We start from the raw sequence: 70,809 nt of genomic DNA, 5'->3' as shown, positions 1-70,809 counted from the left end.
AGAAATTGCAAGAATGCCCCCCCCCCCCGCAAGTAAGCAATCTATAAAGATAATAATGATAATTATTATTATCATTTTTTAAAGATAATTATTAGATTGCAGCTTTCTGCTTCCAGACTTGGAAAATGGAACGGAATGAGGTCGAAGGTCAGCTCTACCAGCGCCCCCACCCCCACCCCCACCCTCACAGGTCCACAGGTCGTAGATTCTGCTGAGCTCTCCCTTGGAATCAATCCTCTGGGGATGGAATTATTTCTAATTCCAAAAGAGCTGACACATCACTGGCAGCCCTGGCCGGGCATTTGTGTGACTGTCCCTGTGTTTTCTCAGAATTCTGATTTAAAAAAAAAATCTCAAAAATTAAAGCAATCCCATAGACACTGAAGGAACCCCAGGCAGAAGTTGTATTTCATCATCCGTCCCGCGGGCTGCTCCCGACGCCTTGGCCGACATCGCCCCCGAGTGGCCGCGGCAGCCCCGGTTGCCACGGAACAGGGGGCGTTTTGGGGCCTCTTATACCTCCTTGGGATACATCTCTATGACAAGTTCCATTTTCCCCACATTTTGTTCTAGGACGATTTTCTAAACCAGTCATCAGTACTTTTGAGCAGTTGATACTGTGTGGCCACTGCAAAGGCCCTGAGGTGGGAAGGGGCTTGGCTCCTTTTCTTTTTCTTTTCTTTTTCTTTTTTTTTTTAAGATTTTATTTATTTCTTCATGAGAGACACAGAGAGAGAGGCAGAGACACAGGCAGAGGGAGAAGCAAGTTCCCTGTGGGGAGCCTGATGCGGGACTGGATCCCAAGACCCCAGGATCACGACCTGAGCCAAAGGCAGACGCTCAACCACTGAACCACCCAAGTGTCCCAGGGGCTTGGCTCTTAAAAGAAAAGAAACAAACAAACAAACAAACAAACCACTTGAAAGTGGGAAAGGAGGGAGGGAGAGGAGTGCGTGGTGGGTGGAGCAGAGGGAATGATAAGCAACGAGAAGGAAGGCAGAGGTGAGAGCCAGTGATGGGCAGGTTCTGCATTTTGCCTTGTATAAGAGCACGAGTAAAGCTTTGAAGGATTTTACTTGGTGGAGGAAGGGTGGCAGTGAAGGGGGGTTTTCACATGATTAAAATAACTTTGGCATTTGGGAGGAGATTGGACTGCAGGGGTGCAGAGTACCTGGGAGGCCCTTGGGTTGTGAAGTGAGAAATGGATGGTGTGGCCCTGAATGACCCCGTGGACATGGAGGGAGTTCCCAGATGCTCTAGAGGTAGACTTGCTTGTCTGGATGCTCGGGCACTGCCCAGGGAGGGGTCAGGGATGCCTGTCCATCTGGCTGGAGGAGCTGGGAGGATAGATGTAGAATTTACCGAGATTAGAAACTGCCTGGGGTGAGAGGGGTGGAGTATGAGCTCTGCTGGACAAGTGGAGTTTGTGAGGTGGGGTAGATGATCCGGGCAGAAGGTCTGGGGACTTTTGGCGACAGGTAACAAAACCCAGAGGAAAAGTTCTTTAGAAAGGTTCTAAATTTTCTCCGGGGGTCCCAGGGCTAGGTTCAGCGAGGTTTGAAGAAGGAAGTGGGATGTCCCAGGCGTCCTTCACACTTGGTCCTCCGTGCATCTACCTGATGGCCCTTCTTGCTTTACCCTTTGCCTGGAATGCCCTCCCCTCCTCCTCCAGTGGCTGGCTCCTGTATCACTTCAAGTCTCTGTTCAAATCCTAAGAAGAGGTACAGTTGGCCTGTCTAAGCTACCCCAGCTCACATCACTCTGTGGATTTCTTTTCCTTTTTTTTTTTTTTTTTTAAGATTTTGTTTGTTTATTCATGAGAAACACACAGAGAGAGGCAGAGACATGGGCGGAGGGAGGAGCAGGCTCCATGCAGGGAGCTCGATGCAGGACTCCATCCCAGGACCCTGGGACCGCGCCCTGAATCAAAGGCAGATGCTCAACTGCTGAGCCACCCAAAAGTCTCTTCTATGGTTTTTATCACTGTTTCAATTACCTGTTTTCTTATTTACCTGCGCACGTTGCCAGAGCTGGTGATCTTCTCCATTCGACTTCGGCTCGCTGAGAGCGGAAGCCCCTGCTTCATTCACATTGCCATACTTGGGCTGTCGTGAAGTTCTGGCCTGGAGCGAGTGCTTTATGCATACTTGTTGGCTTATGAAATCTGCTCCTGGCTTCCTCAGAGTGCCCAGCACCACTGTGAGCACATCCAAAGTGCCACTGAAGACCTAGGGATTAGTTCCATGCCCGAAGACTCCTTTGCCACAGAAGAAAGGGGTGATCAATTCCATTTCTGCAGGAAAGTTGACTGAACAGGGACTCAGGGAAGGGCGTGGGGGCGCAGGGCGTTGTGCAAGAGCATCACCTCATGGGTGGTGGGCAGCAGCAGCCCGGTGCTGACCAGCCCTGTGATTGTGGCACCACTCCCCACCCCCTAGATCCTCTTCTGGGTGGATATGTCTTGAAAGTAGGACTGATGTGAATGGACAGTCTGACTTGTAGGCTTTGCAACTTAAACCTGGAAATACAGGGGCGCCTGGGTCGCTCAGCTGGTTAAGCATCTGACTCTTGATCTGAGCTCAGGTCTTGATCTCAGGGTCGTGAATTCAAGCCCCTTGTTGGGCTCCACACAGATTATGGAGACTACTTCAAACCAAACCAAACCAAACCAAACAAACCTGGAAATATAATGTCGTAACCATGATGACAGATAAAGCATCTAGAAAATACATAAGCAGGTTTTTCCCCCTATTCTCCGCACCATTTAAAAAATAGTTGGAGGGCGCCTGAGTGGCTCAGTGGTTAAGTGTCTGCCTTTGGCTCAGGTTACGGTCCTGGGGTCCTGGGATCGAGTCCCACATCGGACTCCCCACAGGGAGCCTACCTCTCCCTCTGCCTGTGTTTCTGCCTCTCTCTCTGTATCTCTCATGAATAAATAAATAAAGTCTTAAATAGTTTGATAAATAATTTCATGTAGCATATATGAAGTGAACAAAACCCCACCTTCTCTGAGGACTTTACATGACTCCCTGCTGGTGCTGAGAAGTCAGGGTCTGCCATCCTCCAAGGCACTTCCGAACACCCTGGATCCCTAATCAAGGAACTGAACCCTATACCCCCTCCAGGTTTTGTTGCCTGAGTGTGTTACAAGAACCCGATTCCTCCCATGAGTGGTTGTGTGCTGGGTGTGATGTGAGGCGCTCTGATGCAGGCCCATCCAGCCCCAAAAAGGTCCCAGATACTCTGTCCACATGCTTGAAATGGACGTTTCCATTTATCTTTGGGCTACACAACTCTCTGCAAAGCGCCATCTCTGCTTGCAGGTGTGTCTGGATAGCATAATTAACTCCAATATTTACAGCTTAGTTAATTTCATCAGTAAATGGCTGGGGGTGAGGAGTCTGTCTGAGGTCAGCCACCACTGTATATGGACCCCCTTTTTATTCTCCTGTAGGGTTAAGTTTGAGCAGGGCCCTGGATGGCTCTCTGCCCAGGCAAGAGCGTGTGTGCTGGACACCATCTCGCCTCTTGTGGCTAGCCTGGTGTTGGGGGGGGCAGAAGTGAGTCACCTGGGCCCCTCAGAGATATGTTTCAATGGCTACTGCCTTTCTCTTTGCACCTGTGATCCTTACCCTAGCAGTAGCGGATCTTCTCACTCAAGCAGGCAAACAAAAAAGAGGTGGAGTGGGGGGCACAAGTGTGAGATGCTTATGCTTTATTGAGGGGAGCCAGGCTGGGGACAGAGTGGAAGAAGCATCTGGGGAGCAGCAGGAGCTTCAGCAGTTGGAGATCTTCAGCTTCTAAACCCTAAGCACACTCTGGGCTTTTTATGACTGCCTCCTAAAACAAACAAACAAACAAACAAATAAACATCCCAATACAATGGTGAGCAAACCTCAAAATTAGGCCAAGATGTCTACATGCAGAAACTTCAATGTCAATTCAGAGGTTCAGTAGCTCTAGAAGAGCTAAGCTTGTAAGAGTTTTGATTTTTTCTTGGAAGCCTCTTAAAAAGGGTAAGAGTATTGGGGCACCTGGGTGGCTCAGTGGTTGAGCATCTGCCTTTGGCTCAGGTCCTGATCCCGGGGTTCCGGGTTCAAGTCCCCCATCAGGCTCCCTGCGGGGAGCCTGCTTCTCCCTCTGCCTGTGTCTCTGCCATTCTCTGTGTTTCTCGTGAACAAATGAATAAATAAAAACATCTTAAAAAAAAAAAGTAAGATGACTGAATCTGCTTCCTGGAGGAATATGTGCACCAGGACTCTCCTCTCCGGATTAGAAAGGGGTCAGTAGAAATGGGGCAAGGCTGTATAGCCCAGGGACCAGGGTGAGGTGGGGTGGGGTGGGGTGGAGGGTAGGGAGTGAGGACCCACTGCTAAGCAGCATGAATGAAGGGAGCTGTGTACCGCGAACTTTAGGATGTTCTCGGTGGTGTTTGAGGGGAGGGTGTCCACCAGACTCTTCAGCTGGATCATTGCATCTTTCATGTCTGCGTCTGGGTTGAAAAATTCAAGTGCAGCCTGGTAACTGGAAGGCGTGTCCAGGAAGAGGGCTTTGATGACATTTAGAAAGTTCTGGCAGATCTCTGCAGAAGCTGAAGCAGGGAAAAGAGAGAGTACATGTGTCAGGCTCCTTTCCAAGCTGGCCAGGCCCTGGCTGGGCCTGCCCCAGATGTAAGCAGGGGGGCCTGTCAGCAGGAGGTAGCGCTGGGATGGCGCTGAATGTAGGTCTGCTGGTGCTCCTGGGCACTGTGGGGAGACTTCCTGGGGTTGCAGCCAGCCTTTCGTGGCTTACCCTCCTTGCACTTCTTGGGTGGGGGTGGGGCGGGGTGCATTTGTTCTTTCTTTCCTTTTTTCTTTTTTTTAAAGGTTTTATTTATTCATTCATGAGACACACACACACACACAGAGAGAGAGAGAGAGAGGCAGAGCCAGGCAGAGGGAGAAGCAGGTTCACTGCAGGGAGCCTGACGTGGGACTCGATCCCAGGTCTCCAGGATCACGCCCTGGGCCAAAGGTGGTGCTAAACCACTGAGCCACCCAGGCTCCCCCCCCCCCCCATTTGTTCTTTCCGTTAGAGTTCTAGGCAGAGCACTGATGAAAGAAGTTGCTGATCTGATCTTTTACATAATGTGGGGTTTGGGAAGAGGCTACCGAGGGTTTCTGGTTGTTGTTCTGCCAGTAACATGCCTCTTACCAATGGTTAGTGATGGTCTGAGCCACTTGCCACGGGGGTGGGGAGGTGGCTGGTGCAGGGAAGCATGGGGCAGTCGGGCCACACAGAAAGAAGTACTTGCGTGGGCCAAGTGCAAGCCCCTGAGCTGGCCCAGAAGAGGCTTCCTCCATGAGCTCTGGGTCCCTGTGGTGCACTTACTCACCGGCCCACAAGCCTCTGTGTCCATGCCTGGCCCTACTATGTTCCCTCCGCCTGGAGTGCTCCCTGGATTGTGCTCCCCCTTTAGGCCCCTGCCCCAGGAACATGTGGGGCAGTCACTGGTTCCTATGCCTTGAGTCTCAGTCCCCATTCTGGAATTCTTTGCCATGTGTGCAAAGTTTCTGCTTCCCTGCCTTGGACTCCAGGGACCCCAAAGTGGCCACTCCAAGTCAGATGCCCTCCAGAACTTAGAGTCCTGCTTTGCAACTTACTATGTCACCTGGCAAAGTACTTTATCTTTATGTGGCTCCACTTTCTCATCTGTAAAATGGGAATAATATCCCAATTTCACAGGGTTATTGTTAAGAATGAAAAGGGGTTCAGAATAGTGATTGGCACATGGTCGGTGCTGAATAAATGGGAGATATTATTATTGTTATTATTACCTGTGTGCACAGACAAGTATACACATGCATCCCAGATCCACCCCCTAACATATTTCAGCCCCACCTTGCTGAGCTGCCTGCTCTATGCACAGCACTGAGATCTAATTAATGTACAATTGGCCTTTGAACAACATGGGATTGAACTGCCTGGGGCCCCTTACATGTGAATTTTTTTCAATAGGTGTGTTGGAAATCTTTTTTGAGGGGATCCCTGAGTGGCTTAGCGGTTTAGCGCCTGCCTTTGGCCCAGGGTGCGATCCTGATCCTGGAGTCCCTAGATCAAGTCCCACGTCGGGCTGCAGGGAGCCTGCTTCTCTCTCCTCCTGTGTCTCTGCCTCTCTTTCTCTCTTTATGTCTATCATAAATAAATAAATCTTAAAAAAAAAAAACTGAATACCCCAAAGAGAATTTAAAAAAAAAAAAAGGAAATCTTTTTTGAGATTTGCGACAATTTGGAAAGACGAATGAACTGGATAGCCTAGAAAAAATGAAAAAAACTAAGAAAAAGTTGGGTATTATTGTCAGAACACAGTATATAATACATATAACATACAAAATATGTGTTAATCAGCGATTTATATTATTGGTAAGGTTTCTGGTCAAGAGCAGGCTAGGAGTAGTTAAAAGTCAAAAGTTATAGGCCGATTTTTGAATGTGTGGGGGGCAGTCAGCACGCTGAAGCCCTATGCTGTTCAGGGGTCAACTGTACATGTCAGTCCAAAATGATGTTATTTCCCCTTAAAGACAAATATCTCTGAACAATACTTGTCCCCAGTGCATCTTGGTTTCGGTTTTCCAACTCTCCTGCCACCAACCCCCAGGGTCATCAGACCTACTGCCATAGATGTCATGAAACTTTCAAAGTGGATTAATTGAAATTGGCTAAAAAAACAAAAAACAAAACCCCAAAAACCTTTTTGTTTGTGTTTGTTTATTAAAAGCAGTAGAAGAGGCTGATACAGAGTAAAAACCAATTCCCAAAAGATCACGGGGGTTGAGAGAGGTGGGATCCCCCTTGCTCTCTCTCTCTCTCTCTCTCCCCCCTTTTCCTCCTTCTCTCTCTCTCCCTCTCTTTCTCTCTTCCTCCTTCTCTCCCTCTCTCTCCCTCCCTCCCTCTCCCTCATTCCTTCCCTCATAGTGACAGCTGCAACTATTCAGAGACTCCTAATCTTTTTGGCAGAGGACGAAAATGTTTAGAAAACTCTACTCTGGTTTGGCAGTTTCCCAAAGGGAAGATCCCTTTCTAGAATATTCCTCTAAGCCCAGAATGGAAGATCTTGCCTTAGCTTGGATTTCTTTTGGAGACTTGAGGCTCTGTAGCTCCTTCTAGCCCCTTTGGCTGCCAGAGTGGTGTGCAGACCCCAAATGTGAAGGCAGCACTGTACCGAGGTCTCTTGGCATCTTGGGCTCTCACCAGGACTGGGCTCTGAGGAGCTCATTATTATGCCTACGGGAATCTCCATACGGGATCTCCTCCTTTCCAGCCTCTAGTCTGTTTTGACCCTGTCATTCTTGAGTTGTTGGCTATGGAAGATGGGATCCCTTCCAGGTTTCCTCCCCGGCTCAGTGTGCTCCCCAAGTATCCGAGATAGGCCTGTTCGCAGACCCGGCTTCTTGGCTGGAAGTCAGCATTCCAGCTAAACAGCTGTCCCCTGTCCTAAGCAGAACCAGGGTGGGTGCAGGAAGGGTTCCTGAGCCTGGCCTGGGGGAGGGGTCTCTGGGAACTCACCAGGGCTGCAGTAGAGAGCCAGGGTGACCAGGGCAAGGATGACAGCGAGCTTCATGATGGGCAGGAGGCTGGCAAGGAGGCTGGCGAAGGAGGCCCTGGCCTGTCTCTGGACCCAGTGGTCTTGTGTGAGACATGTTCATTGGGGTGCCTTCTTAAATGCTCCAGGCTGTACCTGGAGGGAGGGAAAGGGGTGGGGCCTGGGCTCCATGGATGGGACCACACTATTTACTTGGGTATCAGCTTGGTGGGAAAGGTAAATATTCTCTTTTCTCAACCCGGTGGCTTTCCTCATTGGAACTGACCTCACACAAATGAGGCACTTGGACAGCAGGAAACCCGGAGTGCCAAGTGGAAGCCACAAGAGGACCTAGGTCAGAGGGTGTGGAGGCCCGGCTACCTGTGCCACACTCACTGAACCTGAGCCCTGAGTAGTCCAGGCAATTGCAGAGTCCACCCAGACCTATCACCCCAGGAGAAACTGAGGCCTGAGGCCCCTTACACATGGCTTGGGACTCCTGATGCTCCACTGGGCTCCTCCCACTGCAGCTAGAGGGTCATGTGGACCAGAGCATCCATCTCTGTGGTCAGGCTTCAGGGCGACCCAAACAGAAACACGCAGACAGATAAAGCCTTTCTCTGAAAGCCCCTGAGAAACCCAAGCCTCAGATCAGACTGGAGAATGTGTTGCCTCAGGCTGAGTCTGTGTCCGCCTGAAGCTGCTCTCATGTCTTATCCTCCTGATGGCCAAATCCATGGGCACTTTAGGCCTTATCTCACCTGCCCTCTTCATGGCTTTGACCTTTTTGACCTTTTGTTTCTTGAACTGTTCTCTCTCCTGCACTCCCACGGCCCTGTTCTTTCCTGATTTCCTCCACGATCATCCTGGTTCTTCAAATGTTTGCTTTTTACTGACTGTGGTTACCTGTGAACGGTTCCAGACTTTGATTGCAGCCCCTTTTGCCCTCCAGAGGCCACACCTACAGCTGCTCCCTTCTTTCTCCAGTGCCAGTGACTTAGGACACAGGCCTGGGCTGGCCAGACCCAACTCCGAACAGCTTCCCGTCCCTAGCTTGCCCTCCTTGGCCATCTGCAGGAAGGCCAGCTGAATGATCTTTCTAAAACCTGCTGATCATGTCAATTCTCCTTCTTAAAACCCTTTGAAATCATCCTCTTTGCCAACAGCGTAAAATTCAAGTGTGATCTACAAGGTCCTTGTCCACTGGCCTTTGCTTATCATTTGAGCCTCTTTCCCCGCTTCCCCACATAGTGATTTGACTCTGTCTTAGTATTTGTGGATTCAGGAACATCCCATGTTTTCCTTTTTTTTTTTTTTTTTTTTTTTTTTTTAAGATTTTACTTATTTATTTGACAGAAAGAGCAAGAAAGAGAGAGAGCAAGTGAGCAAGCAGGAGCTGGGGGATGGGCAGAGGGAGAGGGAGAAGCAGACTCCCCGCTGAGCAGGGAACCTGATGTGGGGCTCTATCCCAGGGCCCTGGGATCATGACCTGAGCTGAAGGCAGACACTTCATGGACTGGGCCACCCAGGAGCCCCATCCCATGTTTTTCTTCATGTCTTTCTACTTTTGCACAAAGGATGCCTCATGCCTGGAATACACATCTCCTGTCTTGTCTACTTCTCCAAATCTTGTCTGTACTTCAAGATTCAATCAAATGTCCATTCATTCATTCTGAGCACCTGCTCTGTGCCAAGCATTATCCTAAGGGGTGGGGATTGAGGTAGATATAGAGAAGCATTGCCTGGAGCTTGTCACCTGACCATGAGGAGTGTGGTCAGCAGAGAGCCGCTAGATGCCTGTCACTTTGGGGTCTGCCCCAGGCCCAGAAAGCTGCCCCGTTCAAGGTCACACCCTTTTTGAGGCTGCTCCCCTTTGGTGACCAAGCAAGGAGGGCACTTCTGCACCGTGCAGAATGGCTCCCGTGGGCGACCCTGACTCCAAGCTTCCTGCCCAGCTGGCTGAGACTTTGCCAGGCCCTCACTGCAGGTGCATTACAGGCCGGCTTTCCCTCCGCCCAGGCCTGCTGCTGGCCCTTCCCTGAACAGTTATTATCCCTAACAGTAGCTTCCATGGAACCACCAACCCACAGCAGGGAGGCAGTGATGGCTGAGGCAGGCCCAGGTCCCTGAGACTGTGGAACTTTGTGCTGGTGGCTGGGACAGGCAAGCAGGCAGTGAAGCCAATGACATAATTGCAGCGGCGCTTGGTGCTAGGAGAGAAGGAAGCAGGACGCGGGGTAGAGAATAGATGAGACCCACTTAGGTGGGGGAGTCCGGGGGCAGTTGCTCCAAGCCAAGCTGGTGACTCCATGCTAAGACCCACAGCACAGCATCTAGGCAGAGGGGACACCCAGCACTGGGGCCCTCAGGTAGGAGGACCAGGGTGTGTTCAAGGAACACAAATGGGCTATTGTGCCTGCAGTGGGGAGCCGGGACCAGGCGTACCGGCCCTGGGAGGGTAGGAGTCCAGATCACGCAGGTCTTTATGCTCATAGTCCTGGGAAGCTCTGGAAGGGGTTTCTTCTTTCAATGCTTTTAGAGAATGTGTTAAAATGCACATAATGAAAGTTTACCAGCTTTACTATAAGTGTATGTACAGTCCAGTGCCTGAATCCAGTCACGCTGTGCAGCCGTCCCCACCGTCACCCTATAGCTCTTTCCATCTTACAAAACTGAAACTGTCCACATTGAACACTAATTCTCTCTCGTCCCCAACCGGTGGCAGTCCCCATTCTACTGTCTGTCTCTATGATTTGGATGACTAAGTGCCTCTCATATGTGTATGCTGTTCTCCACGGTTTGTGGCGCGGGCACCGTGCGTGTCCTGTTTTTGTTCCCGCCATCTCTCTCTGTAGGCTCCTTTCCCGGTTCCCCTGTTCATCTGTGTTCCTTCTTCCTTTCCCTCTCTCCCTCCTCTGTACTCTCTCCCTGGGCATCTCATCTGCGCTCATAGCTTCAGTTACTTCCTACGTTAAGACAACTCCCTATTTTTATCTACACCTCAGTGTAGAGAGCACACTCACTATACAGACACGGAAATTGAGGCAGAGAGGGCTGTAGAGGACTTAGAGCTGCAGCCTTGACCATCCAATGCCTGTTAGACACCGTCATCTAAACTTTTCAAAGGCCTTCAAACTCACTTTGTACAAAGTCAAACTCATGATCTTTGCTTCTAAGCCTGGTAGGCCTCTCCCCAGGATTCCATCCATATCTTAGCAAATGACCTCACCACCCAAATGGTCACATAGCCTAGAGACACGTCTTTGACGCCTCACCCTCCCTGAGGTCATCTTGACATGGCCCCATGTCCACCACCAAGTCTATGGGCTTGGACACAACTCTGATGGTGCCCCCTCGCTGTTCTCTGAGGGCCTTTCAGGATTGGTCAGCCTACCACCTAGGGTCTTCTCTTCCTCGTCCACTCCTTCTGGGGCCATCGGGTCAGGGCATCACAACGGGGTCCTGAAGCTTTAGTTTGATTATTTCTCTCTATTTTGGGAATATCACAGATTCGTGATAGGTTTATTTGAGGGGCTACTTATCTAAGAGGTAAGAAATCCACCGAAAGCTGAAAATGCCAATCTGCTCATTGTTAAAGGAAAAGAAGACAAAACAAAACTGCCATGATATTAAATACCACTTAGCTCCTGGGTCTGACTCCATGATCCAATGATCTGGTCTCTTGAGGCCAACCCATCTTTTGGGCTTAGTTACAGGTATCTGGGTCACTTACTGGACTCCCTGGGGCACCCTGAAGCCCTCTCTGTACTGTCCCCAGTGGGTCCCTCTGTGAGCTGGTGGCAGGAGTGGCTGGGGCCCCAGCAATAGCAGAAGAGACCTGTGGGTCTCCCGGTGCATCACCTATATAGCCTCAGACTCTGTTCCCTACATCCCACCTTAATGATTTGAGATCCTGGGAACAGAAGAGCTGGTTTCTGGGTCTCTGAGGAACCTAACATCTAACATCTCTCCTGCCGTTAGGAGGATCTGATGTGGCCCTTGGTCAGCCTCATGGATGGTCAGCCCCTGCTGATCCTGGGGCAGTGGCTTTCCAGATATGAGGCTGGGGGTTTGTCTCAGTTCTGGGTGGGACTTGATGGCCACCAGCAGGTGTCCTAAGACAGGCTCTTCCATCCTGGTCCTTGGGAGAGCCCTGCTTGGTGGTGGGGAGTGTCTCTCTCTCTTGCCAGGGAGCCTACAGAACAACCACTTCTTGGACTTGCTGTGTGCAACAGTTAGGTAAGAAGTGTGAGTCAAGGCTTGGAGTTTCTTAGACGCTAAGACTCTAAGACCCCGTACACTGTGAGCTCCAGGCCAGAACCCTCAAGCCTGCCTTAGCACATGGTGAGGGCTGGGAGCCACTGTTTCTGGCTACACTGGGCAAGTCCTTGGTTACTGTGCAAAGATAAACTGTCTGAGGGAAGATAAGCCACTCAGTTAATAGCACTGTAGGCGTGGGGATGAATTTGCACGGTTCCTGCTAGGCACTCCCTGCCACCCAAACTGTGCCCTGTGTTGGCTGTGCCTGGGTCTGTGTGAGTCCTGATCCTGGCTTGCTGGAGATTCAGGGGCAGGGCTGGGGAGTGGCCATGGAGTCTGCCTGGGGCCTAGTCTTCCCTGGCTCCAGCTTGGAGGGCATACCTGGCTGTGGACTGTGAAAGGAGCAGGAGAAGGAGCCTCAGCCAAAGCCTGAGGGTCCCGGGGAATCTGAAAGTCCCTCTTGGGAACTTAGACTGTGAGGCCCTAGGTCTGCTGTTCCTCCCCACCCCCACCTCGGGGCATTCAGGGTGTGCATGTGTGCTTGTGGTGCCAGGTTGGCGAGCCATGTTCAATGCCTGCTAGGGAGCCTCTGAAGACCCCATTTAAGGCTCTAGTAGCAATGGTGGGTGGGAGGGCCTGGGCCAGAGGTATTGACTGGGACCAGATGTTCACACCCTGGGCTCACTTGGTGTATCCTAATAAACAGGAAGCTGGGGTCCAGCCTGTGCTGGTATCCGGCTTTGCTGCAGTCCCCAGCATGGCCCAGAAAACAGGTTGGGGGCTGTGGGTGGGCCATTCTGATCCTATCCACCTGGCTGGGTTGCTGAAGGGGGACTGACTGATCAGACCACAGGTTCATGAGATCAGCTCATGGGGTCAGTGTGTTGGGCAAGCTGCAAAATTCAGCCTCCTTCTACCCTGGGCTTCTGGCTCTGTGCTTGCTCTGGAAATAGCCCCTGAGCAGAGAGCAGACTTTCTCCTATGGGTTTGGTTTATTCACTTCTGCCTTGATGTCTCCTAAGGCTGATCCCTGCATTGGCCCAAGAGGGCCTAGCAACTTCTGGACATTCCAGCCATTTTGGCCACCAGCCAGGATGCCTAGGACCTGTGAAATTTTTTGGAGTGCCCCCCAAATTATCATGCATCTCTTGGCTCCAACATATAGAAAAGAAATCCTCAAAATTGTAAATAATGAATATTTAATCATTTCAACCGGCTTACTGCAACTCGATTCAACTATGACACGGCTTTATGGAGAAGACAAAGTTTAAATTCTATGAACAAAATGTATAATGTTCTCTCAACATCATACATTATACCAACCCCTTCAAAAGTTTATAGCCAGGCAGCCCAGGTGGCTCAGGGGTTTAGCGCCACCTTCATCCCAGGGCGTGATCCTGGAGACCTGGGATCGAGTTCCACATCAGGCTCCCCTCATGGAGCCTGCTTCTCCCTCTGCCTGTGTCTCTGCCTCTCTCTCTCCCTCTTTCTGTGTCTCTCATGAATAAATAAATAAAATCTTAAAAAAATAAAAATAAAAAAAGTTTATTGCCAAAATTATACATAGTGTGAGAACTGCATGTATTTTAATGGGTTTATTATTTTTTTAAAGATTTATTTATTTATTTATTTATTTATTTATTTATTTATTTATTCATGATAGACATAGAGAGAGAGAGGCAGAGACAGGCCCACAGGGGAGGCCCGCAGGGGAGGGAGAGCGGGGAGTTGCGGGCCTGGGAAGTCGTGCACAGGGGCGGGCAAGCCGGCTTTTTAAGAGGGGAGGGGTAAGCGGTTGTGTGTCCATAGGGGATGATAGGATCGTGCCCTGGGCCAAAGGCAGGCGCTAGACCGCTGAGCCACCCAGGGATCCCCTAATGGGTTTAATAAGACATGAAGGCGAGAATATTAGAACTAGGAGGACCTCACGTCCCACTCTCCCAAGACTTGCAGCCGTGGTCCTAGCAGAGCATAGTCACCATCAGAATAGATGAAAGGGACCAGAGGGAAGAAACGCCCTAGTTTGCCACTTGTCCCATTCTCCAATCTATTGCTAGAACGTTCCATTGACCTAACCAACTGATATTCAGCCGGCGAGGGAGCTCCACTTTTGTAGTCCTAAGAGGTCAGCTTCCTGGAGGAGGGCACAGAGCAGATCAGAGAAAGGTAGAGAACGGATGGGTGGGGTGAGTGTCAAATATAGAATAACTCTCACATAATGGTATCATTCTTTATATATAAAGAATGGATCTTGCTTATTTTCACTACATATTATGTCTTGAATATCTTTTTTTTAAAGATTTTATTTATTCATTCATGAGATACAGAGAGAGAGAGAGAGAGAGAGAGAGAGAGGCAGAGACACAGGCAGAGGGAGAAGCAGACTCCATGCAGGGAGCCCGACGTGGGACTCGATCCCAGCTCTCCAGGATCACACCCTGGGTGGAAGGCGGCACTAAACCCCTGAGCCACCCTGGCTGCCCTGTCTTGGATATCTTTTGAAACTTTGGCATTTATATACATATATTTTTAAAGATTTTATTTATTTTGAGAAAGAGAGAGAGACCATGGGCAGGGCGAGGGGCAATGGGAAAGGGAGAGAGAGAATCTCAAGCAGATGCCACACTGAGCGTGGAGCCCGATGTGGGGCTCAATCCCATGACCTTGAGATCATGACTTGAGTTGAAGTCAAGAGTTGGATGCATAACTGACTGAGCCACCCAGGTGCCCCGAAATTTTGGCACTTATTGATACACTTGATTTTTTCCCCCCAAATTATAGCAACTCCCTTTGTAGGATGTAATATAATTCAATTTACCAGTACCTATTGGTGGATGGATTTTTCCCTGTTTTCCTGCTGTCACAAACCACATGATGCTTCCTGCCCTGGAGCTTTGCTCTATAGAGAGACGCCTGGATTCAGACACACTGCCACTGTCTAGTGGTGCTGAGTCCCCAGACTGAAGTCTGTCTGTTCCAGCTGTAGAGGAGAGGTTGGTGGTGAAGGTCGGGGCTGTGGAGGTGGGAGCAGGAGGGTGTATGTGGGGTGGTAACTGATCCCTGTTCCCGGGGGGATCTTGGTCATTTTCCAGGGCAAGTTGTCCCTCAGCCCCAGACCAGGGCAGGAGCCGGCAGAGATACCGCTTGGGCTGCTGAGAGCATCTTGTGGATACCCATCACCCACCCTGGCTGGGAGTCGTACTCAGGTGCAGAGGTGACCTGGTGGTAGCTGTTTCTGGGGACTGAACCTGAGAGTTTCAGGGAAGCATGGGGGTCAGTCAGGAGGTGGTGACCTGATGAGGATCCGAGCACTTTCTTGGCTCCCCAGCCAGGCAGGCAGTTGAGCTGAAACTTGGAGGGTGGAGGAAGCCTGAGAACTGTTTCCCTGAAGCCTGGCAGCTCTGGCTGGTTCTTTGCTCTGGGACCATCTCTCTTGAGGGGCAGGGACAGGGGCAGGGAGTTGTTGGAAGTCCCTATTCTGCGGGGTGGAAACTGGTTTCCCCTCCACTCTACAGGCTAACCCTGGGCATTTGGGTAGCAGATTGGGGGATTAACCTAACACATAATACGATTCACTCCTTGCCCTTTCCCAGGAAGCTTGCTTAATTCTGCAGGTTCTTAATTCTGTGGTGAGTCACCCAGGTCCTACCTTTTGTGTCTATTTTCTCTCACCTTCCCTGTCTGATGCCTGTTCCCGCACGCATATATGACAGGTCATCACTGCTCAGGCCTCTCAGCGGCGGTGGGGGGGCGCACACTGTATGGCCCTGCTCTTGTCTGTCAGGGGGGACATGAGCCGTCGTGGTCAGCAGACGTGGCTTGGCTGGCCGCGTAGCTCTGCAGGGCTGTGGCTGTCCTAGATGCACGAGACATCTGTCTCTGGAGATGCTGGAGAAGACGACCTCCAGCTCCCTCTGGCTCTTAGTCTGAAGCAAGGGATGTCTCACCCAAGATGGGCATGGTGACCCCCTGGTGCCTGTGCTGTCCCCTTTGGGCACTGCATCACTTCCCCTCCAGCAGGGGAATGCAGACTCTCAAGCGCAGGTGGAGTAGGCCTTCCCTTTATTTATATCATCATCATCTTTTTCCATTTTTATAGTAAAATAGTTACATTTGATATTTATGTTAATATATTTTACATAATAGATATTATGCATCTTAATCTCATAGGTGTCTATAACATATATTGCATATAATACGTAGTAGATAATATTTATATTGTAACTGAAATAGTATGTAATTTCAGGTTTAAGCTTTTATTCTGCCAAAGGGATGGAAACTCAGTCCTGGGCATGTTGGGGATCCCCCCCACCAGGGTGGTGCCTTATTCCCAGGGGCTTGTGCAGGGTTGAGGCACTGGAGGGATTTTTGTGGGTGAGGGCATCTGGGTGCTTGTCGCCCCCACGATCAGCCGGCGAGAATACTGGTGTTTTTAAATCCTCTTACTGCTTATACCAGGAGTGGGCTGCAGCCACTGGTTTCAGCAGGAGCCCCCGAGGCTTGGTGATGCTTGCTCTTTACTCCCCGGCCAAATCCTTTTCTGGGTGGGGACTCTGGAAGCCTGACTCTTTAAACTAAATGAGTGCCTGGAGGTCCTTCCATTTAGCTGAAGGCTTAGGCTTTTGGACTTCAAAAGCCAGGAAAAAGACTGCCCCTTCCTCTGCTCTTTTCTGTCTCAGCTCTCCCTGGGGCCCCCTGAGTCAGTGGAAAAGCAAAAGGAGGAAAGGAAAATCAGAAGATAACAGAGGCGAATGCTCAAGAACTCCACCGCAAGCCTCTGACTCGTGCATCGGGGCAGCCAGCCGGGCAGGGGGCTGCTGCATCCGCCCTGTGGTGGGACCCACGGATGTCTTTGCTGCCTCTAGAGCCCAAGACAGGCCCACCAGGCCCTGATCAGAGATTCTAGGTGGTTCTCCACAGCTGCCTCTGGCTTGTTCCAAATTTGAACTCCAGGGAAGTTCTGCCTCTGTGATCTGGAAGGCACCTTCCCTGTCCCATGCCTGTTCCACAGGGAACCTCTGCTCCACTCTCCGTGCTCTGGAGAAGTGTCTCTGGATAAGAGAGATACTGAAAGGTAGGAGATGTTGTAAGGGTGAGGGGCAGAGATGGGAGTTGAACCTGAGCCCTGTAATGCTCTGTGGGCAGTGGGGACTGGGAGCATGTGGAGGGCGTGTGGGGGTGGGGGTGCCCCGCTGTTCTGAGCTTCAGAGAAGAGCCTGGCTGCTGCGTTTTATCTCTCTAGTTGTAAATGCACCTGGGCTCCTACAAGCAAACATGGTCCTATGCATTTATGCTCGGAATCTCATGGACCCTTGGAGCCTGTAAAAATGCTGAAAAACAAGCACTGCTGGCTATAATTTACTTTCCTCTAAAGTAAAGTTGTTTTTTTCCCAGGTAGATCCAGAATGCCAGGAAATATGGTAAGTAGAGAACATGTATCCTTTGGTCCCAGAGGCTGGAGTTGGAGACACATGGATTGGGCAAGGGATTGGGCTCACATTTGTGAGCGGCTGGTTCCACAGTGGCCCTGGATAGGCCGGACCAGAGGTGTGGCCCAGTCTGAGGGCACAGCAAGTGTGGGTGCTGCTTTCTTTGGCCTCTGGCTCAGTATGGGGTTCATGTCCAAGGTTATGGTTGCTGCCCACAATGCCCCCCTGAAGCTCATTCTCCCCTGAGTAGCCAGAGTGACATTTTAAAAATGTAAATCAGAGATCATATCACTTTTCTGTGTAAACCGTTCTGTAATTTTGGGGCAAGCCAGAGGCAGCTGTGGAGAACCACTTGGAATCTCTGATCAGGGCCTGGTGGGCCTGTCTTGGGCTCTAGAGGCAGCAAAGACATCCGTGGGTCCCACCACCAGGGCGGATGCAGCAGCCCCCTGCCGGGCTGGCTGCCCCAATGCACATGAAGCTGTAAAGCTTCATGCAGTACTTAGAATTAAATCCCTGGTTCCCATGACCTGAAGGACCTGTCCTCATGTGTCCCTCCAGTCGCGGCTTGTGTGGCTCCCCCTCTGAGTCAGAACCTGGTGGGATACCAGCCTCCTTACCCACAGGGTACATGAGCGCCTGTCACTGCTGGACGTTTGCTCCTGCATTTCCTTGGCCAGGACATCCTACCCCAGATTATCTCTTGATTACACCTTCTATGGTGGCCAGAGGTGTCAACCCGCAAACCTCCTCTGCGGATAAGCCTTCCCGATCACCCTGTGCTTTCCCCCAGGGTCCCAGGATCTAGTTTTCTTTCCTCCAGAGCTGTAGTCACCATCTGTGGGCATCCGTTTACTACCTGTTTCTCCCTAGAAAGTGGCCTCCCTGCTCACCAGTGATTCTCCGGGGCCCAGCACACAGTAGGCACTTTTTAGGTGTGTGTTGACCATATGAATGGGACTCTGAGCCTTTCACCCTGCAGTCCCCACTTCCAGGTGTTCTGTGAGCACTGCTAAGGGAGAATGTACATAGCACACAGGGGGAGCGGCCACCACATACTAAATACTAAAACATTCAGTGTTTTCTGTGACAATTACTGCACCCCAGGCTCACCCAGAGGCCTAGCCTCAGTGACTTCTCCCGTTCTTGAGATGTGCTCAGTTGTCTCTGCCCAACTCCACGTGCTAGAATCTTGCTGCTTCTGGGGACATCCCTGCTTAATGCCCTCCTTCCCTACATGACCAGGTGAAGGTGACCTCCCACGGTCTCCTCTTTTTTTTTTTTTTTTCCCACGGTCTCCTCTTACTTGCAGGGAGAATAGGTCGTGTCATCTTTGACAGCCCCAGCACTGAGCCACCCCTCCCTCCTGCAGGTGCCTCAGGCTCAGTGCGCACGCTCTCTCCGAACTCGTGTAACAGTCCTGATTAGTCCAGGTAGGTGCTAATCCTCTCCCCATTTCATAGATGGGGACACTGAGGCTCAGAAAATTGCCCCAGTTCTCCTATTTAGCAAGTGGAGGAGCTAGGATCTCCAACCTGATTTATAACCGCTCTGCTGACGCTGGCCTTGCTGCCTCTGCCTGTGCTAGCCCTGCGGGTCTGTCCTCTGCCTCCAGGGAGCTGACACCTCATGGCTGTCCCCAGCTCATGTCTCTGCATCCTCCTTCCCGGAACCTCTGCATACTGTGAGTCGCAACAACATCGCTGGTAGGACTGAACCTAATTCTGGCCCTTCTTTACCCCACCACTGACACCTGCTCTTTTAGCCTGTTTCCTGGAGTGGTGGTAGAGGAGGCACCGCAATTTTTCTTTATCTTTTATTAAATATGTGGATTCTTTAGGTATAACTGACTTACAGCATTAAATTTGTTTTAGGTGTATAAATAACATAATGATGCAATATTTGTTGTCTATTGTGAAATGGTCACCACAAGAAGTCTAGTTAGCATCTATCACCATGGACAGTTAAAAATTTTTTTTCTTCTGATGGCAACTTTCATGATCCACTCTTTCAGCGACTTTCAAATACGCAATACAGTATTATTAACCAGAGTCACCATGCTGCACACTACCTCCCCATGACTTATTTATAACTTGAAGTTTGTACCTATTGATCCCTTCATGCATTCCACTCACCCCTGATCCCCTGTTTCTGGCAACCACTCATCTGTTTTCTGTATTATGAACCGCTTTTTTTTTTAGAGTCTGATTTTTTATTTTTATTTTTAAAGAGGGTTTTATTTATTCATGAGAGACACACAGAGAGAGGTAGAGACACAGGCAGAGGGAGAAGCAGGCTCCCTGCAGGGAGCCCAATGTGGGACTCTATCCTAGGACCCTGGAATCACAACATGAGCCAAAGGCAGATGCTCAACCACTGAGCCCCCCAGGTGTCTCTAGAGTCTGTTTTTTAGATAGCCCCCCGCCTTTTTTAAAAAAAAATATAAGTGAGACCCTACAGTATTTGGCATTCTCTGTCTGAAAGAGAGACAGAGAATGGAACAGCAACATGGGAGCCTAGGGCGCTCCAGCTCCCTGGCCCAGGATGAGCTGGGTATCATGATTTCACTCAGCATGATGCTCTCAAGGTCCGTCCGCGTTGTCGTCGATGGCAGGACTTCATACTTTTCTTTGGCTGGGTAATAGCCTAGTGTGTATATAAATACCACATCTTCTCTATCCATTTAGCCAGCTGTGGAGCACTTGGGTTGTTTCCATACTGGGAGTCATGCTGCAGTGACCACGGGAGTGCAGATATCTCTTCGAGTTAATGTTTCCAGTTTCTTCGACTATATCCAGAATGGGATTGCTGGCCCATATATGGAACTTCTATTTTCAAGTTTTTTTGAGGAATCTCCATGCTGTTTTCTGCAGAGGCAACACCAGTTCCCACTAACAGTGCACGGGTGTCCCCCCATCTCCTTTCTCTCCAACACTTGTTGTTTCTTGTTCTTCTTGATGCCAGCTGTTCTGACAGGCGTGAGGTGACAGCTCATTATGGTTTTGGTTTGCATTTCCTTCACGATGAGTGCTTTTGGGCATCTCTTAAACTTTTATTTTTTATTATATTAATAATTTTTACTGATAAAAATTGGCCCATAGAACAAGACATGAAAATTCTGAAGGGAAAGGAGATTCTTCACTGGGAAGGGATGCTAGAACCCTGGCAGATGAGAAGCAATTTAGGTAAATGTCACCTTAGTTGTTTTCGTGTAATAACATTCAATTCTCTGTGGTCCCAACTGTGAAAGAGTAAGTTTTGAAATAAGATCCTGACTGAAGCCATTAAGTCCTCTCTCTCTTTCTCACTCTCCTTTGGAGGATTGGATCCTTGTGTGGAAAGGCTGGTGCCTCTGGATCTCCTTCCTCTCAGGCTCAAGGTCAGAGCTAGGAGAGGCTGGCACCCCTGTCACTGTTCTTTCATTCAGCCCTGGTGTGTGAAGGCCCTGCCGGGTGCCAGCTTGGATCTGGTTCTGGGGACAGGGTCTGGAGTGACAGATGCTTATCACAAGGGTGACAATTTTCATGAGGGAGAGATGTGGGTGGGCCAGAGTCCTCACCAGGTCTGGGTTGGAGGAGGCGTCCCTTGGGTGAGCTCTGTGAAATCCGTGGTCCTTGTCAAGTGAGGGGTGGGAGAGAGCCCTGGGGATGGAGGGTGGGGTGTGGGAAGCCCGGTGGCCCTGGAAGCAGGGCACCCAGGAGATGTCAGTCTGGCTGAGATGAGGCTCAGGACCTCAGGGCAGGGGCCTATTCACACAGAGCCTTGAATGCCCAAGGGGTGTTTGGGTTCAACCTGGTCACAGCACATAGGTAGCAAAGGTCCTGAGGTGGGTCTGGGGCAGGCTGTGTGGAGAGGGGGCCGTGGGGGTGGTTGGCCTGGATGGAATATACCCGGTGACTGGTGGACATTGGAGAACAGTGTTTGTCAAGACAGGGAGGTGGGCAAAGCCATGTACTCACCCATAATTTAATTCACCGAATTTTCCAGAAGACCTAGGGTGGGATGGAGTTTGAGTTTATTATTATTTTACTTTGTGGCTATAGCTGTTAATGTTTGTTGAATAAATGTGAATGATCCCTTTGACTGGACTCCTGAGCTTGGGCATCACCCCAAGGACATCAGAAGGACATCACCCCACACTCACACCCTCTCTTAGCCTGAGCCCAGCTCGGCCCCTGGCCCCCCAAGCCTTTGGATCATTGAGGTGGGAGAGGCCGCTAGAGGAATGGCCCCCAATGGGGAATCCTGGGTGGGGGGGAGCTGGAATGCTCTAGCCTCTCGTGCTGCCTGTTCCATCCTCAGCAGATCACCACTCCCCTCCCAGCTCCATCCTATCCCCACTCCCATCTGGAGTCCCCCCGACCTGCTGGAGCTTCGGCCAAGAGGGCCTTCACCGTGGCTGGTTGGTGATTCCTCTTCCCCCAACAGCAAGGGGACCCTGAACCTTGTGGACCTGATAGTGGGGCACAGGGGCATCTTGGTGGGCCCAGCCTCCTGCTGTGGGTGGGGACGGGGTTGTGACCAGGGCTGAGGCATGGGCTGTAACCCAGCTGTCCTTGGGGTGCTGGGCTTGCTAGCTGGGGAAGTCACATCTCCCCAGGCCTGGTTTCCTGTCTGAAAAACGAGAGTAGCACATGGCTGGCTAGGTGGTTAGGGTTTGAGGGGGTTAGTGGCTACACGGTTGGCCTTGGCCACTCCTTGTTCTGAGCTCTGTAGTCTGGCCCTGGCTCTGGTGAGAGGCTTTCCTCTGTGAAGTCTTCCTGCCAAGGAGCTGAGTTCACGGGGCGGGCCGGGCCTCAGGGGCCACATATCAGTTGTTCTGCTTTCCTGGGAGCCAGCCCAGAGACCATGGGGAGGGTGTCTGCTTTCCATCGGGTGGCTGTCTCTAATTCCTTTGGCATCTGGGCTTGTCAGGAGGAGGAGGAGGAGGATACACTTAACCCGTTGTGGTCCAGCTGGGTGCTGGGCTTAGAACCAAGCAGCTGGGTTTGAAGGCTAACTGGACCACATACTGGTTGTGAGACCCATTGCCTCCGAGCATCAGGGGACCCAATGAAACATGAGAATAATTATTTCTGCTCTGCCTCCTCCACAAAGCAGGGATCGATATGAAAGTGCTTTGAAAACCCCATAAAACATGAAGTGGGGGTTCTCCTTTGTGTTGGCTTTCCCCAGGGACCTTGCCCCACACGGGAACAGACAGGCCTGTAGGCCCAGTGCCTAGCCCCCTTGTCTGGAATGGTCAAAGCCAACTTTTGGGTCCATGGAACAGAAGCCCATTTCAGGAGGTGCTAACTGATGACCCTGGAGAGTGGCAGGAGTTCAAAAAAGGAGTTCACTCTGGTTTGTGAAGCTGGGAGCAGAATAGCACAACAGTAACAGCTAGCAGTTACCGAGAGCTTACGGTATGTCGGGCACACCCCTAAGAATTGTCCATGGATTAAATAGTTGACAACAACCCTCTGAGGGAGGTTACTATTATCTCCCCCACCCCCCACTTTAAACATGTTTTTAAGGTGGAACATGTTTTTTTTTTTTTTTTTAAACATGTTTTTAAGGTGGAAAGGAGAAGGCATAGCATGTGCAGAGGCCTCAACCTCTCTCATCCTGGGGACATTCGGCTGCCCTGACTTCAGCCAGGAGGACTTGGCCTAGTGGGGCCTTGGAAGCCAGTCATTGGGTTTAGGTTTGAGATAGTCAGCAGGGGAACTGCTGGAGGCTCTTGTGTGACCTAATCCTTGAGGGTAGGTGGGATGGGGCTTCTGGGAGGAGGGCAAGGACCTTGATAGGCTGGTTCAGGGGTGCAGAGTCCAAGGAACAAGGAGAAGCGTTCCTCATTCTTCTGTCTTCATACTTGAGCACAGGCCCAGCTGCTACCCAGGCAGCCCCCATGGGAAGCCTTGACTCTGAGACAAGCTCAGAAGCTAGGCTGTGTGTGGCCCGGGGCCCTGAGCTCTCAGAGCCTGGGTAGGCTAGTGTTGCAGCCAGGTGGCCTGAAGCGGGTCCTACATGTGCTAGACTGCACCCCATTGTGGAGCTGACCCCAGGAAGGCAGGATGGCCTTGCTTGCTGGGTTGTAGAGGAGCCTGGAGCTTTCTGCCCACACTGGCAGAGCCTGGTCAGGGGGCTGGCCCAGCTAGGGACAAGGCAGTAGGACAATGGCCCCAGTGATGGGACAGGAGGCAGGGCTGGAGCCTTTTCTCTCAAATAAAATGAAGTCCAGGGAGGCCACTACGATGGTGGCCGCTTAGAAGGCCTTCCAGTCTGAGGATTCGGGTGCCCACACACTGGTCGGGTGCTCCGATGAAGTAAAGGCAGACGGGTGGCACTCCCGGGGATGGGCTGCCTGCTTTCTGTAGTTCGTCCTTCCGAGTGAGGACTTGGGGCTGGGAATGCTGGGTGTGTGCTGGGGTGGTGGTGGGGAATTCCGTTCTGCAGGGGCCCCACCCTGCATCCTGACCGTGTGTGCTTGGAAGCCGTTGACAAACATGCTAGAATTGCTGATGAAGACAGGGACAGGGTAAGAAGAGGCTTGAGGGAAGTGGCAGAGTTTTTAGTCATGAGGCATCCAGGGTGTGATATCTGTGCAAAAGCCAGAGATGAGATGAACAGAGATGGCCAGGAGGGTTGGGGAGGCACGGGGCAGAAAGGCCAGATCCAGGGTGAGGTCACCGGGCAAGCATGCAGGCCTGCGGTGAGCTGTGGGCTGAGTGGGCCCAGAGGAAGGGAGGGGAACTGACCGAAGGCAGCGAGGCAAGAACTTGCCTTGGCCTTTCTTACTTTTTTAAAAGATTAAGTACTTGGTGTCTGAATTGAATGTTCTGAGGGAGAGTTCAGGAGTTCAGCCCCCTGGCGCTGGATGGATGGACAGTGGCACGTTGTTCCGGAAGGTGAGAGAACCCCAGCCTTTGTTCTCATTCCACTGCCACAGTCAATATTCCTGGATTTGGGGCGAGACTGGCATCCACCTGTGCTAATTAATCAGTAAATACTTTGGAAAACTGCCCTTTGCCTGAGAGGCACTTGGGGTAGCTCTGGTTTAGTGGCTGGTAGGACTGGCCTTGGGAAAGGCTAAAGTGTGAAGGGAAGGGCCTGAGGGCCATGTAGGGTGAACTCAAGCCCCACCTGCTCTTCTGATGCCAAGTCACTCTTTGCCAAACTTCTGGGTGGGGCCTTGGCCTTTTGACACCACCCACATTTCCCTTTCCAAACCTTAAGCCCCGTGCAGTTCCCACAGCCTGGCCCTGGAGGCTTCGGCAGCAGAAGGGGTGTCCATGGCTGTGTTCAGAAGCGTTCTAGCCAAGGGACGCCTGGGTGGCTCAGTGGTTGAGGGGCTGCCTTTGGCTCAGGGCGTGATCCCAGGGTCCTGGGATCAAGTCCTGCATTAGGCTCCCTGCATGGAGCCTGCTTCTCCCTCTGCCTCGGTCTCTGCTTCTCTCTCTGTGTCTCTCATGAATAAGTTAAATCTAAAAAAAAAAAAAGTGTTCTAGCCAAATACCGTATCCAGGGAGGAGGCAGCCTGGCCTCCTGTGGGGGTGTGATGTGGAGGTGTGATGCTCCCCGGCAAGTCACAGGGGCAGAACTCATGAGAAGCCAAAGGGGCTCCTTCAGTCATCCAGACAGGTGGCAGGATGTGGATCTATCTGTTGTGAGGAGTGTGGGGGGGTGATTTTTGAGAAAACTGGAGGCATTTGAATATTGACTATTACATAAGGTGAAAGTTATTGACTTGGAAAGGTGGATTGTTAACTGAAAAGAAGGTTTTAAAAAGCATGTGTGGTATTTCACTTTGGGAAGTACACTCATGAATATGCAATAGTCATTAATAGCAGTAGTCACTGGGTAATCGGCAATGTTCCCTGTTTTTTTTCTCTTATTTTTGTGAACTTGTATTTTCTCATAACTTATTTAAAAATGGTTATTTTTCCAACTTCTACAATGCACATATACCCCTTTAACTTGATTACAGGTTATTTTTAGCTTTAAAATGTTGAGTAAAAAGTTGCTACCCTTGAAGGGAACAATCCAGGGGCTGCTTGAATCAGAGCATTGTTTCCCACATCAGAGGTTGGGAAGAACCGACCTCTTTTCTGCTTTTCATCTAGCTATAGTCGAGAGCCAAGACCCCATCCACGTTGTGCACAGAATCCAGAACGTGCTGGTAATTGCATAGCAAAAAATAATGGACTCTGCGATTGTGATTGGAAAAAGAGAGAGAATCCCAACCTTTCCTCTGTCAACCCCATTCATGCCTGATCCATCTTGCTCTCTGACAATCCAACCTCACTTTAGTAGTGGGTTGGGGGAAATAAAAGTTTGAAGGATCAAGTTGTTAAAGCATGGTGTTCTTTCCTGCTTCTCACCTGTAGCACTCTTGGGACTACCCCTACACAGCAGTTGGAGCATGCTGGGAGGAGAGAGAGAGAGAGAGAGAGAGAGAGAGAGAGAGAGAGAGAGAGAGAGAGGATAAGAAAGGTGCAGGAATACCCCAGGGGAAACTCATTTCTCTGGGCCCTTTTTTAATCTTTCAAAAGGCCAGGGTCATCCCTGTATGCCCCACCTCCCAGCCCTTCTTAAACTCCCTGCAGGAGACAGCTATGGATGACTGTGGCTCAGCTGGGGTGGATAGAAGTGGGATAGGGTATAGGAGAAAGGTGCTTGCCCACTGACTAGTACCCATACTCTGAGTGGGACCACTGATGGGCACCGACACCCACACCCGGCCTCAAGCCTAGTGGGGTCCAGCCCAAATCTCCCAACCTTTTTCCTGGGGCCCGCTTCCCTTCTGTCCTTTAGCCTGTCTCCTGTTCCTCTGGGGGCTATGTAGAGAGGAGGAAGAGGACACCTGGGTTTTTCTGAGCTGGACAAGCTTCTGTGGGCTCTTCCTTGCTCCTTGGTTGCCAGGGAAGTCTGAATGCAGTGCTGGTCTATGCAGAGATGAAGGCTGCCCCGAGGACATGCAGCGGGCATGGGGCTGAAGGGCCGTGTCCCCTGCCGCTTCCCCAGCCACCACCCACTTCTGATGAGAAGGACCCTGACAAGCACCAAAGCACACATCCCATTCTACTTTCCTCTGCTCTCAGGGCTTGTCATCTCTCATGCCAGAAAGGAACATGTCTAGGAGGGACGTTATTTGGAAAAAAAAATTATTGGGCAACAGCTATGAGGTTAAGGCTCTTCCACCACCCACTGATGACCGTGGTGTCTGCTGGGATGGACACTCTCTTGCGCTCTTTCTCATCACACCATTTTGGCAAGTTTAGGCCAAATATAGTTTATCTGTCTTCTTGGCTGGAAGGAGCAACAAAGGGCAGAGGCCGGGGCTGCCCGAACATGCTCGCCCTGGGGTCCCCAGCATCCAGCGTCAGGGGTGGAATAGGTTTCTGTTGTTCTTAAGAGTCAGAGACATGGTTGAAGAGTCAGAGATGTGATTGATTTTGATGAGTTCTTTGGGGCCACTTGTTGACACTGTTTTTTGGACAATTCTGCTCTAAAAGAAACTGTAGTGTTTAGATGTAAATGAAGGTCTGGTTCCTCATTTTCTGAGCAGATTCTTCTTCTTCTTCTTTTTTTTTACATTTGTTTTTATTTAAGTTCACTTTGCTAACATAACACCCAGTGCTTATCCCATCAAGTGTCCTCCTTAGTGCCCATCACCCAGTTACCCCAACCCTCCACCCACCTTCCCTTCCACAACCCTTTGTTTCCCAGAGTCAGGAGTCTCTCATGGTTTGTCTCCTTTTCTACTTTCTCCCACTCAGTTCCTCTCCTTTCCCTTACAGTCCCTTTCACTATTTCTTATATTCCACGTATGAGTGAAACCATATGATGATTGTCTTTCTCACACTGACTTACTTCATTCAGCATAATACCCTTCAGTTCCATCCACAGCAAAGCAAATGGTGGGTATTCATCCTTTCTAATGGCTAAGTAGTATTTCATTGTATATATAGACCACATCTTCCTTATCTGTTCATCTGTCGAAGGACATCAAGGCTCCTTCCACAGTTAGACTATTGTGGACATTGCTGCTATAAACATCAGGGTGCAGGTGTCCCGGCATTTCACTGCATCTGAATCTTTGGGGTAAATCCCCAGCAGTGCAATTGCTGGGTCATAGGGCAGATCTATTTTTAACTCTTTGAGGAACCTCCACAGTTTTCCAGAGTGGCTGCACCAGTTCACATTCCCACCAACAGTGCAACAGGGTTCCCCTTTCTCCACATCCTCTCCAACACTTGTTTCCTGTCTTGTTAATTTTCCCCATTCTCATGGGGTGAGGTGGTATCTCATTGTGGGTTTGATTTGTATTTCCCTGATGGCCAGTGATGCGGAACATTTTCTCATGTGCTTGTTGGCCATGTGTATATCTTCTTTGGTAAACTTTCTGTTCATGTCTTCTGCCCATTTCATGATTGGATTGTTTCTTGGGTGCTGAGTTTAGTAAGTTCTTTATGTATCTTGGATACTAGCCCTTTATCTGATACGTCATTTGCAAATATCTTCTTCCATTCTGTAGGTTGTCTTTTAGTTTTGTTGACAGTTTGTTTTGCTGTGCAGAAGTTTTTTTTTAAGGTTTATTTATTTATTCATAAGTGACACAGAGAGAGGCAGACACAGGCAGAGGGAGAAGCAGACTCCTCGCAGGGCACCTGATGTGGGACTCGATCCCGGATACTGGGATCATGCCCTGACCCGAAGGCAGAAGCCCAACCGCTGAGCCACCCAGGCGTCCCTCTATTTATTTTTTTTCTATTGGAGTTCAATTTGCCAACATATAGCATAACACCCAGTGCTCATCCCATCAAGTGCCCCCCCTCAGTGCCCGTCACCCAAGTGCAGAAGCTTTTTTTTTTTTATTTAAAATTTTTTTATTATTATTTATTTATGATAGTCACAGAGAGAGAGAGAGAGAGAGAGAGAGAGACAGGCAGAGACACAGACAGAGGGAGAAGCAGGCTCCATGCACTGGGAGCCCAACGTGGGATTCGATCCTGGGTCTCCAGGATCGTGCCCTGGGCCAAAGGCAGGCGCCAAACCACTGCGCCACCCAGGGATCCCGAGAAGCTTTTTATCTTAAGTCCCAATAGTTCATTTTTTCTTTAGTTTCCCTTGCCTTCATAGATGTATCCTGCAAGAAGTTGCTGTGGCCAAGTTCAAAAAGGGTGTTGCCTGTGTTATCCTCTAGAATTTTGATGGATTCTTGTCTCACATTTAGATCTTTCATCCATTTTGAGTTTACCTTTGTGTATGGTGTAAGAGAATGGTCTAGTTTCATTCTTCTGCACGTGGCTGTCCAATTTTCCCAAAACTAATAGTATGAGATTTCACAGCACTTTCAGCAAATGACAGATCTAAGCAGAACATCACCAATGAAACAAGGGCCTTAAATGATACACTAGACCAAACAGATTTCACAGATATATACAGAACTTTCCATCCTAATACAACTGAATACACATTCTTTTCATGTGCACATGGAACTTTCTCCAGAACAGACTACACACTGGGTCACAAATTAGGTCTCAACCAATACCAAAAGATTGGGATCGTCCCCTGCATATTTTCAGGCCACAATGCTTTGAAACTAGAACTCAATCATAAGGAGAAATTTGTAACACATGGAAGTTAAAGAGCATCCTACTAAAAGATGAATGGGTCAACCAGAAAATTAGAGAAGAATTAAAAAGATCATGGAAACTAATGAAAATGAAGATACAACCATTCAAAATCTTTGGGATACAGCAAAAGCAGTCCTAAGAGGGAAATACATTGCAATACAAGCATCCCTCAAAATATTGGAAAAAACTCAAATATACAAGCTAACCTCACACCTAAAGGAATTGGAGAAAGAACAGCAAGTAAAACCTACACCAAGATGAAGAAGAGAGGAAATAAAGATTCTACCAAAACTCAACGAAATAGAGACCAGAAGAACTGTAGAACAGATTAACAAAACCGGAGCTGGTTCTTTGGAAGAATTAATAAGATCAAGAAACCCCTAGCCAGCCTTATTAAAAAGAGAAGACTCAAATGAATAAAACCACGAATGAAAAAGGAGAGATCACAACCAATACCAAGGAAATACAAATGATTTTAAAAACATATTATGAGCAACTATATGCCAACAAATTAAGCAATCTAGAAGAAATGGATGCAGTTCTGGAAAATCACAAATCATCAAAACTGCAACAGGAAGAAATAGACAACTTGAACAGGCCAATAACCAGCAAGGAAATTGAAGCAGTCATCAAAAACCTCCCAAGACACAAAAGTCCAGGGCCAGATGGCTTCCCAGGGGAATTCTATCAACGTTTAAAGAAGAAATAATACCTATTGTACTAAAGTTGTTTCGAGGGATAGAAAGGGAGGGAATACTTCCAAACTCGTTTTATGAGGCCAGCATTACCTTGATTCCAAAACCAGACAAAGACCCCACCAAAAAGGAGAATTACAGACCAATATCCCTTATGAACATGGATGCAAAAATTCTCACCAAGATACTAGCCAATAAGATCTAACAGTACATTAAGAGGATTATTTACCATCACCAAGTGGGATTTATCCCCAGGATGCAAGGGTGGGTCAACACTTGTAAAACAATCAACAGGATAGATCACATCAACAGGAGAAAAAACAAGAACCATATGATCCTCTGAATAGATGCAGAGAAAGCATTTGACAAAATACAGCATCCATTCCTGATCAAAACTCTTCAGAGTGTAGGGATAGAGGGAACATTCCTCAGCATCTTAAAAGCCATCTATGAAAAGCCCACAGCAAATATCATTCTCAATGGGGAAGCACTGGGAGCCTCTCCCCTAAGATCAGGAACAAGACAGGGATGTCCACTCTCACCACTGCTATTCAACATAGTACTGGAAGTCCTAGCCTCAGCAATCAGACAACAAAAAGACATAAAAGGCATTCAAATTGGCAAAGAAGTCAAACTCTCCCTCTTCGCCGATGACATGATACTCTACATAGAAAACCCAAAAGCCTCCACCCCAAGATTGCTAGAACTCATACAGCAATTCGGTAGCGTGGCAGGATACAAAATCAATCCCAGAAGTCAGTGGCATTTCTATACACTAACAGGGAGACTGAACAAAGAGAAATTAAGGAGTCGATCCCATTTACAATTCACCCAAAAGCATAAGATTCCTAGGAATAAACCTAACCAAAGAGGTAAAGGATCTATAACCCTGCAAACTACTGAGCAGATTATTCCGACGCAGTCAAGAGGTTAGTCTCCCTGGCAGGTCCCAGGCAATGCTGGTTGTTGTATAGTTTGCTGCCCTCTTGTGGTAGGGAAGTAGTAGAAAGATTATTCTCTCTTGTTCTATCTTGCTGGTTGGAGAACATGTGGGATGAAACAGGTGTGGGTCTCCGCTTATGGAATTCCCAGGCTTGTGGAGGCGACTTGTTGTTGAACTGGAGTCCAAGGGCAACAACGGACACTTTGGGTTATATGAGGGAGGCGATGCTCTTACCCTTACGTAACTGGGCTGCCCCTCAAAGAGATCAGGTGGCCCCCAAGCCGAACCTCCAGAGCCTCCAGCAGTCCTCGGTGACTAGAGTTGCTTTCCTTCTGAATGGTGGAACTGATAAGCACAAAATGAGATGTTTTGGCTGGCCTTCCTCCTCTCCTCCTCCTGCCCCCTCTTATCCTCTCAGTGATGGCTATCTTCTTCAGTCTCTCCTTTTCCAACCTTTCATGTAATTCTGCTTTGCCTTCTTTTTGAGCTGACTTGTGTCCCCTCAGAATTCACATTCGGAAGCCTCAACCCCGAGTACTTCAGCACACAACTGTATTTGGAGACAGGGCCTTTGCAGAGGTAGTCAAGTGAAAATGAGCCCTCACCCAATCTGACTGGTTACCCCATCAGAAGAGGAAAGTTGGCTACAGATGTGTATAGAGAAAAGACCACATGAGGACACAGCTAGAAGGCGGCCATCTGCAAGCTGACAAGGAGCCTCAGGAGACACTAAGCCTGCTGATACTGTGGTCCTGAGCTTCCAGCGTCGAGTTGTGAGAACACAACTTTCTGTTCTTGTAGCCCTGTCTGTGGCATTTTGTTGTTGGCAGCCCTAAAAAATGAATACAACCCTAACAAAATACTTATTTCTGCAGGGCAGTGGTTGCATTTTGAGCTTTTCTGTCCCCCCCCCCTTTTTTTTTTAATTTAGAGAGAGGGAGGGGCACAAGGACAGGGGCAGGAGAAGGCCAGAGAATCTCAAGCAGACTCCTCACTGAGCACAGGGCCCAACTCAGGGCTTGATCTCACAACCCTGAGATTGTGACCAGAGTGGAAATTAAGTCTAAGGCCTAACGGACTGAGCCATCCAGGTGCCCCGGCATTCTGAGATTTTAAAGGACATAAACACACCCACTCCCTCCATGGCCCCACCAGCTTCCAGAGGATTCCTTCAGAGGATCCTTAAGATAAACACGGAGCAGTTTTCCTTTGATCTCATTTAATCTTTGTGGTAATCCATTTTACACGTGAAAACATTCCTAGAAGTTAACTTGCTCAGAGTCACCCAGGTAGTGGGGACAGTCAGAATTCAGACTTAGCTCTGCTTCCTCCTCCTCCGTAGCTCAGAGCAGCTGGCTGCAGGGGAAGGTTGTGGGCCAGGGTCTGGCAAACCTCAAAACACTGATCATTAGCCCTGCCGATCCTTGCAAACGGTGGTTCTACTTTCTCCCTTAACCTGTTCGGAAGAAGCTCCATGCTTCTGAAAATCTCTCTGAAATACTCCAGGAGGCAGGACGTGCAAACACAGTCCCGCACCACCCTCCTCTCAGGAATCTTCTTTCATTAGTACACTTGTCTGAACTGGCAGAAACAACGGAGCTTGTGGACTTTCTGGTCTTTGTCAACAGTGACTCCTAACCACACTGTTATTCTTTCAAAATATGTTTTATTAGTGGCACATGGAATTTAACCTTAAGCAATTCCTTTCTAGAGAGAAGGTAAGACCTGACAGACTAAAAAATTGTCACAGCAGAAACAGCATTTCCAGTGTAAAGAGAGGTTATTAGGAAGTCTCCAGGAAATGACTTTTTTTCGCCATGCAGACCACGTTGTACACATGCCCCGGGTAGTCAGCCGTGGGGGCCCAGGGCTCTGGACAGCGGGAGGATGGACCAGATCCCTACGCATGCACACGAGCCCTGCTACTCACCGTGAGAACCAGGAGGGCCTGCAGCCGGCAGAGGCCAGTAGGAAGATGCCAGGCCAGCAGGCTCACATGGCAGCCCAAGAGAACCCCCAGACCTGTAGGAAGGCTGCAGAGCCTCCATTAGACCCTTCACCCTCAGACTGGGGGCTCTGGTTACCAGAAGCTACTTTTAAAGTATCTGGAAACAAGTCTACAACACTGAGTCTGAGACCTCAACTTTCTTAGAAAAATCAGTTTCTCTCTCATGGGATCTTTTCCCAGACATTCTTCTGAATTAATACGACCTCTGCAACATTCTGCAGGTCACCTAGACTTGTCCCATTAGCTCTGAGGCTTCTGTGCTTTTAGATATGCCACTGGATCCTTTCCTTCCCACCTCACCCTTGGCTGGGTCCCATGAAGAGTCTGCAACCAAGAGAGCCCCTGGAGGTGGTGGTGTGGGTCCCCCTACCTTTTGAAACTGCCACTCTGTTCCCGCTGTGGGTCTCCTGATCCCAGATGGCACTCCTTGCACTGAAGTGGCTGCTGTCGTGTTCAGATCATGTAGTTTCTTCTTTCTAATCTAGGACGCCGGGGATGATTCATAAGAAACACTCAGGACTTGATTATCTGCACTGGTCTTATTTTGACCTTACTAGGGGCATTTCTCTTGACACTTCCAGATCCGCCCCTCAACATACTCATTGATTAAGGCGACAAAACGAGTGACAGACTACAGAATTTTCCACTTCTAGATCTAATTGATTAAGCCAAGTCTCCATACCAGGAAACTGGACTTTCCTTCCAAGCTAGCATCTAGGATACAATTTTCAGGGCCCTAGGGCAGGTCAGTGACACTGGTCTCCTCAAGATCGATTCCGGAGTGCAGCTTGCCATCCTTGGCGGCCGCCCAGGGCATGGAGGCGGAGGTCCACCTCACCGCCCAGTCTCCTGCTTTGCTGACCAAGATGACACCACCTAAACCCTTCAGCTTTGACTTCATATAACCCAATGATATGTCGGCTGCCTCTTCCAGGGTCTTTCCTGAAAACGAGGAAAAGTTGAGAAACAACACACATTATAATGAAAGGAATCTGATGTGAAAATCAGTTGCAGTATGAAAAATCAAAGTGAGTTAACAAAGATTTCAGGCAAATTATTTCTATTTCAATGCTTCAAAGAGGGGCCTCTTTCAAAAGCCCTCTTTGCACTGAGGTGGAGCCTAGCATCAGCCTAAGCTGAGCTGCCTTTCCTCCCACACCCAGGCTCAAAGTCCCTCTACTACCCCGGAGATGCTCAACACAAGCAGTATTCTAAGTGCACTTCTTTCCAGATCCTAACAGAAGGTGGGAAGAAGTCAAAGCAGCGTTAACGACTTGAAAGGAACATCTAAAGCAGATGAGAAAGGGTTTCATATATTTTACCACCTATTTATAATGAGCTTCCATTCACTTGTCTTCAGACAGTATGAACTTGTTCTATGTACCTTGTTCTACCTGGAAGAGAGTGAGTCTGGCCAGATTCACCTTCAGGATGCTCTCCCCGTGCCCCGTTGTTGAAATGGCGCCAATGTCATTGTCAGCATAACCGCCAGATCCTGCTCAAAAAAGGTGACTGGTTCTAACTGAGCAGCAACAGTGAAGAAATTCAAACACGTATCAAGCCTGTTACATAAATGTGCCAAAGTGTGAACAAAGGCCAGTAGCTGTGACCTTGAGATGCAAAGGTGGACTAGAAAGGCCAGGTGATAACCTGAAATCGGGGAGGGCAGACAGGCCTGAGTTCTCACAGAGGAGCAGCTCCTTCACTGCCCCTGCCCCCTCTCCCCCCAGCCCATACAGCCACTCCCAGCCCCACCACTGACCCACGCCAGGGAACTAGTGGACATACTTCAACGTCAACACAAACTTTTCCCTCTGTAGCAGCACTGCAGCAGCACTGTGTCGCTTTTATGCCACTCAAATGTGTAGCTCCCAACCTAAATTCTCAGCTTTTCCTCAGTTTGTTAATTTGAGCCCATTACTGGGAAGAGGCTTTGTGTACGTAACCCTTTGGGACTAAGTCTGCAGATCTTGAAGCTAGAGAGAAGAAAGAGGCCCTCGGGGGTTTGCTGGGAGCCACCTGAGCATCCCCAAATGATCCCCAGAGCCACCAGCCTCGAAAAAGCATTGTGCCTACTATATATAAACAGGTGCACCCTCCCCAAGCCCTTCAGCGGGCTTGCTCTCGGAAGTGCTGGAGCGGCTGGAAGAGGCAGGGAGTGAAGAGAAGGTGATATAGGAGGATGACAGCGGAAGGGGCGGGGCAGCAGCCCCACCTACAATGGAGCCTACCACGGAGCCTACCTATGCATGGGGTGTCCCCAACACGGCCAACCATTTTATTAACGATGCCACCCGTCGAGGTTGCATAGGCCACGTTTCCTTTGCAGTCCAAGGCAACGGCACCCACAGTTCCCAGGTTTCTGCCAAGAATAAAAAGAAAAGTGACAGACTGCGACGAGAGACAGTCACAAGTAACATTGAGCTGAACAGCAATTAAATTCCCACTTTAGGCTAATGGCAAATGGGACACACTTTAATTCCAATATTCACGCCTCATGTTCACTTTTTAGTCTGCAGGTTAGACAGATTGCTAGACATTCCTTTAGACCTCAGCTTTAAGAGCACATACCACCCCAGCACCATCGTCCTCTAGCCATGTGACTTTACTAAATTTTCTTCTGTGTCTCATTTCCCCTACCTGTAAAATGGGGATAATTGCATGCATCTCAAACACTGTGTGCATAAACATCCCTTGGATCCCTGGGCCTACCCCAGAGGTCCTAAGTTGGTAGGTACAGAGTGGGATCCAGGACACTGCACTTATCACAACCTCCCAGGTGACATGGATGCTGCCTGTCAAACCCCACTTTGCCTATTTCACAGGGCTTGCTGTAAAGATGAAATAAGTTGTTGTTTCCTCTATTATTTTCAAGTAAAAAAAACCTGGAAGAAATTGTACAGTAACAGCTCCCAGAAACTATGTTTGAGGCACATAGTGAGTTCTGTGCACAGCAGTGAAATGAACAAAGTCCCTCCTTATCTTGTGCAGCATGCATGTGGGGGCAGAGGGCAACAGAGTGATAATTTGTTTTATGGAATGATAGTAAAAACTATGACGACTCCAGTAGCATGGAGAAGGCCTTTATGTAGGGCCTCTCTGAAGGATAGGAGGGCAACCCACACTGACTGCTGGGGAGAATGCTCTGAAGCTGGAACATGGTTGCGAAGCTCAAGGAATTTGGAGGTCACTGTGGTTGGAGAGAATAAAGCAAGGGAAAGAGGGTAGGGGGGGTCAGGGGATGGCCAGCAGCCAGACCAAGAAAGTTCTGATGGGTGAGGTGACCATACACCCCGGTTACCGAGGACAGTCCAGATTAATCCTCATGTAATAGTTCCCCCTTTCAGTCTCAAAATCAAGTTCTGATTTGGAGGCTAAATCCTATGGTCCTCCTACATACAGGCCATTGTCAGGGCTTTTATTCTGAATGAGATGGGAAGACACTGGAGAACTTGAGCCAAGATGTGTCACACTATGAGTTAATTTTTAAAAATATCATTCTTACCATGCCCATCCACCAGAATGGCTAAAATGAAGGCAACTTGAATATGGGCCAGCATATGCAGGACTGGAATGCTGAGTTACTACTCTGGAAACGTAAACTGGGGCAACCCCTTTGGAAAACCATCTGGCAAAATCTACCAAAGATGACTTGGCAATCACACTCCTACATCCTTCCAACAGAAACGTGGAGCTGTGCTCACCAAAAATGTATACCAAAACCTTCACAGCAGGACTGTTTGTAGTAACAGAAAACTGAAAATGACATTAATGTCCACCAAATGCAGAGTAAATGGACTGATAGTCACAGAACAGAATACTAAACTGCCTTGAGAATGAACTACTGTGATACACAACACATGAGTGAATCTCAGAAATACAATGATGAAAGAAGGCATCAAATAAAGCATACTATATGGTTCCACTTAAATGAAGTTCGAAAACTGGCAGTAGGGATGCCTGGGTGGCTCAGTGGTTGAGCGTCTGCCTGTGGGTCAGGTCATAATCCCAGAATTCTGGGATCAAGTCCCACATCAGGCTCCCTGCCTCTGTGTCTCTCATGAATAAAATCTTAAAAAAAAAAAAATAAAGAAAAATGGCAGTAGTAGTCTACAGTGTTAGATGTCAGGTGAGTGGTTGCCTTTGGGAGTGAGGAATGGAAGGGAGCATGATGGAGAACATGGAGTGATGTTCTCTTTCCCAACCTGGGGGCTGATCATATGGGTCCACTCTGAAAACTCATCATGGGGTATGTAAGGCTTAGGCACTTCCGTATATGTATGCCACACGTGTACAAAAAGTTTCTCTTAAAATAATTATTCTGGTAAATGTGTGTTGACAAGAGTGGAACTAGAGCCTGGTCAGGCAGCTCAAAGACTCGTTGGCTTCTGTGAGAGTGCTCCTGTGACGTGAGGAAGAGGGCTAGGCTCAGGATATTCTGAGGGCAGAGTGGACAGACTTTGTGCGGGAACTGGGTGAGAGAGAGATCACGGGCAGCTCTAAGGCTCTGGCTTTAAGAACTGAATGGGTACAAGAACCATTCACTGAAATGCAGACTATTAGGAATGGGGTTTTTTTTTTGGTGTTTTTTGGTTTTGTTGGTATGTGTGGAGTGAGGTTAGACGGGGAAATCTGGGGTTCAGTTTTGGACACAAGCTTGAGGTACCTGTTGGGCAATCACATGGAGAGAGCCACTTGCAGCTACAGACTGGCATACAAGTGGCTAGAAAGAGAAATTTGGCATTCTGTTTGGAAGAAAACAGGAACCCCATCTTCCAGCATTCACAAAAATCAACTCCAGAGAGCAAAAGACCTGAATATCAACATAAAACAAAATTCTTCAGGAAAATCTACGTGACTATAGATGTCTCAGGATTGGGAGTACCTTCTACATTTCTGGTCCTATGAACTATACAAGACAGGTGGACTGCATATTTGATTATAAGAAAGTAAAAACTTGTGTTTGGAAAAGATACCATAAGCAATGTAAAAGCAACATTAAAAACAACAGATTTGGAGGTTGTTTTTTTTTTTTTTTTCCCAACAGAGAAGATAGCCTTAAGACTGGGAAGAAGGGATATGACAATGAAAGAGAAAAAATGATCACGGTACCAAAACTGGCACATTCACAGAAACATGGCCCACCAACAAATGCCAAATGCTCAAACTTGCTGATAGGGAACACAACTTAAAGGGAGTGTTACCCTCATGTCAGATGAGGGGAGGCACTCCCAGACTCCGGAGGCAGGCCCACCCCTAACATTTGTAAGGTGTGGAGGCAAGGCTACAAATACAAATATGGCCTATCTACCATCTGTTTACTTTTTAGAAGCTGTAGATACACTCTTTTCTCTTAGAGTGATGAATGTATCTTTAAAAATATTGTAAAGCCATGGTTTTTACATGACTTAACTACCAATAATGACTAAACTACCGAAGTACAATAATGACTTATTATAATTACCATTGTGCTCATCTGGGTCCTTTGTGGATCAGCTATTGATGGTGGGATGAGTGGGAAACACACATACATAAACACACACACACACACACACACACGTTATTAAGCGTTTACTCTACAAGATTGATTTTCCTGCTTTCATTTTAGGACGCAGTATGCTCTTACAATCGTATATCCATACAACATGTGTTCTATTGACAAACTGCCACATAAGACAGATCTTTTTGAGTCCATGTAATTCTTAGCAGGTTTTTAATTAATTTTAATTTGTAGAAGCTTCCCTCTACTAAGACAGTTAGTAACTGGAATGTTCAACAAAAATCTTAGGGCAATCCTTAGATTTGGAAAGGAACTCCTGACTTGAACATGACCACACTCAAACGCTACTGGGCATTGCTTGATAAATTTTTGTAACAGAAGACACTATTACATACTTTAATTTGATCATACATGTCATGATCATTCCCTGTAGTCATTTATATCATCTCTTCAGCAGCATCTAGGATCCACACAGAGTATCTTCAGCTCTTTATGTTGCACTGCCGTGTATTATGAAGAAAACTGAAAGTAGCAGTTGTGTTGATTTTGTACAAGTTTCTCTTCAAATGGTGCTGTGTTCTGATATAGAATAGAAAAACAGCTTCTATGGGAGCTGATTTAGGGATTATTTGTACACGAATCTTCTCCTTCAAGTTAGGTAAGAATATTTGTTGCCTTCTTTCAGTTTCCTTTTATTTTACTGGAATTTTTTTTTTTTTTTTTCCTAAGAGAGTGAGTTAGCAAGAGAGCACAAGTGGTGGGGGGAGTGACAGAGGGAGAGAGAATCCCAAGCAGGCATCATGTCCAGTGCAGAATCCCACATGGGGCTCAATGCTATGGCCCTGAATTATGACCTGAGCCGAAATCAGGAGTCCAACACTTAACAGACTGAGCCACCCAGGTGCCACTGGAATGTTATTCTTGCATATTTCACATGCAGTATGATTTTGTTTCTCTAAACTTAATATATTTGATTTTTTAAAGCTTTTATTAAGCCTATTAATAGAAATTAACAGTTCATACTAAGTGATGGTAGGTAGCATTAATTTCAAAATTAATTTCACTAAGTCCATGATTTACTCTTCAAGGATCTTCTGTGGTTTCATGGAATTCATGTAAATTCAATGTAATTACCCTAACAGCACTGAGTTGGGCATACCCATTATCTGCCTGAGATTTGGTCTAAGATCAGATAGGAGTTTGAGCACGCTGTTCCACTTTGGGCCTATGTAGAGAATCTCGCATCAGATCCTCTACTGTCCCACAATGGTGGTGCTGCGCAACATTGGGGGCACACCTCCTAAAATTGATTTAAACTGTAACCCTATACGTCACATGGAATACTTCCAGGCACTTGGCTAAACTTCATGTTTATATATTTTTTATTTACCAACCACGTTAGCTCCATTATCACAGGCTTGCCTTGGACAGTGTTTTATTTATTTATTTTTCAAGTTTTATTCATTTTAGAGAAAGAGCATGAGTGCAAGTAGGGGAGGGGGAAAGCCAGGAGAGGGAGAGAGAATCTCAAGCAGACTCTGCACTGAGCATGGAGCCTGACGTGGTGCTCGATCTCATAGCCCTGAGATCATAACCTGAGCCGAGATTAAGAGTTGGTCACTCAACCAACTGAGCCACCAAGGTGTCCTACTGCCTTTGACTATTTTTTAAATTGGTGCCTAAGATGAAAAGCTTTCCCCACATCTTCTCTAAATCCAAAAAGCAGGTGTAAACATTCACTGAGTTAGACTTGTTTTTCTTCTTGGGGTAGTACAGTGATACATACAATAAACGTTAGTTGCTCGACATGTCTTATGATCATGGTACAATCTAGTAGAACGAATATTTTGTTAAAAACATTTTATGTATTTGATTTCATCTCCCCCTTATTACTCACTAAATTAATCTGCCTGAATTCTCTATCCTAGATAGTGATCATTAGTTTCATTATTTTTGTCATTACATATTTTATCGAATTTTGAAATAATTTTTATTAAGCCTAGAAATGTCCCACTGTGTTTTATGAACACAGTGCTGATGATAGGAGTGCCATGAAAAGCATTAGGCTAAACACCAGACGTACTGTATTGTTCTTTCAAGAACATTACATCCCTGTTTCCTGTTGTCTTTTTCTTTTTCCGCTGTTATCAACTGCCTGTTCCCCTAATCCTACTGACTGAATGTGTCCTTTTGGTGTGTGATTCTTCTTGATGAATACTTCGATCTTCCCTTGGTAAAGGATGGAAAATTGCTGGGATTTCACTGGAATAGTTCAAACTGAGGATGTGGCAAAAATGGAATTCTTACTAATTTTCACTTTTCTGACAGGTAAATAAATCTTCACTGGACCAAGAATTTGGAATGTTCCACTTGTGAACTTTAGGTGGATCATCCTGTGAAGAAGACTCCTTACTTTACTGTTGTTTTTTAAAATGCACGTGAACTGCGTCCTGGAAGATTATTTTCCTTCTTTTTTCCTCTCAGCTTTTTATTTCCTTTTGTGAGCTTCACTTTTATATTCTTTTTCTATCAAAATCTTGATTTAACATGAATTTTCAATAATCTAGGGATTAAAAAGATGTAATTGTCTTGAAAGTGTACAAAATTAGGATATATTTTCACCAAAAATGAAGACCAATTATAACTGAATAAATATAAATGAACTACAGATATAACTTCAAAAAGTTAAGTTTTAACTAAACTTATAAATATACTTATAAATATATTAAAATATACCAAATTATCTATTAATATTAAAGTCAAACATGAATTACAATTAGTGAATATAACATTTTAAAATAAAATTACTTAAAAGTTAAAAATTTTAACATATTTTAACAAATAAAACCATTCATAATTCTAACATTCAGTGTCCATTTAGTTGCCAAATAAAGAGCTGGTTCTTCATGCAGGTTCTGCCTAGACCAACACTGTACAATATGGCAAATAACCTGCACCATTGTCCCCTGGAAGTGTGGGCAGCCTCCAGGAGGTGTGCTGCAAGGGTAGCATATGGGTCAGATGTTGAAGATTTAGTGTGATAGAATGGAAAATACGTCAAGTAAAAAAAAAAAAAAAAAAAAAAAAAAAAAAGAAAATACGTCAAGTAATTTCTTTTTTTTTTTTTTTTTTAAAGATTTTATTTATTTATTCATGAGAATACACAGAGAGAAAGAGAGGTAGAGACACAGGCAGAGGGAGAAGCAGATTCCACGCAGGAAGCCTGATGTGGGACTCGATCCCAGGACTCCAGGATCACGCCCTGGGCTGAAGTCAGGCGTTAAACCACTGAGAGCCACCCAGGAATCCCTCAAATAATTTCTTATATTGATTACATGTTGAAATGATAATATTTTGGACATACTGGGTAAGATATATTAATTTCACCTGTGTGTGTGTGTGTGTGTGTGTGTATTCAAACATATTTTAATTTCTTTAATTTTTAATGTTTAAAAAAGATTATTTCAAAAAAAAAAAAAAGATTATTTCAGAGAGAGAGAGTACAAGTGGTGGTGGTGGGGACAGGAAGAGGGACAGGGAGGCCAATGCCAGACTCAATCCCAGGACCCTGATATTATGACCTAAGCCAATATCGAGAGTCAGGTGATTAACCCACTGAGCCACTCAGGAGCCGCTTACCTATTTCTCTTTAATTTTTTAACGTTGCTACTAGAAAATTTTAAATTACATATGCAGCTCTTGTCTTTCTATTGGGCAGTGCTGGTCTAGACCTATGTATACAAACTTAAGGGTAATGGGCATCAGTCCTTATGTGCAAGTCTTGTAGATACTGTGCTTTCATCCATAGCATAGTACATGCAAGGAGGCAAGAAAATGGGATACTTGGCACTACTGGGAAACAATTACTTTGTTACGTGAGAATTTATTTGACAAGTTATTAATTTGTCCTTTTCTCTTACCTAAGTCCTTCTGCTGTTCAATTCTTCCCCCCACTCTGAAGCAGCGTCCACTTCTGGTATCAGCAGTGGCAGAATCCACAAATCTTTAGATTTAGGTGCCTTTCACTTCCAAGACATAGAGCAAGAGATGCAGAGAAGCATTTCCCTGGGGGCTGAATGGTGTTAATCACAAGAGTGGATGATGAGGGTCACGGGTCATGCTATGCCACTGCTGAGTGACAGAGGTGCCCCAGGTGTCTGTAATAAGCCAACAGTTTTGTGTATTTGTGACCTGGGGGTCTTTTAAAGTATAGGACCCATCGCTTCTTGGCCTTTTGGCTAAGATCAAGTGTAAGTGTAGGACCCAGAGAGGAGCCCCCTCTTACTTATATCTAAGGGCAATTCTGGCTGGTAGAGATATGTGCTGTTGCAGAATTTCTGGAAAGGGATGTGGCAATATCTATTAAAACACTCAAGAAGCATTGATAAAGCAGCCCCATTCCTGTGACTCTGGCCTACAGGTACAACAGCACACCTGGTAAGGTTATCTAAAGCTACCAATACGGGCAGCCCCGGTGGCTCAGCGGTTTAGCGCCGCCTACAGCCCAGGGCGTGATCCTGGAGACCCAGGATCGAGTCCCACATCAGGCTCCCCACATGGAGCCTGCTTCTCCCTCTGCCTATGTCTCTGCCTCTCTCTCTCTCTCCTCTCTGTGTATTCTCATGAATAAATAAATAAAATCTTAAAAAAAAAATAAAAAAATAAAGCTACGAATACATGGCCAATTTTGTAAAACAGATTTTTTAAAATTTTTTTTATTTATTTATGATAGTCACACAGAGAGAGAGAGAGAGAGAGGCAGAGACACAGGCAGAGGGAGAAGCAGGCTCCATGCACCGGGAGCCTGACGTGGGACTCGATCCCGGGTCTCCAGGATCACGCCCTGGGCCAAAGGCAGGAGCTAAACCGCTGCGCCACCCAGGGATCCCTGTAAAACAGATTCTTAAGCTGGGGATACATCAGAATTACCTGGGAAACTTTTTCCTAATACACCTGCCAGGACTCCTCACCTCAGATCTAGTAGATTCTTTACAGAAGGGACCAGATGTAGATTTTGAAAAAGCTCCCTAGGTGATATTCAAATATACCATTGGTTAAAAATTACAAATCTTAAAGAGTATGCAGAGTTAATAGATTATTTTCTATTATAAACTCCTAGACCATTCTGCAATTTTATTTTTCAAATTCTGCTTTGAATATGGGGCTTTTATTTGGGATTTTGAAATCTGTAACACAGAAAACTGTAATTCAGAATACAGGATTAATTCAAACTTATAAGAACTGTACTTATTTCTCTGCACTAGGACAGCATGTTCAAGTAGCTTCAGAGCATACACTAGATCACAGACAACTTGTTTTATCTGCTTAAGAAAACAAACTGATCAAGAGGCATCTGGTATTTAATCCATTAACACAAGGCACTCGACTATTGGAGAAGGAATTCTTAGCTGAATTTGAGTTGTTAATATAGGAGTAATAAATGAGGTTAAATGTAAGAAACAAAAAAGCAGTTTTCCCATGAGGTATTATGAATTATTTTGTACAAAAACTGAAACTACCAAGTGATTCTGGACTTATTTGAGAAATGTAGATAATCAGATATTTGTCACACTTCCATGCCTAAATAAGTCCCCAAGCTGTAAGTCAAGATGATACTTACTTTTGACAGTCTGAGTTCGGAGCACCTTTCTCATGCTTCTCTTTTTCTAGGCGTTTTATGTTTCTCTCTGTCACCAGCTGCTCTTTAGGAATCGTGGGAACCCCCATGGCTGCTGCAAATTTTGCTGCGCCTTGGTCAGTCAGAAAGCAATGTGTTGTCTTGAGCCGGAAAGAAACAGAAACATGGTTAGTTTTTGGAAATAGTTAAAATCTTTTTAACTGCTCCAATTGTGAGGACATAATTACTTCTTTCTAGGTGCAAAGCCTCAAAAATGCAAATTCCACTAGCTTGCTTTTCTGAGTGTTGAACAGGGCCTGGCATCCTGAGATCTTGTATTTTCAAAAAACCCCAAGGTGATGGAATATTACTAGAAAGGTATTTACGTGTGATCTTAAGTTTAGAAACATAAATCATTTTTATTTTACACATGCTACTAAACACTTGGTCTGTTCAGTTTGTATGTGTTATGTCAGACATGTTGAGAGAAGACTGAAGAAAATACAGGAAGACAACATGAAAAAACAAAGTAGTCACTAGACCAGGCCTTACCAGTCAAATTCCACTGTTTACAGAATCAGTCTTGGCTTATCTGAGAAATGTAAATAGCAGTGCTTCTGTTCTTTTATATGATTTTAGGAGAACAGCGCCCACAGTGTTTCCCTACAGTTAGACCGCTTTTAGTTGCTAAAGTGCAGTGGTTAACAATTTCTTATGAAAAGGATGCTTTAGTCATATACCTTTTCCATAACAAGCCGTGCAAGTTTAATGGGATTTGCTATGCAACGGACTGCAGACACAGCTCCTGCAGACAAGTCTTTTCCATTCATGATACTAGCATCCATTTCAACATCACCATTTGCATTCAAGACAGATCCACAGCCTAAACCAAAGAGAAGTTGAAAAGCAAGAATTAAGAACTTAGAAATGGCTCCCAAATTTCCTCTAAGCTGCCAACTTTAATTCATCCTCTGTTCCATTGCCAGAGAAACATGTTTGGAAACACAAATCTGGCTTGGCACCCCGTGATCTACAAAAAAAAAAAGTATGACACTTTTCCCAATCTGGCCTCCTGATCTCCCTTATGAGCTTTATCCCCATTCCGTGGCTCCACTATCCTGAAATACTAGGTTTCCATGCAAGTTCCATAAATTCTCATTGCTCTGTGCCCTTATGAATGTTGCTCTCTGTAAAGCACAGCATCCTTTCTCTAACTTCTTTTGTCTAGATGATGCCTGTAAGTCTAGCTATGCTCATCCTTTGTGCCTGTTCCCTCATCTGTAAAATGGGATAAGAACAAAGTTCAAGAATATTTAAAGGATTATAAAACTATCCTGTACCTATCAAGGTAAAATTCACAATGTTTGATATCAAATAAGAAATTTCCAGGCACACAAAGATACAAGAAAATATAACCCATAATAAGGAGGGGAAAAACTGTACTCAATAGTAACATATCATAAATGATATAAACGACAGAATTAGTAGACAAGAATGTTAATAAAACAGCTATTATAACTATATTCTACATGCACCAGAACATGGAGGAAAACATAAACAGGACCCACACAGAACTTTTAGAGATAAAGAAAAATGTCTGAAGTCGAAAATACACTGGATGGGATTAAAACAAGGTTAGACACTACAGCAGAAAGGATTAATCAACACAAAGATATAGCAATAGAAACTATCCAAAATGAAAAATAAAAAAAGATTAAAAAAACTCCAAATTGGGCACCTGGGTGGCTCAGTTGGTTGAGCATCTGCCTTTGGCTCAGGTCATGATCCCAGGATCCTGGGATTGAGTTCTACATTTGGCTCCCTGCTCAGTGGGGAGTTTCTCCCTCTACCCCTCTTCTCTGCTCATGCTCTCTCTTCCTCTCAAGTAAATAAATAAAATCTTAAAAAAAAAAAAAAATTAACAGAGGATCATTGAGCTCAGGGACAATTTCAAGCAACCCAGTCTAGAATGCAATTGGAATCTCTAAAAGGAGATAGGAGACAGAGGGACAATCAAGGATAAAAGGATAAAAAGGATAGCTCAAGAAGAGTAAGACAGAATCATAAAAACACTCAATTATCCCAAAAGATGACAGAAAAAGAGGAAAAAAAGGAACAATGAATGGATTGGACAAATAGAAGACAAAAGGAAAGATGACAGATTTATACCCAACCATATCAGTAATCACATTAAATGTAAATGGTAAACACTCCAATAAAAAGCAGAGATGGTTAGATTGTATAAAAAGGAAGATATAACTACATGCTGCCTAAAAGAAATCCACTTTAAATAGAAAGATACAAATAGGTTAAAAGTAAAAGAATAGAAAAAGTTATAACATGCTGAAGTGAATTAAATGAAAGCTGGAACAGCTATATTAGTATCAGGTAAAGTAGACTTCAGAACAAGGAACATTAAATAATAATGACATTACATAATGATAAAGGAGTTGGTTCACACAGAAGACAGCAATCTATGTACCCAACAACAATTTATAAATATACAAAGCAAAACTGATATAAGTCAAAGGAGAAATAGAGAAATCCACAGGTACAATTAAGACTTCAACACACTCAGGAATCAACAAATAGAAAATCAAGGTATAAAAGATTTGAACAATATTATCAACTAACTTGACCTTATTGAGATTTATAGAACTTTCCATACAACAATAGCAGAGTACATATTCTTTTTAAATGCAACGAGGATATTTACCTACAGAGACCATATTCTGGGCCAAAATCCAAACCTTACAAAGTTCAAAAGAATGTAAATCACAGAGTATGTCCTTTGATTATAACCGAATTAAAATAAAAATCAGAGATCTTTGGCAAATTCACAAATATTTGGAAATTACTGCACTTCTAAATAGCCCATGGTTCAATGAGGAAGTCACAAGTGAAATTATAACATGTTTTGAACAGAATGAAAACAAGAAGACAACATGTTAAAAACTTGTAGGATGCAATCAAAGCAGGGCTTAGAGGAAAATTTAAAGCATTACACGCTTGTATTAGAGAAGACTGGTCTCAAATTAATGATCTAAAAAGAGGGCAGCCCAGGTAGCTCAGTGGTTTAGCACCACCTTTAGCCCAGGGTGTGATCCTGGAGACCCGGGATCGAGCCCCACATCGGGCTCCCTGCATGGAGCCTGCTTCTCCCTCTGCCTGTGTTTCTGCCTCTCTCTCTCTATCTCTCTGTCTCCATGAATAAATAAATAAAATCTTAAAAAAAAAAATCTAAAAAGAATAGTAAGTTATTCCCAAAGTTAAAGAAAGGAAATAATAGAGATAAATCAATGAAATTTAAAAGTGTTTCAATTTCGGTAAGTTTAACCTGATTTGGCATCAGATATTAATTGCACTGCAAACATACCTGCGTTGAACTCAGGATGATCTTCCAGGATGGTCACAGCTCCTTCCACAGCGTCAACTGCGCTCCCTCCCTCTGTTAGGATTTTGTAACCTGCTTGGGCGGCTTTCATGATGCCCTGGCGCACGCGCTCTTTCCGGTCTTTAGAGATCTTGCTGGCTCCGCCACCGTGGACCACGATGACCGGATTCACGTCGGGATTCACGTCGGGATTCACGTCGGGATTCATGTCACAGTTCAAGGCGACGGATCTTAGGGATCAGGAAGATGAAACTGTCACTTCCAACAGGCCCAAGAACACTACCCTGGGCACAATCGCCTGGGGGAGATTTCACCTTTGGGAGACTAGGTCCCCGGGAGGGAGGCAAGGGTTACAGCCTCAAGAAATGTCCTGACACGGAGGGGAGGGGAGGAGAGTGGGAGGCAGATACAGATCCGTCTGAACTTTGCACGGATGCCCAGAGTGTCCCCTGGCCTTCCGCCTTCCCCGTTTCCCGCCCACCCTCACCTCCCCGCACTTTTGGGCCTTGGGGCGAGGCTTCGTGACCCAGAGCCCGCGCCGCCTCCCCACTGGGCAGGGGTGGGAACTGTCTCCAGGGCCAGAGATGGGGCCCTCCGCCTTGGCTCTCTCTGGCCTTGGGTTTCCCCTGCGATGGTCCCTTTTCCAAGCCTGTAGGTCCTGGATCTCTGAAGGCAGGCACCACACTGACTAGGCATCCAGGATCCCTGGTATTGAATGCTCCGGGGTCTGGCCCAGGCAGGGAGAGCACACTCTGCTTGGTAAACAGATAGTCCCGGACACAGGTGGGGCCTCTGGGAAGGACACCAGGCTCCTGGGGTCCATTCAGCTTCAAAGCAGTTACTCTCTGAAGCCAGATGTTGCAGGGTCTCAGATGCCTTTCTGGGGCTATCAGAGTTTAGGAATGGGGATCATGAACGCCGGACAAGCCCCAAGGGAAAAGGGTATGGGGGACTGCGCGTACCCACGATTCCAACCTCATTATTATTGCAGTGGGAGTTAACGCTGGCCTCAGGACTATTCCCGGTTGAGGTCAGACAGGCCCCATCCATCCAGAGGCCTGCAGAGCTGCGGTCCGAGGGCAGGGCGCGGTGTCAACTGCGCAGGCGCTTGCTAGCACACCGAGCATCCAGGCTCCCTGGGATCCTTCAGTCCAGGCCGTTAGGGACTGGGGGACGCCCCGCGCTGCTGAGGCCCACGTGCCCCTTCCAGCGCCCCCCAGAAGAGATGCGCCGCATCACCGGAGTCCCTTGGCCTCGCGTTCCCCAGCAGCGCGGTTCGTCGGGGAGCCACTCCCCCTCCTCCACCTCGTCCCGGGCTCCCAACACCGGTCTCCGGCGGCTGCTCCGGCAGGGCCGTCTACTCACCGAGGACGCCGCAGGAGGCGGACGCCGGGGCTTCAGGCTGGGCCGAGTCGCCCGGCCGCGGCCTCCGAACCTGCGCGGCTCAGCGCGGGGACCGGCGGGTCCTGCAACCCCGCGGGCTCACAACCGCCCGGCGGGCAACGGCTCTGCGCTTGCGCAGGGGGGCGGGGCCAGCGCGCCTCTCAGTTACCGTAAAGCCCCGACTTCGGGCCGCCGCGCAGCTCCTCCTCCTCCGGGGCCGGCGCCACCCCAGCGGGCGGGCTCGGGCCCCGGGACGCGGCTGGCCCTCCGCGCACCCGAGCGCACCCGAGCGCACCCGAGCTTCCCTTCTCGGGGGGCTGGGGGCGGGGTGTCGGCGGCGAAACGCGTCAAGTGCTGTGCCGAGGTTTTGTCATTGAAAATTAAAAAGCAACGCTGCGCGCACGAATTGCTCGGCTCGAGATGTTTCTCAGTCTTGTTCATTATCCGTTTTATTTTATTTATTTATTTATTTATTTTTTAACATGAGCAATCCACATTTTAATGATTTTTTTTCTTTCTTTTTATGATAGTCATCAGAGAGAGAGAGAGGCAGAGACACAGGCAGAGGGAGAAGCAGGCTCCATGCACCCGGAGCCCGACGTGAGATTCGATCCCGGGTCTCCAGGATCGTGCCCTGGGCCAAAGGCAGGCGCCAAACCGCTGCGCTACCCAGGGATCCCCTCATTATCCGTTTTAATCCACGTTTCTCTCCCTTAAGGTCTCTCTCCTTAACCTTTTGTAAAGAACAGAAAGATAAAAACTCTAATTGGCCTAGTTCTGTGCCGGGGGTGCACCGGAGAGTCCTGAGATCTCCAGCGTACTCCCTCCGAGCTTCCAGGAGCCCAGCTCTAAATTCTTTAAACCACACGTGCCCTTAGTTTTTTGTGGTTGTTGACACATTTTCTCCAGCCTGCCCTTAAGGCTCCGACTCCATTCGCGTTGCCATAGCGCCCCTCCAGTAGTAGGAATTTGCATTTCTATCCAGTAAGGCAACTGGACCGATACTAGATTAGTGGCATGAACCAAAGGATACATTATTCCAATATGCAAAGTAGCCTTTTGAATTATAATTTTATTTTCATTAGTAATTTGCTTTGAACTTTTTATTGGTTGGATAAGCCAATGTCAAAGATACATTTTGGGGGCACACGGGTGGCTCAGTGGTTGAGCATCTGCCTTTGGCTCAGGTCATCATCCTGGGGTCCTAGGATTGAGTCCTGCAAGGTGCTCCCTGCAAGGAGCCTGATTCTTCCTCTATCTATGTCTCTGCTTCTCTGTGCGTATCTCTCGTGAATAAATACAATCTTAAAAAAAGAAAAACAAATTTTCACTGTCCGGTAATAGCATCACACACCTCCCCAATTTAGATACTGACAATGTAGTTGCTGATTCTGATAGAATACCCAGTTAGTTAGACAGGAGCTGGAGACAAATGCAGTGATAAATAGATAACACATGAGAAGCTTGACTGTGGCTTACAACACTCTCCTCTTCAACCTCTGCCTCAGGGTAACCTATAGCTTCATTGTAATATATTTACATTGTGATTTCACCCCTCCCACTCTTCATCCCACCCTCCTGGGGAGTCGATGGCCTTGACAATTCTGGCAAGAACCTTGTAAAGCCAAAAACTCCCCCTCCCAAACAGTAGGAGTCCCTTAGATCATTGGAAACCTCAGTGGGAGATCTCCCTAGCTAAGAGCCAGGACCTCTGCAAACATTAAAAGGAAAAAAAAAAAAAAGACAACCCTGGTGCAATTGCCAACTCTAGGCCTACCTATTCTCCCTTCTAGAGTGCTTACATGTATAGTGTGCTTAGTAAACTGTTGTGTGCTTGCTATTTTCCTTCTGCTTGTCTTTATTCCAGTGCCAATCCTCAAATAAATCTTTCCTAAGGAATCTAAGCATGGAGACCTCCAAGCACACAACACAGACTCTTTCACTGATAGCAGTTCCTTCCTGAGAGACTGATTTTAAAGGGCAATGGCCAGCCCTTATAGAAAAATTGAACCCTGAACCACAACTTCTCTAGCAACTGTTGTGCCCAAGATTACGTATCCAAGAAACCACCGAGGAGCCGACACCGATGCAAACGCACGAGGGCTTACTTACAAGCTCGAGGTTGGGTTCAAGTATAGTCCACACAGCAGAGCAGGGGCTTGGAGGCATTCTGAGCTCTGTTGTCTTTCTGATATGGGATTCCCTGCCGAGGACATTGAGGACATTCTGCAGTTTTTCCTGTAAAGTTCAGCTCTTATTCCCAGGGGCCTAAGATGGCTGTACTTGTGCTAATGCTAAACTTGAGGTGGAATGGCCTTAATTTTCTTGGCCTCCACAGCAACCAGTCCAGGAAACTAAGTTTGTTGCACAGATTAAATGAGAAAATGTATGCAAAGCCCTTAGCATTAGCTTGGTGCATAGTAAATGCGTAATACAGGGTTGCTGTTGTTATGCTATTATTATTATTAATATATTTATTATTCCCTCATCTCCACTTCCCCAGGGAAGAGCTCTCTCTCTTTCATCATTAGGAATTTTTTTTTTTTTTAAGATTTTGTTTATTTATTCAAGAGAGACACAGAAAGAGAGGCTGAGACATAGGCAGAGGGAGGAGAAGCAGGCTCCATGCAAGGAGCCTGATGTGGGACTCGATGGCCAAGAAAATGGCCGAGAAAAATCAAGGCCATTCCACCTCAAGTTTAGCATTAGCACAAGTACAGCCATCTTAGGTCCCTGTGAATAAGAGCTAACTTTACAGGAGAAACTGCAGAATGTCCTTGGCAGGGAATCCCATATCAGAAAGACAACAGAGCCCACGACCCTGGTAGAAAGTCCCATATTAGAATGAGAATAGAACTTGAGAAATTCCTCCACCCCTTCTGAAAATCCCCTAGACCAGCCCATAAAAAAACCCAGCTGTAACCCACTTCGGGGTCCAAGTGCCCCACTCCGCTGTGTTGCTGTGTCGGGTATACTTGGATCCAAGCTCCAGTTTACAAATAAACCCTCGTGCGCTTGCATCCGTGCCGGCTCCTTGGTGGTTTCTCGGATTCGCAATCTTGGGCACAACAGATCCTGGGAATCCGGGATCATGCCCTGAGCCAAAGACAGACGCTCAACTGCTGAGCCACCCAGGGACCCCCATTAGGAATTTCTTAGTGAAAAAGTTTGAAAACCACTGTAGATGAAATGCATGCACAAGGCAGAGCAGCTTCTTTCAGAGCTGTGTCAAAAGGAAGTTGCTACTCTTGAAGATTAAGAATACAAGCTTTTCTTCTGGCACCTGGCTAGCTCAGTTGGTGGAGCATGCAGCTCTTAATCTCAGGGTTGAGTTCAAGGCCCATGTTGGGCATGGAGCCCATTGTAAAAAAAAAAAATAAATAAAAGCTTTTCTTAAAATCTACAGTAGATTCAATCATCCCATAATGAAGTTACTCCCAAACACTCACATTTTGACTTTATGTTCCTCAGAAGAAGAGAGAGAAGTGAGATTGTCACTAGCCTAAAGGAACCGCACACCCCTGGGGATAGGTGGATGGGCAGTCAACAGAAGCAAGAGCCTGAGGTTAAGGTTTGGCCTGATGCTCTGATTTCCAGAGCTGAAGAAGGACAGCATCTGCTGTAGGGTCCCTTTTAATTCAGAGCATGGTGTAGCTAAGAAATGAGCTACCATCACTTATATTTGGAAGAGACTCAATGACAGAAAGGGAGAAAACTTCAGGTGTGCTCTGACTGGAAGTTATTGGTGTAAAGCTGAAGGCAGGCTGACCGGAAGTGGTTGTTCTATGTGATTGCTTAGGGGACATATTTGGCCTTCTCTGGTTGGTCTTAAGTTGGAAGTGATGACAAAAATTGAGGAAACTGGCATTTATAGACCAAGTGCTGACCATTTCCATCCCCTTTTTTTCTGGTTATAGACCTTCAATCCATAGCCATAGACATGGACACAAAAACCCAACCTGGCCAATCATGGTATTCCATTTGTTTGGCAATCGTAATTGGCTCAAAAAGTGACTGTGTGATCCAAGCAGGGTCAACTATATAACTTCTCTGGAATTGATGTTGACATTAAAAGAAAGAAGTTTTGCCTATTGTAGTTGCTAATTAGAGAGACTGTCGATTTGGGGCTGTCGGTGGTCATCTTTTCCACTATGTGGAGAGTCTGTTTACAGAATGAAGCTGTGTAGTAAAGGATTAACCTTAGCCAAAGAAAGATCTGGACATTGTCGTTTGCTCCTGGAGGGTGATCTGTTTAAAAAAAAAAAGATTTTTAAAAAGAATTTATTTTAAAAAGAGTTTATTCATGAGGGACACAGAGAGATGCAGAGACATAGGCAGGGAGAGGCAGGCTCCCTGTGGGACTTGATGCAGGGATTCTGGGATCATGAACTGAGCCAAAGGCAGATGCTCAACCACTGAGCCACCAAGATGCCCCTGGAAGATGATCTTTAAACCACTGGCATATCCTATCTGATAAGAGGGCCTTTGTTTATCTGCGGGACTTGGGCCACAACAGGTGGTCTAACAATGTGATTATAAGAAGGAAATTTGGATATAGAGAGGGAGAAAACCATGTGAAGGTGGAGGCAGAGATCAGAGTGAGGCATCTACAAGCCAAGAAACTCAAGGATTGTCAGCAATTATCCAGAAGCTAGGAAGAGGCAAGGAAGGATCCTCCCTTAGAGTCTTCAGAGAGAACCTGGCCCTACCAACACCTTGATTTTGGACTTCTAGCCTCAAGAACTGTGAAGGAATACATTTCTTTTGATTTAAGCTGGCAAGTTGGTGGCTCTTTGCTTCAGCAGCCGTAGTAATTAGTTGTAACTAATACAACTACCTAGCTCTCATCTGATTCTGCACTCTTGGGAAGCTCCTTGTCACCACAGACCTGGAAGATGTTACAGAAGCTTCTCATGATGCCTTTCCATGAGTCAGCCACATTGCAATGCTTTATTTCAGTCAGAAGCTCATCTCACCCAGCCTGAAGCTTTGAATCAGGAGACAATAAGCACCAGGCATTGTAGAGAGTACCACATTCTTTCCTCAGTGCTGCCTTTTCTTAGAGATTAGACCACGGAAATAGGGCCCAGAAGATATCAGCAACCAAATTATCTTATTTACTTTCTGACCACTCTGGCTGACATAGGCCCACATCTGGCAATCATTATTGATGAATTTTCCCTTAGATAACTATGAAGGTTTTTTTTCCACTGGACTCTTGTATATAAAAGGCACTCTAGAAAAATTTTCTTACCTCTTCTCCACGTAGTTGAATCTGTATGTCTGTCACGTGTTGTGGCTTATCTGCAAACAATTGAAGTTGACATTAAAAGATAAGAAGTTGTCTGTGAAAAAAAAAAAAGAAGTTGTCTGTGAATCCTAGCCAACATTCCCCTGTTGCTGGCAAACCTCTTGCGGACCCAGCTAGATAGTGCAAGCCAGGGCACCCACGCCCAAGGCAAAGGCCACAGAAAGAAAGATGACTGCTGGAGGGACCCTACTTTTCCCTCCTGGTGTCTAATTGCCACTCTTATGTGTTAAATTCACCATTAAAGGGATGCCTGGGTGGCTCAGAGGTTGAGCATCTGCTTCAAGGGGTGATCCCGGGGTGCTCGGATAGAGTCCTGTATTGGGGTCCCCACAGGGAGCCTGCTTCTCCCTCTATCTGTCTCTGCCTCTTTCTGTGTCTCTCATGAATAAATAAATAAAATTAAAAAAAAAAAAACACCCCTAAAGAATGAACCCTAGACACCCTACCCTCAACTCCAATAAAGGCAGAACCTCAGGTCAGAACTCACTCTCTCTTGCTGGTTACCTCCAAGTGTGGTCCTCTAGCATGCAGTATACCCTCCAGGACTCCAGGTGAGTAATGAACCTTGCTTTTTAAAATTCTGATGATTATTGTCAGGTGTTCCTTGCAATCCTAACAAGAACCACAGGCCTAGTCTAGCCACAAAATAAGCTCCAGTTGGAATGTGTCTATGGGGGATCAATACAAGTGGTGCACGCCCAGGTGAGTGCCTCCAGACATTGCTAGCTGATACCATCATTACTAATAGGCTCAGACCAACACAAAGCAGGTAGACCGGAAAGGACTCACTGAGGACATAATGTTTCAGCCCAGATCTGAAGGAGATGAGGGAGAGAGTGTGAAGTGTCCAGGAGATGAGCATTCCTGGCCGAAGGACTCTCTAGAGTCTGGTCAGACAGTTCTCTTAGTTTTTGTATAAACGTGAATTGTCCTCAATTATTCTAGAGACACATTCCAGAAAATAACATATTTAGGTTCTGTTGACCAGTCTTTGAAACAATCATCACCCTGGAGACCCTGGAGACCCTGGAGAGTGACTGTTTACTTTTTTACTTTCTATTAATTCCTCACCCCTACGTAATCTGGCTGCCAGACATGTGATGTTGCAACATTTAAGACTGAAGCAAAATGTAAAACCAGCTATCTTCTATTGAGACTTGTAAAAAATCTAAAAATGCTATTCTTCTCACTGAGAAAGTGACATTTGAGTAAAGATCAAAGAGGTGACAGAAACCGAAGAGAGGGGAAAAAGGATTTAAGAATTGCTACACTCAGTGGATGCCTGCCTGGCTCATTTGTTTAACTGATGAACTCTTGGTTTCAGCTCAAGTCAATATCTCAGGGTCGTGAGATGGAGCCCCGAGTCAGGCTCCACGGTGGGCATGGAGCATCCTTAGGATTCTCTCTCCCTCTCCCTCTGCCCCTGCTGTACCACCCCCTTAAAAAAAAAAGAATCACTACATACTACATATTCTTATGTGTTAAAAATGCAATTAAAAGTAATTCTTTAAAAACCATTTTTCAGATATTGGACGTTGTATTTCTGGATAATAAACTGCTCAAAGATAGGGCCAAGTGGCAATCTATTCCATTTGGTTGCAGAAGTCATTTCTGAGTCCAAAATACATATATCTCTCAATTTTTCAACTTATTTTTTATCCTAAGTGGTTTAAAAGATAATGGCTTATTACTAGCAAATCTCAGTGCAACACACTTGGCCAGGACAGGGGAGATGCTCCTTGAGGAGCTGGAGGTTGAGGGTGGTGCCAGGGGACCTGGAGTGTTCCCACAGGGTATGGAGAATGAATGGGTGTTTGTTTATGGAGGATTTAAAAATGACAATGAAATGGAATAAAAGTCAACTGCTTTTAATGATCACCATGAGCTTGTTTTCCTAGACAATATCATGGATAACATGCCCCTCCTTGCTAGATGTCCTAAAAAAATTTTTTTGGAGGGGGAGAGGGAGCAGGGGAGAAGGGACAGAGAGAATTTTTTTTTTTTAAGATTTTATTTATTTATTTGAGAGAGAAAGCAAGAGAGAGCAAGAGAGAGCATGAGCATGTGCACGTATTGGAGTCAGGATGAGGAAGAAGAGGAGGGAAAAGGACAAACAGACTCCAAGCTGAACAAGGAGCCAGCTACGGAGCTCAATCTCATCAGCTTGAGATCATGATCGGAGCTGAAACCAAGAGTCAGATATTTAGCCAACTGAGACATCCAGGGGCCTGATTGCTGGACATCCTAAATAATTGTGACACAGACCTGGAGCAGGGTGCTCCCAGTGCCCTGCCCATGACACATCCTGACCACATCCAGTCGTTTAGGAGCCCAGGCTGTTCCCACTGAATGGCTCCGGTGTCTCAAGGATGTTGTGCCCAAGATTAGTATCCGAGAAACCACCAAGGAGCTGACACCGATGCAAGTACACAAGGGTTTATTAACAAGCTCAAGCTTGGATCCAAGTGCACCCCACACAGTGGAGCTGGGACTTGGACCCCGAGGCTAAGAGGCCTAGCAGTTTTACAGGGGCCAGTGGCCAATGAGATTGTAACACACCTAGAAAGTTGCACAGTCATGTCGGTCCGCACGCAGGTGGCCAATTGAATTACAATTTACCCTATAGTGACCATTTGAACTAGCCTATCACTCTGGTTAGAATTGGGCGCAAGTTCGGCGGGCAAAAGCCGGGTTTACATTCTTAGGAGCCGGTTTCCGGTAAGGGTGTGCCCAGGGGCTTGACTAGGGTGGGGGAGTGCCCTAAGCAAAAAGCAGGTCATGTGGGGGTCATACAGGAGATGGTGGGTGTAGCACAAAATGAATCAGTCCTGCTCTGCTTGTCCAGGGGTAGGAGATTTTTGTTAAATTCCTTGGGTCTCACAAAAGGGACTTAGGGCTCTACTGGATCTCTGCATTCAGTGGTAGACGTTCTGGAAAAGTAAAAACAAGGGGGACAAAAAGAGCATTGGGTTAGCAGCAGTTGGGAATAGGAAGGAACAATAGACAGAGCTCGGATGATTTTCAGTACAACAAAACTGGGACTCCTGGATGGTTCAGTGGTTGAATGTCTGCTTTCGGCTTCGGGTGTGATCCTGGGGTCCTGGGATCGAGAACTGAGTATGGTCCATGCATTCTTCTTCTTCTTCTTTTTTTTTTCACCTTTGAATTGTATCTTTTATTATTTTTTATGATCATAAAACTAATACAAGATTACTGTAGATATTGTGGAAAATACAGAAAAATATAAAGATGAAAATAGAATCAGCACCACGCAACAATAACTACCAATATAATTTACTATCTTTCAGTATTTACCTTATGTCTTAACATTATATTAGCAGGATCATAATCAAGAAAGCATTAAAGCTTAATTTTTTTACTCATGACCGCTTCTCATTTTGGGTATACTAATATATTTTTCTGATATGCTTTTTAATTGCTGCATAACATTCTTCCATACAAAGATCATACTTTATTCTTATTGTGGGACACTTAGAGTTTTTCCACCAAATTTTCTCTATTTTTTCCTTTTTTAAAAAAATTAAATTCAATTAATTAACATAGAGTGTATTATTAGGTTCAGAGGTAGAGTTCAGTGATTCATCAGTTTTTTCTTTTTTAAAGATTCTATTTATTTACTTGACACAGAGAGAGAGAGCATAAGCAGGGGGAGTGGCAAAGGGAGAGGGAGAAGCAGGCTCCCTCACTGAGCAGGGAGATCGACTTGGGGCTCGATTCCAGAACCCTGGGATCTTGGGGCTCAATCCCGGAACCCTGGGATTATGACCTGAGCCGAAGGCAGACACTTAACTGACTGAGCCACCCGGGCACCCCCAGTGATTCATCAGTTGTAAATAACACCCAGTGCTCATTACATCTTGTGTGCCCTCCTTAATGCCTATCACCCTGTTGCCTCATCCCCCCCAATCCCCCCCCTCCTCCAGCAACCTTCAGTTCATTTCCTATGATTAATGATCTCTTCTGGTTTGTCTCCCTCTCTGATTATGTCTTGTTTTATTTTCCTCCCTTCCTTTGTGCTCCTCTGTTTTGTTTCCTAAATTCCACATATGAGTGAAACAACCCAGCGATTGCACTCTTAGGTATATACTCCAAAGATGTAGTGATCTGAAGATATTATGCAAAGTGAAATGGCCTATGAATTCTTAATAAATAATTGTGTGAAAGCCTGGTCACAAATGTTTATAGCAGTTTTATACAAATTCGCCAAACACTGGAAACAACCCAGGTGTCCTTCAATGGGTAAAAAGTTAAACAAATTGCAGTACATTCAGGACTATTACTCAGTAACAAAAAGGAGCTATTGATACACAAAGGTGAAAAATTCTACCTGAGTGAAAAGAGCCAGCTTCAAAAGATTACACAGTGTAAAATAGTGACATAACATTCTAGAGTATTCTTAAAATCACAAAATTATAATGCTTGCCAAGGATTAGGAAGAGGGGGTGACAGAAAAAGTGTGACGACAAAAGAAGTGGCACAAGGAAGACTTTCAGTGAGGAAATAATTCTGTATCTTTTTTTTTTTTTAAGATTTATTTATTTATTTATTCATGATAGAGAGAGAGAGAGAGATTGAGAAAGAGAGTGAGAGAGAGAGAGAGAGAGAGAGAGACAGGAGGAGGGAGAAGCAGGCTCCATGCCGGGAGCCCAATGTGGGACTCGATCCCGGGACTCCAGGATCGCGCCCTGGGCCAAAGGCAAGCGCTAAACCGCTGAGCCACCCAGGGATCCCCCAATAATTCTGTATCTTGATTACGGTGGTGATTCCATGAAGCTACACGTGTAATAAAGTTGCATGAAACTATACATACATGCAAATGAACAGATGTGAAACTGCAGAAATCTGAGTAAGTGCTTTGCATCAATGACGATTTCTGGGCTTTGATATTGCACTATAGGTATTTAACATGTTACTGTTGAGAGACCATGGCTGAAGGGTGCACAGAACATCCCTGTACAGGTTTGTTGCAACTTCTTTGAATCCATAGTTATTTTAAAATAAGAGGATTAAGGAGATTAAAGTTAATTAATTAATTAATTAATCAATCAACTGTGGTGTGTATGTGTGTGTGTGTGTGTGTGTGATAGTGGAGAACTTTTAAGATGTGGGTCCTGGGCAAGGGTCCTTTTGCCTGGGCCTAAATGGTGTCACAGATCCTGAGGTATTTGGGCGAAGGAGGAGGGGAAGGACTCATCACTTTTGTGTCTTAGGTTCTTTGGGCCATTTTCTTAAAAAAGCCTATTAAGTATGTATCTTACAACTGCCATCAGTAAAATATCAAATCCCACATATGTCCTCTGGAGGGCAGTCTTCCCTCATCCATAGATATTTTAATAAGGTGCTTGACTTTTGGGAAGTACAATGTCTAATTTTCACTGAAGGCAGTTTTTACAAAGAATATCTCATTTAGGGGCACCTGGGTGGTTGAGTCGGTTAAATGTCTGTCTTTGGTTCAGGTCGTGATCCCAGGATCCTGAGATTGAATCCTGAGTTGGGATGCATGCTCAGGAGCCTGTTTCTCCCTCTGCCTCTGTAGCTTTTCCTGTTTGTGCTCTCTCTCTCTGTCAAATAAAGAAATAAAATCTTAAAAAGAGAATATCTCATTTAATTAACTCAATTTCATAAGTTCAGGCTATTATCTATAAAATCTATGAATTCTTTTAGCTGCTTGAGATTTTCTCCCCATGGATTCAAAGGATGATGTGAAGCAGTAGAGCAAGAAGTCGTAGGCAGAGCAGTACTGAATGGTGGGTCCGTGTAGAGGTCTGATCTCAAGCAGATGTGGATTTAAATCTTGGATGCAACAAATAATCACGAAGTGTCCTTGGGCAAGTGAAACTGCTGGTCATTTCATTTCAAGCTTCCCTTTCTTCATTTCTAAAATAAGCAGAAATAATCCAATGCCTGGTTTTGCAAGGATGACAGACATTATGTAAAGAGCTTATCTAGGGCTTCAAAAAGGTAATCATAAATAAATGGGAGGTTTCATCCATCCTTCCATCCATCCATCCATCCATCCATCCATCGACTATTCAACAGTAACCACCGGCTTCCCCCAGCACTGAGCTTGTGCTCTGTACTCCAGATTCAGTGGTTCACCAGGATTTCTACCCTGTGGACTTACATCTCATAAGGAAGGCAAAAAACAAGCCTATAACTGAATGATTGACACAAAAAGTGATTGCTGTACAGAAAAACAAAACAACCTCGAGGGGCAGTGTCCCAAACAGAGGTCCAGGAAGGCTACAGGAGGGGGAACTGTAAAGCCTGGATGAGGGGCACCTGGGTGGCTCAGTGATTGAGCGTCTGCCTTTGGCTCAGGTCATGATCCCGGACTCCTGGGATCAAGTCCTGCATTGGGCTCCCACAGAGAGCCTGCTTCTCCCTCTGCCTATGTCTCCGCCTCTCTCTGTGTGTCTCTCATAAATAAATAAATAAGATCTTTAAAATATACATATATATATATAAAACCTTGGATGAGTGGACAACGATATCAAGAGGAAGATTTGGGAAAGAGTATTCTAGGAAGAGGGAAGAGCACATACAGAGGCTCTGGAGCACTTCAAATTTGGCAAGATAAGGAAGCAAACAGTGTGCCTCTTGGTGTCAAGAGAGACACAGGATGGCCTCATACTGTAGAAAGAGAAAAACTGCATCAGTTGAAGCAAGGGACAACCTGAGGGCAATAGGAACATGAGAAACAAAGTAGGCTCAAGGTAACAAAAAGAAAAAGAAATTGATTAGAGAGCCAGAGAAATGAGTAGATTAATCGTGAATGCAGTATTTGTGTTTGGATTATTTGGAACTTATTTCTCTCCATCCTTCTGCTAGATCATGAGTTTCCAGGAACAACATTAGTTTAGGGAGAGGCTAGAAATAGAGAAGAAGGTGATGTTCTTATGTGTACATTTTCCCCCAGTTGATCATTGCTGCCAATCTCCATTCCAAAGGCAAACAAAAGACTTTAGTGATGAGAATAGAGACTTTTTGGCTAAATCTTAATGGGGAGTCACCCTGGTGCCCCAGATATTATGGACTTACTCTGTTACCTGCTGTGACACAAGTCTCTGCAGAGGTTTCTTACTCAGCAAAAAATCAAATCGAATCAAATCAAATCAAATCAAATCAAATCCCACATCATGTACATGGTGCCCATAACGAAGAGGTCTATTTTTTTATTCTTCATGTTTTTTCTGTTGCAAATGATGATCATTCTCAGGTGAATGAACACTTAATTCAGCACATAAAGGACTCATTGGCAAGCCAGTGTTGATCAGGAGAAATGAAAGAAACTGAAAACTCAGAAAGTATGTGTAGCTAGCTTGATGTTTTCTCTTTCCAAAAGGAGCTTTAGGTCAGGTCCCCAAATGATGCTCAGAAACTAGAAGAATGAAGGAACCTTTATTTTTAATGTTTATGTGACCCTTATTTATCCTCTAATATGACAAACCATGATGTACACGTGAATTTGTACAGGTACAGATTTTACCCTGAATACCTTGTGTCATGGAGAGAGAGAGAAAGTATTTGGCAAGAGGGAGTTATATTTGGCCTGTCCTCAGGCTCATGCAGGACCTGAGATCTACTGACACCAATATTTTGGTCTTTTGAGGCCTTCCCATACTTCACACATTGATACAAAGCCTATGAAAGAGTTATTTTGAAATTTAGATGATCTTTAAGTGTTTTTAAATTGTAAGTACTAGGGCAGCCTGGGTGGCTCAGCGGTTTAGCACCTGCTTGCAGCCCAGGGCATGATCCTGGAGACCTGGGATCGGGTCCCATGGGTCCCACGTTGGGCTCCCTGCTTAGAACCTGCTTCTCCCTCTGCCTGTGTCTCTGCCTCTCTCTCTGTGTCTCTCATGAATAAACAAATAAAATCTTAAAAAAAATAGTAAGTACTAATATGGATCAACTTTACAGTGTTTGGGGAGAAGATGTCCCACTTTTTTTCCACTCATTCTATGAAATCAGTTCTTCCCCTCCCCCTCAGGGCTGTTGGGACCACGATCTCAGGCATGTTCTTTGGAAGTAAACCTCTTCCTCATTCAGATCATGCCAAAGTCTAGAACTTGGGGAGGAAGGGACTTACCTAGGCCAGAAACTTTAGGAGAGACTCTGGCTTTGGATACATCTTGAAGGCAGTGAGATGTTGGTTGTTCCCAGTCTCTAGACCATTCCTAGACCAGGCTCACTAGTTGCCATGGACCAAGACTGCAGTGGAAATTTCACGGCTGCATGTCTTTGTACACGGGGAATAGTCCTGGGTTATTATAAGTCCTGTGGTTAGGGTGGGTAAAATGCAGGTGTGCTGTACATTGTAGCTGGAAGTGATTCATTTAATAAAATTTAGAAAGATCTTATGATAAACTCTGAAGGACTTCTAAGACCATCAGAGACCACTGGAAACTTGATTCAACATCACATTCTCTGAAAGATCTAGAAAATGTCATGCACATCTGAAGTAAAAGTCCTGTGTTTGAATATAAAGCCCTGAATTTTGATCTATGCTTACTTCATACAGTTCTGACTTCTTTTTGGAAGAGATTTATTGAGATATAATTTACATAGAAATTCTCTGTCAAAAATATTCCACATACTGTTGGTTTGCTAATCTTTTCAAAGCCCTGGAGCAATGGGTGTTTACCTGTTTTCGAAATTCAATAAAACATGAATGGCAAACAGTAAGAGAGCACTCTCAATGTACCTAAGGCACTGGAGTAAACCTCCTTTAATGTTGACAACAACAATCCAACCACAGGATGATGATGACATTTATTCGCCCAAAGTAGGTACTTACAGTGTGAAAGAGGTCACAAAATGGATGGCAGGCCAGGAGAGCAGCAGAAAGCAGGATTCTCCTGACAAAACTGAGATGTGTGGTCCCACTCCCTTGGTTCAGAACCTCTTCTGCAGTTTCCCAGGTGTAATCTGAACGCAGCCTCTGTCCATAGAGGGTAGGGAGAGACTGAAGAAAAGGCAGGTCACTCTGGGTTGGTATGTAGCAGGTTGAATGAGCAAGTAAAGTTACATGAGAGTGCTGTCCTGGGTAGCCACAAGATGGAGATTTCTACACTTACCAGCCAGAATCAGGATCATTACAGAGAGGCCTTAGGTGTGATCAGTCACCTAGGTTCAACCTAAGTTCAGGTGGTCTCATGACCATATCACTATCTCAAGGCATTGTGCTTGGGCAGCTTCTGGGAGTGCAGCAAGCAAATGGAACCTACATTCCAAGAACAGGGAGGGGGATGAGGAGCCTCCCATTGCCTGGGTCCAGCTCATGGTTCAGCTGGAGGTTGCATCCTCTTCCCCAAGGTGCCCGTGAGGTGAGCACATCATTTCTCTCCAGATGCACACAATGGCATAAGAGAGGTCAAGTAGGTTGACCAACAACCCATGCTTGTGGGTGGCAGCCAGGTAAGGAGACTGGTGTTCTGGCTGAGAGACAGCTGTCGATACTACTGACCTTAGTGTAATCCTTATGGACTTTCCTGTTAAGGCTCAAGTGGATTTTTGTGACCCGGACTCTTACCACTGCTCTATGTGAATATCAGGGTGATTTCTATGGAAGCCCCTGAGTTTTCTGCCAAGGCCTTTGCTCTCTGTGGAATCCCCTACCATGGTCCTTGCCTCCGTCCCACTGGGATTTAACTCCTCATTCCTTCCCAATGGTACATCAAAGACAGCCCTCATCCTGTGCCCTTTCCAGACCCCAAATCTCTAGGGATCTCCCTTGCCAAGACTCCTTGGCTCTCTGTGTGCAGCTCTCTCTTGACATCCCAGGATCCTTATCTCATGGTCCTTCCTTCCTGTTATGCTCCCACAAGGTTGTGCCTGTGTACCTCTGGTCTTTGAGTGATGGCTGTGAAACAGTAGGAGCTTAGTTAATTGTTGTGTAACTGTTTTTTGGGGACAGATTTTGTATTTATCCAAAGGTTTCATGATTATATTACATGTTTTATTATTAGGTCTATTAGTAAGAGATCACATTCAAGTTTGAATTTTGTTTTTATAAATTTATTTTTTATTGGTGTTCAATTTGCCAACATATAGCATAACACCCAGTGCTCATCCCATCAAGTGCCCCCCTCAGTGCCCGTCACCCAGTCACCCCCACCCCCTGCCCACCTCCCTTTCTACCACCCCTAGTTCATTTCCCAGAGCAAGTTTGAATTTTTAATGAAGTCAGGGATCAAACCCCACCTTAGAAACACTCCCCAGCCTGTCATTCTGGTGCTAAACCCACCTTGTTTCTGTTCCTGGATGAGGACTTTGGTGTCAGAATAGGGAGAGGGCTGGTGAAGACAGGAGGAAGTGGGAGCCCGTGTCATGCATGGACTGGGCAACCTCAGTCTCCTTGTTCCCCAGAAGTGACCATGACCTTGGGCCAATGTAACTTCAGTCCAGTCTATCCCGGATACATCTGATGACTTGGGGCTGCAAGCCGGATTCGGAAGCCAAGCGAGGAGCAGGTGTCGCCTCCAGCCAATCTCCTTGGCCCATTCACCAAAACCCTAAATTTACAACAACGTGATATTGCCAAGAAACATGTGGTTCGGTATTTAATCCCCAGAAACATGTGACAGTTCATGTGCTTCATTAGATATCTACACCATTATCCTCTGGAGTGAGTTAGTAATTTCCCTCCAGATATCTTACTACCTGTAGGCATGCAAGGTTGTGAACCTCTGGTTCTTGGGGACTTTATAAGGGGTAGTTAGGAGAACTGACATAAAGGATTTGCATTTTTGGAACAGTAATTTTCTACTAAAGCTGACTTACTCTCTCTTTTCATCTATATGTAGGCAATTGTCAATATCTGGAGATGTTTTGGGTGTCCTTACTGGGTGGGTGGCGTTCTATTGGCAATGGATGGGTAGAGATGAGGGCTGTTCTTTAAAGAACCTGGAATGCTCAGGACATTTACTTTAAAAAGTCTTTTTCAACCTCAATTGCCAATCAGGCCTTGATTAGGAAACTCAATGTTAGAGAAATAACTAAAAGCACTTGCCCTGTGGCAAATGATCAGCTGTGCTAGGTAGCCTCCCAGTAAGTGGACAGCGGATGGAGCCCCAGTGCAGACAGATGCCAGCAAGAGTGTGGTCATCTGTGTCATTTGGTGCACAGAGCTCATCTTGTTCTTGTTCACGAGGGCTGTGGTTTCTCCATTCTGTCATCCACATCCTCTTTGTCCTTCTAAATCCAACTCAGTCATCACCTCCTCCCAAAGTCTCTCTTGAGAGAGAATATATAGCTCCTAAAGGCCTTGTTCTTGGTTGAATGTCTTATGGCCTTTGAATTCTATGGTAGACTCTCATTCTCGGGGATATACTGATTTTTTCTTTGCTTTTTAAATGTCCTATCATTTAGATATGATAATTCATTCCTAAAGAAAATCTATTAATTCTTCCAATAGAATACGTCAGTTGCTCCTAAGTTTGGTGCAATGTAGACTCCAAGTTGACCCGAGATAATTTGCAACATTTAACATATTTGTTATTTGGCCACATTTTTCCTTGACCAATTAATTGTTCTTGCATCTGCTCTTCACTATTGTCCTTCCTTTCATTTCTAATAACTTCTTGTGTTTTTCAAAATTTTCATTTTATTTAAGTTTACTTATTTTTAGTCATCTCTGCATGCCACATGGGGCTCAAACTCAGGATCCCAAGATCAATATTCTCATGCTGTTCCCATTGAGCCAGGCAGCACCCCTCAAAATTTTCATTTTATTTTATTTATTTATTTATTTATTTATTTATTTATTTATTTATTTATTTTTATTGGTGTTCAATTTGCCAACATATAGCATAACACCCAGCGCTCATCCCATCAAGTGCCCCCCTCAGTGCCCATCACCCAGTCACCCCCACCCCCTGCCCACCTCCCTTTCTACCACCCCTTGTTTGTTTCCCAGAGTTAGGAGTCTATCATGTTCTGTTTCCCTTTCTGATATTTCCCACTCATTTTTTCTCCTTTCCCCTTTATTCTTTTTCACTATTATTTATATTCCCCAAATGAATGAGACCATATAATATTTGTCCTCCTCCGATTGACTTATTTCACTCAGCATAATATCCTCCAGTTCCATCCACGTCGAAGCAAATGGTGGGTATTTGTCATTTCTAATGGCTGAGGAATATTCCATTGTATACATAGACCACAGCTTCTTGATCCTTTCATCTTTCGATGGACACCGAGGCTCCTTCCACAGTTTGGCTATTGTGGACATTGCTGCTAGAAACATCGGGGTGCAGGTGTCCCGGCGTTTCACTGCATCTGTATCTTTGGGGTAAATCCCCAGCAGTGCAATTGCTGGGTCGTAGGGCAGGTCTATTTTTAACTCTTTGAGGAACCTCCACACAGTTTTCCAGAGTGGCTGCACCAGTTCACATTCCCACCAACAGTGCAAGAGGGTTCCCCTTTCTCCACATCCTCTCCAACATTTGTGGTTTCCTGCCTTGTTAATTTTCCCCATTCTCACTGGTGTGAGGTGGTATCTCAAAAATTTTCATTTTAAAATAGTGATATGGAAACACTGTTGAAAAAAGAAACGATTGAAAAACAGTTTCTAATGATAAGCACTGGAGTGGTCTCTATTCTTATCCACACCATGTAGTCTCATACTCGTCTATGATTTCTTCCACTGTGTCTCCTGGTTTTGTCATGTTCTCAATACTTTTTTTTTTTTAACTTTTTTTATTTTTAAAAGATTTTATTTATTTATTCATGAGAGACACACAGAGAGAGAGAGAGAGAGAGGCAGAGACACAGGCAGAGGGAGAAGCAGGCTCCATGCAGGGAGCCCAATGTGGGACTTGATCCTGGGTCTCCAGGATCACGCCCTGGGCCTAAGGGAGGCGCTCAACTGCTGAGCCACTCAGAGACCCCTGTTCTCAATACTCTTTAAATCGGTTCTTGGGACATCTGGGTGTCTCAGGGCTTGAGTGTCTGCCTTCGGCTTATGTCGTGATCCTGGGGTCCTGGGGTCGAGTGCTGTATCAGGCTCCCCTTAGGGAGCCTCCTTCTCCCTCTGCCTATGTCTCTTCTTCTCTCTGTGTCTCAGATGAATAAGTAACAAAATCTTTTTTAAAAAATAAAACCGTTCTCTATTGATTCATCCATAAGAACCTATGTTATATCCTGCATTGACTAAGTTCCGTGTCTTATCTTCCTCATCTATTCCTTCTCTTTGGTAAAGCATAACCTCCCATAGTTTCTGAGGAAAAGCTCACTGGAGAGAAAACTTTTAAGGACTTGTATTTTGCAAATCTCCATTTATCTTCTTGCTTAAGTGATATTTGATTTCATATAGAATTCCATTCATATACAATTATAGATTGTAACCTCTGAATTTTTAATCTAACTCTCGTGTCTTCCCCTCTAGTGTTGGATCCATTTTCCCTCCTCCTTTATATGTCCCAGTGTTTTCTCCTGAAAGAAATACCTTTCTTCTGAGGATGTTCAAAAGGATCACAGAAATGTGTTTTTATGTGAAGAGTGATTGGGAGATGCAATTTTGTATTCTTCATTGCTAGGAAATGTTCTTGAGATTTTTCTTTGATAATTTTCTTTCCATCATGGTCTGTCTCATTCTAGAATCTTTTTAGTTGGGTGTTATGGATTGATGCTTTAAGATGCTTTTGCTTTCTCTCATATTTATGTTCTTTATCCTTCCCACTTCATATACATTACTTTTGTTCCACAGTTTGCTTTGTCTTCCAACTTATTATTCTTTTTCAGTGGTCAGATTTTTAATTTTTTCCAGAGCTTTCTTTTACTCTGAATGTTTTTAAGTCTTGAGGAATTGAAGATATCCTGGTAATCTGGGCTTTCTGAAGACCCATGAAAAGATTCTCAGGAGAAAGAGCTGCCTGTCTCACAGTATCTGGACTAATTGCAAAAGAGTATGAATCAATTAAGAAGTTTCTTGTCCTTTTGTCTCTCCTCATTTTAGGCCCCAACTCTGTCAGAAATTATGGTTAGTAGTGGGGAGAGAAAAAAAATAGTAGCAAAGGAGAGAAAGAAAGGAGAAGTCTTAAGTGTGAAATGGTGTGAGATTTTGATTACTTTACAGGCCTGAATATGCTAATTTCAGAATGGAGACATTAGACTTCATATCCTAGGACATGGAGAACCTTTGAAAGTTTGCTGGAAATAAGCCATGGCAAAAGCAGAGCTTTGTGTTTAGAGTCTTGACCTTGTCCTAGGGAGTAAGATGTATGTAGGGAGAAGCCATTGGAGGAGGAGTCCCCGGGCAGAGAGTATTAATCTGGGAACAGTTAGAGGCCTGAGTCAAAATCGAGAAACTCCGAATACATCCATCCTTCATACTTGGTTATTCACTGTTGTGCCTTAGATCCAGAGTTTCTAGAAAAATAGGTTTATGTCAACATAGAAAAATCCAGGAAGCAAATCAAACAGTGAGTTGACACCAGACGTAATTTAGGTTGAGGTGTTAGCAACAGTGGAGGATTATGTCCAATGGAGATTGAACTACAGGTCCTCCTCCATATAGTTCTCTTTCTGCTGCCTCAGAGAGCTATAGCCTATGGAGTATGTGTGTTTTGCGTGCACACCAGTGTGTATGTGTTGGTGTTTGGTAATATATACAGAAGATAACATTTACCACTTAAACCATATTTAAATGTACAGTTCTACTGCATTAAGTACATTCCCAGTGTTGTCACGGCTACCCATTTGCAGAGGTGAACTCAGTCAGAAACTGCACACAGTAAACAATCACTCTGTGAACATTTCTCCTCTCAGCCCCAGCCTTTGCAGTCCTGCTTTATCTTACCTCACATTCTCTAGGAGCAGCTCATGAAGGAAAATGTCCTTCATGAATCCCTAAGTTTGTTACTTTTATAACAGTGAAACTAATGAATACCCTGAAATTATTGGGCTTGAAGGTTTACAGAAATAGCTAAGGAAAAGTCTTAGGCCCTGGGTGGCTAGCTGCTCAATGGGAAGAGCATGGGACTCTTCATCTCCTGATCTAGAGTCTGAGCCCCATGTTGGGTGCAGAGACTACTTAAATAAAAATAGTAAGGTCAAGGTGATCACCATGGTGATGCTGGGGGTTCTCTGAATCTTATGGAGAATCTTGTCCTCCTCCACTTGTCAACAGGTGGCACATGTTCCCCGGTCACTGGGCTGCTGGCACCTAAAGGGGTTGGAGATGAAGAAATGAGGACTTAATGGGTTCTACCTGCAGAGATATCTGTATGTTTGTCCTGGCAGAAGTGGGACCAGTCTAAGCATCAGCTGCTTTTGAAATCTTCACAGTTGGTTCCAACACAGAGGCAGCGTAGAGGAACATGAGGAAGACATTTTTCATCTCCACATTCAATGGTAGTAATAATCTTTTACCTTCCTGGCTACCAGTCGGGATAAGTGAGAGAACATGTGAACTTTTCGGGTAATGACCAGCCCATAAGACTGCTCAATGAATATAAATGCTAGTATTTTAGAGACAACAATAGTGATAGAAATTTGTTGTTATATATTATTAAATTACTGCAAACAACTCTGACATAGGAATATTCTATCACAGAAAGGCAAAATGATAATGAAAGAATGGGCGTGTATGTGTGTGTGTGTTTGTCAGTGTATGAGTGTCTCTGGGTTTGTCTGTGTGTGATTGTAAAACTGTGTATCTGTGTGCATGTTCCTGAGGGTGAAATATGTGTCTGTGTATAAAGATTTGTTTTAGGGTGTGTGACTCAGAGAAAGCTTCCCAGAGGAGGAGACATGAAATAGACTTTACAGGTGAGATGGTAGGCTGTCCTATTCAGGGAAGATATTAGAGGCAAAGAGAACCCCACCTGTCCTGGTACTGAGGTAGTGTGACTGAGTAGGATACATGAGGGAATGGTATGTAGATGACTGTGGCTGAGTATAGAGTCCCTGTGATCAGGGAGAGAGGCTGAGGGGCTGCCCAGGGGTGGAGCCATGGATGTCCTTGTGTATAGTGTAAATGATGGGCCTTGCTCCTCCCAGCAGTTATCTGCAGTCTGAGTATCTCAGGGTTTGCAAGAGATCCATAATCCTTGTGCCCGCTGCACATAGTGTGTAGGCTGAATACGGGATGTATTTCATAAAAGGGGGCCAGTTTGAGTGTACATATTCCCTGATATGTTAAATACATATTTATTATTAAGGCATTGCTAATAATTGATAATGGTAGATAGCTGTCACCTTCTGTTTCTCTGTCAAGAGGTAGTATCAATTGCTGACTATAATTTTATTTTATTTTATTTATTTATTTAAAAGATTTTATTTATTTATTCATGATAGATATATATAGAGAGAGGCAGAGACACAGGCAGAGGGAGAAGCAGGCTCCATGCCAGGAGCCCGACGCGGGACTCGATCCCAGGACTCGCGCTCTGGGCCGAAGGCAGGCGCCAAACCACTGAGCCACCCAGGGATCCCAATTTTAGAGTTGGGTTTAAGATTGAAAGTGTCCTCTTACTGAAAAGGTTTGGAAACACATAACTTTTTGTAATTCATGGTTCTAGGAGTGAGGTCAGATTCATAGTTAGGTGAGAAGGTCACTTTAGCATTGATGAGGAGGAGGTATTGCAGGAAAGGTACCAGAGAGTTCAGGGAACCTTGTAGGTGACTTTGACCCAAGCTGGGCAGGATAGGACTGGACTGTGATAACAGCTGTGGGGAAGGTTGGGAGGGGAAGCTCAGAGTGAGACTGTGGGATTGGAGGGGGCAGAACACAGTGAAATTTTAGAGGTCAGTGGGGAAGGTGATTGTGTTAAACTTATCAAGTTTCTCCAAAAGACACCCACATCTTAATGTCTGCAACTTGCAATGTTACCCTTCATGGTAGAAAAAGATTTTGTCCATGTGATAAAACTAGATTCTAAAAAAAAAAAAAAAAAAAAAAAAAAAAAAAAAACTAGATTCTGACATGGACAGGTTATCCTGAATTTTGGGGATTATCCTCTAAATGCAATCGAATCTATTTTAAAGAATTTATGGGATCCCTGGGTGGCTCAGCGGTTTCGTGCCTGCCTTTGGCCCAGGGCGCAATCCTGGAGTCCTGG

The 70,809-nt window shown here is 45.9% G+C and overlaps 2 protein-coding genes and 1 long non-coding RNA gene across 5 annotated transcripts; 1 reads left to right on the top strand and 2 right to left on the bottom strand.

Annotated features, from left to right (window-relative positions):
- Positions 1 to 3,698: 3,698 nt before the first annotated feature.
- On the bottom strand, positions 3,699 to 7,699 carry SCGB1A1 (secretoglobin family 1A member 1). Its single transcript, XM_077864309.1, has 3 exons — positions 7,546 to 7,699; positions 4,404 to 4,591; positions 3,699 to 3,840 (listed from the first exon to the last, which is right to left on the bottom strand). Exons 1-3 carry the CDS (start codon positions 7,598 to 7,600, stop codon positions 3,808 to 3,810), a joined length of 276 nt encoding a protein of 91 aa, XP_077720435.1. The 5' UTR covers positions 7,601 to 7,699; the 3' UTR covers positions 3,699 to 3,807.
- Positions 7,700 to 13,904: 6,205 nt separating this feature from the next.
- On the top strand, positions 13,905 to 19,478 carry LOC144292152 (uncharacterized). Its single transcript, XR_013359640.1, has 6 exons — positions 13,905 to 13,987; positions 14,727 to 14,814; positions 14,914 to 15,027; positions 16,501 to 16,895; positions 18,623 to 18,683; positions 18,866 to 19,478. It is a non-coding gene; the product is annotated as an uncharacterized LOC144292152 (long non-coding RNA).
- Positions 19,479 to 32,155: 12,677 nt separating this feature from the next.
- Positions 32,156 to 48,553, bottom strand: ASRGL1 (asparaginase and isoaspartyl peptidase 1). 3 transcript variants are annotated; one of them, XM_077861991.1, is made up of 7 exons: positions 48,394 to 48,553; positions 47,011 to 47,258; positions 44,375 to 44,517; positions 43,638 to 43,795; positions 34,761 to 34,879; positions 33,902 to 34,012; positions 32,156 to 33,459 (listed from the first exon to the last, which is right to left on the bottom strand). In XM_077861991.1, exons 2-7 carry the CDS (start codon positions 47,234 to 47,236, stop codon positions 33,254 to 33,256), a joined length of 963 nt encoding a protein of 320 aa, XP_077718117.1. In that variant the 5' UTR covers positions 47,237 to 47,258; positions 48,394 to 48,553; the 3' UTR covers positions 32,156 to 33,253. The 3 variants fall into 3 exon arrangements, with proteins under 3 accessions (XP_077718117.1, XP_077718115.1, XP_077718116.1); XM_077861989.1 differs by lacking the exon at positions 48,394 to 48,553 and adding an exon at positions 48,004 to 48,229; XM_077861990.1 differs by lacking the exon at positions 48,394 to 48,553 and adding an exon at positions 47,991 to 48,219.
- Between the last annotated feature and the right edge of the window lie 22,256 nt (positions 48,554 to 70,809).

This window comes from Canis aureus, chromosome 21, assembly GCF_053574225.1.
Source record: "Canis aureus isolate CA01 chromosome 21, VMU_Caureus_v.1.0, whole genome shotgun sequence".
Classification (NCBI taxonomy): Eukaryota; Metazoa; Chordata; class Mammalia; order Carnivora; family Canidae; genus Canis; species Canis aureus.
The sequence above is the reverse complement of the archived record's forward strand: the minus strand, read 5'-3'. Positions and strand labels throughout refer to the sequence as shown.

Coding starts and splice junctions, on each gene's coding strand:
- SCGB1A1 (XM_077864309.1), bottom strand. CDS start 7,600: ATGAAGCTCGCTGTCATCCTTGCCCTGGTCACCCTGGCTCTCTACTGC. Junction 4,592..7,545: donor GGCTCTCTACTGCAGCCCTG/GTGAGTTCCCAG, acceptor TCCCTGCTTCAG/CTTCTGCAGAGATCTGCCAG. Junction 3,841..4,403: donor AGAACATCCTAAAGTTCGCG/GTACACAGCTCC, acceptor TGTTTGTTTTAG/GAGGCAGTCATAAAAAGCCC.
- ASRGL1 (XM_077861989.1), bottom strand. Junction 44,518..47,010: donor TCATCCTGAGTTCAACGCAG/GTATGTTTGCAG, acceptor TCTTTGGTTTAG/GCTGTGGATCTGTCTTGAAT. Junction 34,013..34,760: donor TGGGGACACCCCATGCATAG/GTAGGCTCCGTG, acceptor TTTTTTGAGCAG/GATCTGGCGGTTATGCTGAC.